General features: G+C 48.8%; 1 protein-coding gene across 1 annotated transcript; it reads left to right on the top strand.

The window, feature by feature from the left end:
• The first annotated feature begins 44,414 nt into the window (after positions 1 to 44,414).
• On the top strand, positions 44,415 to 68,684 carry LOC148512028 (uncharacterized). Its single transcript, XM_088482343.1, has 7 exons — positions 44,415 to 44,502; positions 58,883 to 59,008; positions 60,118 to 60,307; positions 60,758 to 60,836; positions 60,952 to 61,049; positions 61,178 to 61,733; positions 66,592 to 68,684. The coding sequence occupies exons 4-7, from the start codon at positions 60,803 to 60,805 to the stop codon at positions 67,923 to 67,925; spliced, it is 2,022 nt and encodes a 673-aa protein (XP_088338469.1). The 5' UTR covers positions 44,415 to 44,502; positions 58,883 to 59,008; positions 60,118 to 60,307; positions 60,758 to 60,802; the 3' UTR covers positions 67,926 to 68,684.
• Positions 68,685 to 70,999: the final 2,315 nt, after the last annotated feature.

Here is a 70,999-nt window from a genome sequence, read left to right as displayed (position 1 = left end):
GCCCTGTGTATGTGTGATAGCTGCTGTGAGTGTGACCCTATGTATGTGTGAGAGCTGCAGTGAGTGTGACCCTGTGTATTAGTGAGACCTGCTGTGAGTGTGACCCTGTGTATATGTGAGAGCTGCTGTGAGTGTGACCTTGTGTTTGTGTGAGAACTGCTTTGAGTGTGACCCTGTGTATTTGTGAGAGCTGCTGTGAGTGTGACCCTGTGTATGTGTGAGAGCTGCTGTGAGTGTGACCCTGTGTATATGTGAGAGCTGCTGTGAGTGTGACCCTGTGTTTGTGTGAGAGCTGCTGTGAGTGTGACTCTGTGTTTGTGTGAGAGCTGCTGTGAGTGTGACCCTGTGTTTGTGTGAGAGCTGCTGTGAGTCTGACCCTGTGTTTGTGTGAGAGCTGCTGTGAGTCTGACCCTATGTATTAGTGAGAGCTGCTGTGAGTGTGACCCTGTGTATATGTGAGAGCTGCTGTGAGTGTGACCCTGTGTTTGTGTGAGAGCTGTTGTGAGTGTGACCCTGTGTATGTGTGAGAGGCTGCTGTGAGTGTGACCCTGTGTATGTGTGATAGCTGCTCTGAACGTGACCCTATGTATGTGTGAGAGCTGCTGTGAGTGTGACCCTGTGTTTGTGTGAGAGCTGCTGTGAGTGTGACCCTGTGTATATGTGAGAGCTGCTGTGAGTGTGACCCTGTGTATGTGTGAGAGCTGCTGTGTGTGTGACACTATGTGTGTTAGAGGCTGCTGTGTGTGTGACCCTCTGTATGTGTGAGAGCTGCTGTGAGTGTGACCCTGTGTATGTGTGAGAGGCTGCTGTGAGTGTGACCCTGTGTATGTGTGAGAGGCTGCTGCTGTGAGTGTGACCCTGTGTAAGTGTGAGAGCTGCTGTGAGTGTGACCCTGTGTATATGTGAGAGCTTCCGTGAGTGTGAACCTGTGTATGTGTGAGAGCTGCTGTGTGTGTGACACTGTGTATGTTTGAGAGCTGCTGTAAGTGTGACCCTGTGTATGTGTGAGAGCTGCTGTGAGTGTGACCCTGTGTATGTGTGAGAGCTGCTGTGAGTGTGACCCTATGTATGTGTGATAGCTCCTGTCAGTGCGACCCTGTGTATGTGTGTTAGCTGCTGTGAGTGTGACCCTATGTATGTGTGAGAGGCTGCCGTGAGTGTGACCCTGTGTATGTTTGAGAGCTGCCTTGAGTGTGACCCTGTGTATATGTGAGATCTGCTGTGAGTGTGACCCTGTGTATGTGTGAGAGCTGCTGTGAGTGTGACCCTGTGTATGTGTGAGAGCTGCTGTGAGTGTGACCCTATGTATGTGAGAGCTGCTGTGAGTGTGACCCTGTGTATGTGTGAGAGCTGCTGTGAGTGTGACCCTGTGTATGTGTGATAGCTGAAGTGAGTGTGAACCTGTGTATGTGTGAGAGCTGATGTGAGTGTGACCCTGTGTATGTGTGAGAGCTGCTGTGAGTGTGACCTTGTCTATGTGTGAGAGCTGCTGGGAGTTTGACCCTATGTATGTGTGAGAGCTGCTGTGAGTGTGACCCTGTGTATGTGTGAGAGCTGCTGTGAGTGTGACCCTGTGCTGTTTATGTGTAAGAGGCTGCCATGTGTGTGACCCTATGTATGTGTGAGAGGCTGCTGCTGTGAGTGTGACCCTGTGTATGTGTGAGAGCTGCTGCGAGTGTGACCCTGTGTATGTGTGAGAGCTGCTGTGAGTGACCCTGTGTATATGTGAGAGCTGCTGTGAGTGTGACACTGTGTATGTATGATAGCTGCTGTGAGTGTGACCCTGTGTATGTCTGAGAGCTGCTGTGAGTGTGACCCTGTGTATGTGTGTTAGCTGCTGTGAGTGTGACCCTGTGTATGTTTGAGAGCTGCCTTGAGTGTGACCCTGTGTATATGTGAGAGCTGCCTTGAGTGTGACCCTGTGTATGTGTGAGAGCTGCTGTGAGTGTGGCCCTGTGTATGTGAGAGTTGCTGTGAGTGTGACTCTGTGTATGTGAGAGCTGCCGTGAGTGTGACCCTATGTATGTGTGAGAGCTGCCGAGTGTGTGACCCTATGTACGTGTGAGAGGCTGCCGTGAGTGTGACCCTGTGTATGTTTGAGAGCTGCCTTGAGTGTGACCCTGTGTATATGTGAGATCTGCTGTGAGTGTGACCCTGTGTATGTGTGAGAGCTGCTGTGAGTGTGACCCTGTGCATGTGAGAGCTGCTGTGAGTGTGACCCTGTGTATGTGTGAGAGCTGCTGTGAGTGTGACCCTGTGTATGTGTGATAGCTGAAGTGAGTGTGATCCTGTGTATGTGTGAGAGCTGATGTGAGTGTGACCCTGTGTATGTGTGATAGCTGAAGTGAGTGTGATCCTGTGTATGTGTAAGAGGCTGCCATGTGTGTGACCCTATGTATGTGTGAGAGCTGCTGTGAGTGTGACCGTGTATGTGTGAGAGCTGCTGTGAGTGTGACCCTGTGTATGTGTGAGAGGTTGCTGTGAGTGTGACCCTGTGCTGTGTATGTGTAAGAGGCTGCCATGTGTGTGACCCTATGTATGTGTGAGAGCTGCTGTGAGTGACGCTATGTATGTGTGAGAGCTGCTGTGTGCGTGACACTATGTATGTGTGAGAGCTGCTGTGAGTGTGGTCCTGTGTATGTGTGAGAGCTGCTGTGAGTGTGACTCTGTGTATGTGAGAGCTGCTGTGAGTGTGACCCTATGTATGTGAGAGCTGCTGTGAGTGTGACCCTGTGTATGTGTGAGCTGCTGTGAGTGTGACCCTGTGTATGTGTGAGAGCTGCTGTGAGTGTGACCCTGTGTATTAGTGAGAGCTGCTGTGAGTGTGACCCTGTGTGTGTGACCTTATGTATGTGTGAGAGCTTCCGTGAGTGTGAACCTTTGTATGTGTGAGAGCTGCCGTGAGTGTGACCCTCTGTATGTGTGAGAGCTGCTGTGAGTGTGACCCTATGTATGTGTGAGAGCTGCTGTGAGTGTGACCCTGTGTATGTGTGAGCTGTTGAGAGTGTGGTCCTGTGTATGTGTGAGAGCTGCTGTGAGTGTGACCCTGTGTATGTGTGAGAGGCTGCTGTGAGTGTGACCCTGTGTATGTGTGATAGCTGCTGTGAGTGTGACCCTGTGTATGTGTGAGAGCTGCTGTGAGTGTGACCCTGTGTATTAGTGAGAGCTGCTGTGAGTGTGACCCTGTGTATATGTGAGAGCTGCTGTGAGTGTGACCTTGTGTTTGTGTGAGAACTGCTGTGAGTGTGACCCTGTGTATTTGTGAGAGCTGCTGTGATTGTGACCCTGTGTATGTGTGAGAGCTGCTGTGAGTGTGACCCTGTGTATGTGTGATAGCTGCTGTGAGTGTGACCCTGTGTTTGTGTGAGAGCTGCTGTGAGTGTGACCCTGTGTTTGTGTGAGAGCTGCTGTGAGTCTGACCCTATGTATTAGTGAGAGCTGCTGTGAGTGTGACCCTGTGTATATGTGAGAGCTGCTGTGAGTGTGACCCTGTGTTTGTGTGAGAGCTGCTGTGAGTGTGACCCTGTGTATGTGTGAGAGGCTGCTGTGAGTGTGACCCTGTGTATGTGTGATAGCTGCTCTGAACGTGACCCTATGTATGTGTGAGAGCTGCCGTGAGTGTGACCCTGTGTATATGTGAGAGCTGCTGTGAGTGTGACCCTGTGTATGTGTGAGAGCTGCTGTGTGTGTGACCCTATGTATGTGTGAGAGCTGCTGTGAGTGTGACCCTGTGTATGTGCGAGAGGCTGCTGTGAGTGTGACCCTGTGTATGTGTGAGAGGCTGCTGCTGTGAGTGTGACCCTGTGTATGTGTGAGAGCTGCTGTGAGTGTGACCCTACGTAGGTGTGAGAGCTGCTGTGAGTGTTTGATAGGCTGCCGTGTGAACCTATGTATGTGTGAGAGCTGCTGTGAGTGACGCTATGTATGTTTGAGAGCTGTTGTAAGTGTGAGCTGCTGTGAGTGTGGTCCTGTGTATGTGTGAGAGCTGCTGTGTGTGTGACCCTATGTATGTGTGAGAGCTGCTGTGAGTGTGACCCTATGTATGTGTGAGAGCTGCTGTGAGTGTTTGAGAGGCTGCCGTGAGTGTGAACCTATGTATGTGTGAGAGCTGCTGTGAGTGTGACCCTGTGTATGTGTGAGAGCTGCTGTGAGTGACGCTATGTATGTGTGAGAGCTGCTGTGTGTGTGACACTATGTATGTTTGAGAGCTGTTGTAAGTGTGACCCTGTGTATGTGTGTGAGCTGCTGTGAGTGTGTCCCTGTGTATGTGTGTGAGCTGCTGTGAGTGTGGTCCTGTGTATGTGTGAGAGCTGCTGTGTGTGTGACCCTATGTATGTGTGAGAGCTGCTGTGAGTGTGACCCTATGTATGTGTGAGAGCTGCTGTGAGTGTTTGAGAGGCTGCCGTGAGTGTGAACCTATGTATGTGTGAGAGCTGCTGTGAGTGTGACCCTGTGTATGTGTGAGAGCTGCTGTGAGTGACGCTATGTATGTGTGAGAGCTGCTGTGTGTGTGACACTATGTATGTTTGAGAGCTGTTGTAAGTGTGACCCTGTGTATGTGTGTGAGCTGCTGTGAGTGTGACCCTGTGTATGTGTGAGAGCTGCTGTGAGTGTGGCCCTGTGTATGTGTGAGAGCTGCTGTGAGTGTGACCCTATGTATGTGTGAGAGCCGCTGTGAGTGTGACCCTCTGTATTAGTGAGACCTGCTGTGAGTGTGACCCTGTGTATATGTGAGAGCTGCTGTGAGTGTGACCTTGTGTTTGTGTGAGAACTGCTTTGAGTGTGACCCTGTGTATTTGTGAGAGCTGCTGTAAGTGTGACCCTGTGTATGTGTGAGAGCTGCTGTGAGTGTGACCCTGTGTATGTGTGAGAGCTGCTGTGAGTGTGACCCTGTGTATGTGTGATAGCTGCTGTGAGTGTGACCCTGTGTATGTGTGAGAGCTGCTGTGAGTGTGACCCTGTGTATATGTGAGAGCTGCTGTGAGTGTGACCCTGTGTTTGTGTGAGAGCTGCTGTGAGTGTGACCCTGTGTTTGTGTGAGAGCTGCTGTGAGTCTGACCCTATGTATTAGTGAGAGCTGCTGTGAGTGTGACCCTGTGTATATGTGAGAGCTGCTGTGAGTGTGACCCTGTGTTTGTGTGAGAGCTGCTGTGAGTGTGACCCTGTGTATGTGTGAGAGGCTGCTGTGAGTGTGACCCTGTGTATGTGTGATAGCTGCTCTGAACGTGACCCTATGTATGTGTGAGAGCTGCCGTGAGTGTGACCCTGTGTATATGTGAGAGCTGCTGTGAGTGTGACCCTGTGTATGTGTGAGAGCTGCTGTGTGTGTGACACTGTATGTGTGAGAGCTGCTGTGAGTGTGACCCTATGTGTGTTAGAGGCTGCTGTGTGTGTGACCCTATGTATGTGTGAGAGCTGCTGTGAGTGTGACCCTGTGTATGTGTGAGAGGCTGCTGCTGTGAGTGTGACCCTGTGTAAGTGTGAGAGCTGCTGTGAGTGTGACCCTGTGTATATGTGAGAGCTTCCGTGAGTGTGAACCTGTGTATGTGTGAGAGCTGCTGTGTGTGTGACACTATGTATGTTTGAGAGCTGCTGTAAGTGTGACCCTGTGTATGTGTGAGAGCTGCTGTGAGTGTGACCCTGTGTATGTGTGAGAGCTGCTGTCATTGTGACCCTGTGTATGTGTGAGAGCTGCTGTGAGTGTGACCCTGTGTATGTGTGAGAGCTGCTGTGAGTGTGACCCTGTGTATGTGTGAGAGCTGCTGTGAGTGTGACCCTACATATGTGTGAGAGCTGCTGTGAGTGTTTGAGAGGCTGCTGTGAGTGTGAACCTATGTATGTGTGAGAGCTGCTGTGAGTGTGACCCTATGTATGTGTGAGAGCTGCTGTGAGTGACGCTATGTATGTGAGAGCTGCTGTTAGTGTGACCCTGTGTATGTGTGACAGCTGCCGTGAGTGTGAGAGCTGCTGTGAGTGTGACCCTGTGTATGTGTGAGAGCTGCTGTGAGTGTGACCCTATGTATGTGTGATAGCTCCTGTCAGTGCGACCCTGTGTATGTGTGAGAGCTGGTGTGAGTGTGACCCTATGTATGTTTGAGATCTGCAGTGAGTGTGACCCTATGTATGTGTCTGAGTGTGACCCTATGTGTGTGTGTGTGAGAGCTGCTGTGAGTGTTACCCTGTGTATGTGTGAGAGCTGCTGTGAGTGTGACCCTGTGTACATGTGAGAGGCTGCTGTGAGTGTGACCATCTGTATGTGTGAGAGCTACCGTGAGTGTAACCCTATGTCTGTGTGAGAGCTGCCGTGAGTGTAACTCTGTGTATGTGTGAGATCTGTCGTGAGTGTGATCCTATATATGTGTGAAAGCTGCCGTGAGTGTGACCCTGTGTATGTGTGAGAGCTGCCGTGAGTGTGACTCTGTGTATGTGTGAGAGCTGCCGTGAGTGTGACCATAAGTATGTGTGAGAGGCTGCCGTGAGTGTGACCCTGTGTATGTGAGAGCTGCTGTGAGTGTGACCCTGTGTATGTGTGAGAGCTGCCGTGAGTGTGACCCTGTGTATGTGTGAGAGCTGCCGTGAGTGTGACTCTGTGTATGTGTGAGAGCTGCCGTGAGTGTGACCATAAGTATGTGTGAGAGGCTGCCGTGAGTGTGACCCTGTGTATGTGAGAGCTGCTGTGAGTGTGACCCTGTGTATGTATGAGAGCTGCTGTGAGTGTGACCCTGTGTATGTGTGAGAGCTGCTGTGAGTGTGACCCTGTGTATGTGTGAGAGCTGCCGTGAGTGTGACTGTGTATGTGTGAGAGGCTGCCGTGAGTGTGACCCTGTGTATGTGAGAGCTGCTGTGAGTGTGACCCTATGTATGTGTGAGAGCTGCTGTGAGTGTGACCCTGTGTATGTGTGAGAGCTGCTGTGAGTGTGGTCCTGTGTATGTGTGAGAGCTGCTGTGAGTGTGACCCTGTGTATGTGCGAGAGGCTGCTGTGAGTGTGACCCTGTGTATGTGTGAGAGGCTGCTGCTGTGAGTGTGACCCTGTGTATGTGTGAGAGCTGCTGTGAGTGTGACCCTACGTAGGTGTGAGAGCTGCTGTGAGTGTTTGATAGGCTGCCGTGTGAACCTATGTATGTGTGAGAGCTGCTGTGAGTGACGCTATGTATGTTTGAGAGCTGTTGTAAGTGTGAGCTGCTGTGAGTGTGGTCCTGTGTATGTGTGAGAGCTGCTGTGTGTGTGACCCTATGTATGTGTGAGAGCTGCTGTGAGTGTGACCCTATGTATGTGTGAGAGCTGCTGTGAGTGTTTGAGAGGCTGCCGTGAGTGTGAACCTATGTATGTGTGAGAGCTGCTGTGAGTGTGACCCTGTGTATGTGTGAGAGCTGCTGTGAGTGACGCTATGTATGTGTGAGAGCTGCTGTGTGTGTGACACTATGTATGTTTGAGAGCTGTTGTAAGTGTGACCCTGTGTATGTGTGTGAGCTGCTGTGAGTGTGTCCCTGTGTATGTGTGTGAGCTGCTGTGAGTGTGGTCCTGTGTATGTGTGAGAGCTGCTGTGTGTGTGACCCTATGTATGTGTGAGAGCTGCTGTGAGTGTGACCCTATGTATGTGTGAGAGCTGCTGTGAGTGTTTGAGAGGCTGCCGTGAGTGTGAACCTATGTATGTGTGAGAGCTGCTGTGAGTGTGACCCTGTGTATGTGTGAGAGCTGCTGTGAGTGACGCTATGTATGTGTGAGAGCTGCTGTGTGTGTGACACTATGTATGTTTGAGAGCTGTTGTAAGTGTGACCCTGTGTATGTGTGTGAGCTGCTGTGAGTGTGACCCTGTGTATGTGTGAGAGCTGCTGTGAGTGTGGCCCTGTGTATGTGTGAGAGCTGCTGTGAGTGTGACCCTATGTATGTGTGAGAGCCGCTGTGAGTGTGACCCTCTGTATTAGTGAGACCTGCTGTGAGTGTGACCCTGTGTATATGTGAGAGCTGCTGTGAGTGTGACCTTGTGTTTGTGTGAGAACTGCTTTGAGTGTGACCCTGTGTATTTGTGAGAGCTGCTGTAAGTGTGACCCTGTGTATGTGTGAGAGCTGCTGTGAGTGTGACCCTGTGTATGTGTGAGAGCTGCTGTGAGTGTGACCCTGTGTATGTGTGATAGCTGCTGTGAGTGTGACCCTGTGTATGTGTGAGAGCTGCTGTGAGTGTGACCCTGTGTATATGTGAGAGCTGCTGTGAGTGTGACCCTGTGTTTGTGTGAGAGCTGCTGTGAGTGTGACCCTGTGTTTGTGTGAGAGCTGCTGTGAGTCTGACCCTATGTATTAGTGAGAGCTGCTGTGAGTGTGACCCTGTGTATATGTGAGAGCTGCTGTGAGTGTGACACTGTGTTTGTGTGAGAGCTGCTGTGAGTGTGACCCTGTGTATGTGTGAGAGGCTGCTGTGAGTGTGACCCTGTGTATGTGTGATAGCTGCTCTGAACGTGACCCTATGTATGTGTGAGAGCTGCCGTGAGTGTGACCCTGTGTATATGTGAGAGCTGCTGTGAGTGTGACCCTGTGTATGTGTGAGAGCTGCTGTGTGTGTGACACTGTATGTGTGAGAGCTGCTGTGAGTGTGATCCTATGTGTGTTAGAGGCTGCTGTGTGTGTGACCCTATGTATGTGTGAGAGCTGCTGTGAGTGTGACCCTGTGTATGTGTGAGAGGCTGCTGCTGTGAGTGTGACCCTGTGTAAGTGTGAGAGCTGCTGTGAGTGTGACCCTGTGTATATGTGAGAGCTTCCGTGAGTGTGAACCTGTGTATGTGTGAGAGCTGCTGTGTGTGTGACACTATGTATGTTTGAGAGCTGCTGTAAGTGTGACCCTGTGTATGTGTGAGAGCTGCTGTGAGTGTGACCCTGTGTATGTGTGAGAGCTGCTGTCATTGTGACCCTGTGTATGTGTGAGAGCTGCTGTGAGTGTGACCCTGTGTATGTGTGAGAGCTGCTGTGAGTGTGACCCTGTGTATGTGTGAGAGCTGCTGTGAGTGTGACCCTACATATGTGTGAGAGCTGCTGTGAGTGTTTGAGAGGCTGCTGTGAGTGTGAACCTATGTATGTGTGAGAGCTGCTGTGAGTGTGACCCTATGTATGTGTGAGAGCTGCTGTGAGTGACGCTATGTATGTGAGAGCTGCTGTTAGTGTGACCCTGTGTATGTGTGACAGCTGCCGTGAGTGTGAGAGCTGCTGTGAGTGTGACCCTGTGTATGTGTGAGAGCTGCTGTGAGTGTGACCCTATGTATGTGTGATAGCTCCTGTCAGTGCGACCCTGTGTATGTGTGAGAGCTGGTGTGAGTGTGACCCTATGTATGTTTGAGATCTGCAGTGAGTGTGACCCTATGTATGTGTCTGAGTGTGACCCTATGTGTGTGTGTGTGAGAGCTGCTGTGAGTGTTACCCTGTGTATGTGTGAGAGCTGCTGTGAGTGTGACCCTGTGTACATGTGAGAGGCTGCTGTGAGTGTGACCATCTGTATGTGTGAGAGCTACCGTGAGTGTAACCCTATGTCTGTGTGAGAGCTGCCGTGAGTGTAACTCTGTGTATGTGTGAGATCTGTCGTGAGTGTGATCCTATATATGTGTGAAAGCTGCCGTGAGTGTGACCCTGTGTATGTGTGAGAGCTGCCGTGAGTGTGACTCTGTGTATGTGTGAGAGCTGCCGTGAGTGTGACCATAAGTATGTGTGAGAGGCTGCCGTGAGTGTGACCCTGTGTATGTGAGAGCTGCTGTGAGTGTGACCCTGTGTATGTGTGAGAGCTGCCGTGAGTGTGACCCTGTGTATGTGTGAGAGCTGCCGTGAGTGTGACTCTGTGTATGTGTGAGAGCTGCCGTGAGTGTGACCATAAGTATGTGTGAGAGGCTGCCGTGAGTGTGACCCTGTGTATGTGAGAGCTGCTGTGAGTGTGACCCTGTGTATGTATGAGAGCTGCTGTGAGTGTGACCCTGTGTATGTGTGAGAGCTGCTGTGAGTGTGACCCTGTGTATGTGTGAGAGCTGCCGTGAGTGTGACTGTGTATGTGTGAGAGGCTGCCGTGAGTGTGACCCTGTGTATGTGAGAGCTGCTGTGAGTGTGACCCTATGTATGTGTGAGAGCTGCTGTGAGTGTGACCCTGTGTATGTGTGAGAGCTGCTGTGAGTGTGGTCCTGTGTATGTGTGAGAGCTGCTGTGAGTGTGACCCTGTGTATGTGTGAGAGGCTGCTGTGAGTGTGACCTTGTGTATGTGTGAGAGCTGCCGTGAGTGTGACCCTATGTATGTGTGAGAGCTTCCGTGAGTGTGACCCTGTGTATGTGTGAGAGCTGCCTTGAGTGTGACCCTGTGTATGTGTGAGAGCTGCCGTGAGTGTGATCCTGTGTATGTCTGAGAGGTTGCCGTGAGTGTGACCCTATGTATGTGTGAGAGCTGCTGTTAGTGTGACCCTGTGTATGTGTGACAGCTGCCGTGAGTGTGAGAGCTGCTGTGAGTGTGACCCTGTGTATGTGTGAGAGCTGCTGTGAGTGTGACCCTATGTATGTGTGATAGCTCCTGTCAGTGCGACCCTGTGTATGTGTGAGAGCTGGTGTGAGTGTGACCATATGTATGTTTGAGATCTGCAGTGAGTGTGACCCTATGTATGTGTCTGAGTGTGACCCTATGTGTGTGTGTGAGAGCTGCTGTGAGTGTTACCCTGTGTACGTGTGAGAGCTGCTGTGAGTGTGACCCTGTGTACATGTGAGAGGCTGCTGTGAGTGTGACCCTGTGTATGTGTGAGAGCTGCTCTGAGTGTGACCCTGTGTATGTGTGAGAGCTGCTGTGAGTGTGACCCTATGTATGTGAGAGCTGCTGTGAGTGTGACCCTGTGTATGTGTGAGCTGCTGTGAGTGTGACCCTGTGTATGTGTGAGAGCTGCTGTGAGTGTGACACTGTGTGTGTGACCCTATGTATGTGTGAGAGCTTCCGTGAGTGTGAACCTTTGTATGTGTGAGAGCTGCCGTGAGTGTGACCCTCTGTATGTGTGAGAGCTGCTGTGAGTGTGACCCTGTGTATATGTGAGAGCTGCTGTGAGTGTGACCTTGTGTTTGTGTGAGAACTGCTGTGAGTGTGACCCTGTGTATTTGTGAGAGCTGCTGTGATTGTGACCCTGTGTATGTGTGAGAGCTGCTGTGAGTGTGACCCTGTGTATGTGTGATAGCTGCTGTGAGTGTGACCCTGTGTATGTGTGATAGCTGCTGTGAGTGTGACCCTGCGTATGTGTGAGAGCTGCTGTGAGTGTGACCCTGTGTATGTGTGAAAGCTGCTGTGAGTGTGACCCTGTGTATGTGTGAGAGGCTGCTGTGAGTGTGACCCTGTGTATGTGTGAAAGCTGCTGTGAGTGTGACCCTGTGTATGTGTGAGAGCTGCTGTGAGTGTGACCCTGTGTATTAGTGAGAGCTGCTGTGAGTGTGACCCTGTGTATATGTGAGAGCTGCTGTGAGTGTGACCTTGTGTTTGTGTGAGAGCTGCTGTGAGTGTGACCCTGTGTATGTGTGATAGCTGCTGTGAGTGTGACCCTGTGTATGTGTGATAGCTGCTGTGAGTGTGACCCTGCGTATGTGTGAGAGCTGCTGTGAGTGTGACCCTGTGTATATGTGAGAGCTGCTATGAGTGTAACCCTGTGTATGTGTGAGAGGCTGCTGTGAGTGTGACCCTGTGTTTGTGTGAGAGCTGCTGTGAGTGTGACCCTGTGTTTGTGTGAGAGCTGCTGTGAGTCTGACCCTATGTATTAGTGAGAGCTGCTGTGAGTGTGACCCTGTGTATATGTGAGAGCTGCTGTGAGTGTGACCCTGTGTTTGTGTGAGAGCTGCTGTGAGTGTGACCCTGTGTATGTGTGAGAGGCTGCTGTGAGTGTGACCCTGTGTATGTGTGATAGCTGCTCTGAACGTGACCCTATGTATGTGTGAGAGCTGCCGTGAGTGTGACCCTGTGTATATGTGAGAGCTGCTGTGAGTGTGACCCTGTGTATGTGTGAGAGCTGCTGTGTGTGTGACCCTATGTATGTGTGAGAGCTGCTGTGAGTGTGACCCTGTGTATGTGTGAGAGGCTGCTGTGAGTGTGACCCTGTGTATGTGTGAGAGGCTGCTGCTGTGATTGTGACCCTGTGTAAGTGTGAGAGCTGCTGTGAGTGTGACCCTGTGTATATGTGAGAGCTGCCGTGAGTGTGAACCTGTGTATGTGTGAGAGCTGCTGTCATTGTGACCCTGTGTATGTGTGAGAGCTGCTGTGAGTGTGACCTTGTGTATGTGTGAGAGCTGCTGTCATTGTGACCCTGTGTATGTGTGAGAGCTGCTGTGAGTGTGACCCTGTGTATGTGTGAGAGCTGCTGTGAGTGTGACCCTGTGTATGTGTGAGAGCTGCTGTGAGTGTGACCCTACGTATGTGTGAGAGCTGCTGTGAGTGTTTGAGAGGCTGCCGTGTGAACCTATGTATGTGTGAGAGCTGCTGTGAGTGTGACCCTATGTATGTGTGAGAGCTGCTGTGAGTGACGCTATGTATGTTTGAGAGCTGTTGTAAGTGTGAGCTGCTGTGAGTGTGGTCCTGTGTATGTGTGAGAGCTGCTGTGTGTGTGACCCTATGTATGTGTGAGAGCTGCTGTGAGTGTGACCCTATGTATGTGTGAGAGCTGCTGTGAGTGTTTGAGAGGCTGCCGTGAGTGTGAACCTATGTATGTGTGAGAGCTGCTGTGAGTGTAACCCTGTGTATGTGTGAGAGCTGCTGTGAGTGACGCTATGTATGTGTGAGAGCTGCTGTGTGTGTGACACTATGTATGTTTGAGAGCTGTTGTAAGTGTGACCCTATGTATGTGTGTGAGCTGCTGTGAGTGTGTCCCTGTGTATGTGTGTGATCTGCTGTGAGTGTGGTCCTGTGTATGTGTGAGAGCTGCTGTGTGTGTGACCCTATGTATGTGTGAGAGCTGCTGTGAGTGTGACCCTATGTTTGTGTGAGAGCTGCTGTGAGTGTGACCCTGTGTATGTGTGAGAGCTGCTGTGAGTGTGACCGTATGTATGTGAGAGCTGCTGAGAGTGTGACCCTGTGTATGTGTGAGCTGCTGTGAGTGTGACCCTGTGTATGTGTGAGAGCTGCTGTATGTGTGACCCTATATATGTGTGAGAACTGCTGTGAGTGTGACCGTGTATGTGTGAGAGCTGCTGTGAGTGTGACCCTGTGTGTGTGACCCTATGTATGTGTGAGAGCTTCCGTGAGTGTGAACCTTTGTATGTGTGAGAGCTGCCGTGAGTGTGACCCTCTGTATGTGTGAGAGCTGCTGTGAGTGTGACCCTATGTATGTGTGAGAGCTGCTGTGAGTGTGACCCTGTGTATGTGTGAGAGCTGCTGTGAGTGTGGTTCTGTGTATGTGTGAGAACTGCTGTGAGTGTGACCCTGTGTATGTGTGAGAGCTGCTGTGAGTGTGGCCCTGTGTATGTGTGATAGCTGCTGTGAGTGTGACCCTATGTATGTGTGAGAGCTGCTGTGAGTGTGACCCTGTGTATTAGTGAGAGCTGCTGTGAGTGTGACCCTGTGTATATGTGAGAGCTGCTGTGAGTGTGACCTTGTGTTTGTGTGAGAACTGCTGTGAGTGTGACCCTGTGTATTTGTGAGAGCTGCTGTGAGTGTGACACTGTGTATATGTGAGAGCTGCTGTGAGTGTGACCCTGTGTATGTGTGAGAGCTGCTGTGAGTGTGACCCTGTGTATGTGTGATAGCTGCTGTGAGTGTGACCCTGTGTATGTGTGAGAGCTGCTGTGAGTGTGACCCTGTGTATATGTGAGAGCTGCTGTGAGTGTGACCCTGTGTTTGTGTGAGAGCTGCTGTGAGTGTGAACCTGTGTTTGTGTGAGAGCTGCTGTGAGTCTGACCCTATGTATTAGTGAGAGCTGCTGTGAGTGTGACCCTGTGTATATGTGAGAGCTGCTGTGAGTGTGACCCTGTGTTTGTGTGATAGCTGCTCTGAACGTGACCCTATGTATGTGTGAGAGCTGCCGTGAGTGTGACCCTGTGTATATGTGAGAGCTGCTGTGAGTGTGACCCTGTGTGTGTGACCCTATGTATGTGTGAGAGCTTCCGTGAGTGTGAACCTTTGTATGTGTGAGAGCTGCCGTGAGTGTGACCCTCTGTATGTGTGAGAGCTGCTGTGAGTGTGACCCTATGTGTGTGACCCTATGTATGTGTGAGAGCTTCCGTGAGTGTGAACCTTTGTATTTGTGAGAGCTGCCGTGAGTGTGACCCTCTGTATGTGTGAGAGCTGCTGTGAGTGTGACCCTATGTATGTGTGAGAGCTGCTGTGAGTGTGACCCTGTGTATGTGTGAGCTTCTGTGAGTGTGGTCCTGTGTATGTGTGAGAGCTGCTGTGAGTGTGACCCTGTGTATGTGTGAGAGCTGCTGTGAGTGTGGCCCTGTGTATGTGTGATAGCTGCTGTGAGTGTGACCCTATGTATGTGTGAGAGCTGCTGTGAGTGTGACCCTGTGTATTAGTGAGACCTGCTGTGAGTGTGACCCTGTGTATTTGTGAGAGCTGCTGTGAGTGTGACACTGTGTATATGTGAGAGCTGCTGTGAGTGTGACCCTGTGTATGTGTGAGAGCTGCTGTGAGTGTGAACCTTTGTATTTGTGAGAGCTGCCGTGAGTGTGACCCTCTGTATGTGTGAGAGCTGCTGTGAGTGTGACCCTATGTATGTGTGAGAGCTGCTGTGAGTGTGACCCTGTGTTTGTGTGAGAGCTGCTGTGAGTGTGACCCTATGTATTAGTGAGAGCTGCTGTGAGTGTGACCCTGTGTATATGTGAGAGCTGCTGTGAGTGTGACCCTGTGTTTGTGTGAGAGCTGCTGTGAGTGTGTCCCTGTGTATGTGTGAGAGGCTGCTGTGAGTGTGACCCTGTGTATGTGTGATAGCTGCTCTGAACGTGACCCTATGTATGTGTGAGAGCTGCCGTGAGTGTGACCCTGTGTATATGTGAGAGCTGCTGTGAGTGTGACCCTGTGTGTGTGACCCTATGTATGTGTGAGAGCTTCCGTGAGTGTGAACCTTTGTATGTGTGAGAGCTGCCGTGAGTGTGACCCTCTGTATGTGTGAGAGCTGCTGTGAGTGTGACCCTATGTGTGTGACCCTATGTATGTGTGAGAGCTTCCGTGAGTGTGAACCTTTGTATTTGTGAGAGCTGCCGTGAGTGTGACCCTCTGTATGTGTGAGAGCTGCTGTGAGTGTGACCCTATGTATGTGTGAGAGCTGCTGTGAGTGTGACCCTGTGTATGTGTGAGCTGCTGTGAGTGTGACCCTGTGTATGTGTGAGAGCTGCTGTGAGTGTGACCCTGTGTATGTGTGAGAGCTGCTGTGAGTGTGGTTCTGTGTATGTGTGAGAGCTGCTGTGAGTGTGACCCTGTGTATGTGTGAGAGCTGCTGTGAGTGTGGCCCTGTGTATGTGTGATAGCTGCTGTGAGTGTGACCCTATGTATGTGTGAGAGCTGCTGTGAGTGTGACCCTGTGTATTAGTGAGAGCTGCTGTGAGTGTGACCCTGTGTATATGTGAGAGCTGCTGTGAGTGTGACCTTGTGTTTGTGTGAGAACTGCTGTGAGTGTGACCCTGTGTATTTGTGAGAGCTGCTGTGAGTGTGACACTGTGTATATGTGAGAGCTGCTGTGAGTGTGACCCTGTGTATGTGTGAGAGCTGCTGTGAGTGTGACCCTGTGTATGTGTGATAGCTGCTGTGAGTGTGACCCTGTGTATGTGTGAGAGCTGCTGTGAGTGTGACCCTGTGTATATGTGAGAGCTGCTGTGAGTGTGACCCTGTGTTTGTGTGAGAGCTGCTGTGAGTGTGAACCTGTGTTTGTGTGAGAGCTGCTGTGAGTCTGACCCTATGTATTAGTGAGAGCTGCTGTGAGTGTGACCCTGTGTATATGTGAGAGCTGCTGTGAGTGTGACCCTGTGTTTGTGTGAGAGCTGCTGTGAGTGTGTCCCTGTGTATGTGTGAGAGGCTGCTGTGAGTGTGACCCTGTGTATGTGTGATAGCTGCTCTGAACGTGACCCTATGTATGTGTGAGAGCTGCCGTGAGTGTGACCCTGTGTATATGTGAGAGCTGCTGTGAGTGTGACCCTGTGTGTGTGACCCTATGTATGTGTGAGAGCTTCCGTGAGTGTGAACCTTTGTATGTGTGAGAGCTGCCGTGAGTGTGACCCTCTGTATGTGTGAGAGCTGCTGTGAGTGTGACCCTATGTGTGTGACCCTATGTATGTGTGAGAGCTTCCGTGAGTGTGAACCTTTGTATTTGTGAGAGCTGCCGTGAGTGTGACCCTCTGTATGTGTGAGAGCTGCTGTGAGTGTGACCCTATGTATGTGTGAGAGCTGCTGTGAGTGTGACCCTGTGTATGTGTGAGCTTCTGTGAGTGTGGTCCTGTGTATGTGTGAGAGCTGCTGTGAGTGTGACCCTGTGTATGTGTGAGAGCTGCTGTGAGTGTGGCCCTGTGTATGTGTGATAGCTGCTGTGAGTGTGACCCTATGTATGTGTGAGAGCTGCTGTGAGTGTGACCCTGTGTATTAGTGAGACCTGCTGTGAGTGTGACCCTGTGTATTTGTGAGAGCTGCTGTGAGTGTGACACTGTGTATATGTGAGAGCTGCTGTGAGTGTGACCCTGTGTATGTGTGAGAGCTGCTGTGAGTGTGAACCTTTGTATTTGTGAGAGCTGCCGTGAGTGTGACCCTCTGTATGTGTGAGAGCTGCTGTGAGTGTGACCCTATGTATGTGTGAGAGCTGCTGTGAGTGTGACCCTGTGTTTGTGTGAGAGCTGCTGTGAGTGTGACCCTATGTATTAGTGAGAGCTGCTGTGAGTGTGACCCTGTGTATATGTGAGAGCTGCTGTGAGTGTGACCCTGTGTTTGTGTGAGAGCTGCTGTGAGTGTGTCCCTGTGTATGTGTGAGAGGCTGCTGTGAGTGTGACCCTGTGTATGTGTGATAGCTGCTCTGAACGTGACCCTATGTATGTGTGAGAGCTGCCGTGAGTGTGACCCTGTGTATATGTGAGAGCTGCTGTGAGTGTGACCCTGTGTGTGTGACCCTATGTATGTGTGAGAGCTTCCGTGAGTGTGAACCTTTGTATGTGTGAGAGCTGCCGTGAGTGTGACCCTCTGTATGTGTGAGAGCTGCTGTGAGTGTGACCCTATGTGTGTGACCCTATGTATGTGTGAGAGCTTCCGTGAGTGTGAACCTTTGTATTTGTGAGAGCTGCCGTGAGTGTGACCCTCTGTATGTGTGAGAGCTGCTGTGAGTGTGACCCTATGTATGTGTGAGAGCTGCTGTGAGTGTGACCCTGTGTATGTGTGAGCTGCTGTGAGTGTGGTCCTGTGTATGTGTGAGAGCTGCTGTGAGTGTGACCCTGTGTATGTGTGAGAGCTGCTGTGAGTGTGGCCCTGTGTATGTGTGATAGCTGCTGTGAGTGTGACCCTATGTATGTGTGAGAGCTGCTGTGAGTGTGACCCTGTGTATTAGTGAGACCTGCTGTGAGTGTGACCTTGTGTTTGTGTGAGAACTGCTTTGAGTGTGACCCTGTGTATTTGTGAGAGCTGCTGTGAGTGTGACCCTGTGTATGTGTGAGAGCTGCTGTGAGTGTGACCCTGTGTATGTGTGAGAGCTGCTGTGAGTGTGACCCTGTGTATATGTGAGAGGTGCTGTGAGTGTGACCTTGTGTTTGTGTGAGAACTGCTTTGAGTGTGACCCTGTGTATTTGTGAGAGCTGCTGTGAGTGTGACCCTGTGTATGTGTGAGAGCTGCTGTGAGTGTGACCCTGTGTATGTGTGAGAGCTGCTGTGAGTGTGACCCTGTGTATATGTGAGAGCTGCTGTGAGTGTGACCCTGTGTTTCTGTGAGAGCTGCTGTGAGTGTGACCCTGTGTTTGTGTGAGAGCTGCTGTGAGTGTGACCCTGTGTTTGTGTGAGAGCTGCTGTGAGTGTGACCCTGTGTTTGTGTGAGAGCTGCTGTGAGTCTGACCCTATGTATTAGTGAGAGCTGCTGTGAGTGTGACCCTGTGTATGTGTGAAAGCTGCTGTGAGTGTGACCCTGTGTATGTGTGAGAGGCTGCTGTGAGTGTGACCCTGTGTATGTGTGATAGCTGCTGTGAGTGTGACCCTGTGTATGTGTGAAAGCTGCTGTGAGTGTGACCCTGTGTATTAGTGAGAGCTGCTGTGAGTGTGACCCTGTGTATATGTGAGAGCTGCTGTGAGTGTGTCCTTGTGTTTGTGTGAGAACTGCTGTGAGTGTGACCCTGTGTATTTGTGAGAGCTGCTGTGATTGTGACCCTGTGTATGTGTGAGAGCTGCTGTGAGTGTGACCCTGTGTATGTGTGATAGCTGCTGTGAGTGTGACCCTGTGTATGTGTGATAGCTGCTGTGAGTGTGACCCTGCGTATGTGTGAGAGCTGCTGTGAGTGTGACCCTGTGTATGTGTGAAAGCTGCTGTGAGTGTGACCCTGTGTATGTGTGAGAGGCTGCTGTGAGTGTGACCCTGTGTATGTGTGATAGCTGCTGTGAGTGTGACCCTGTGTATGTGTGAGAGCTGCTGTGAGTGTGACCCTGTGTATTAGTGAGAGCTGCTGTGAGTGTGACCCTGTGTATATGTGAGAGCTGCTGTGAGTGTGACCTTGTGTTTGTGTGAGAACTGCTGTGAGTGTGACCCTGTGTATTTGTGAGAGCTGCTGTGAGTGTGACCCTCTGTATGTGTGAGAGCTGCTGTGAGTGTGACCCTGTGTATGTGTGAGAGCTGCTGTGAGTGTGGCCCTGTGTATTTGTGAGAGCTGCTGTGAGTGTGACCCTCTGTATGTGTGAGAGCTGCTGTGAGTGTGAACCTTTGTATGTGTGAGAGCTGCCGTGAGTGTGACCCTCTGTATGTGTGAGAGCTGCTGTGAGTGTGACCATGTGTATGTGTGAGAGCTGCTGTGAGTGTGACCCTGTGTATGTGTGATAGCTGCTGTGAGTGTGACCCTGCATATGTGTGATAGCTGCTGTGAGTGTGACCCTGCGTATGTGTGAGAGCTGCTGTGAGTGTGACCCTGTGTATATGTGAGAGCTGCTATGAGTGTAACCCTGTGTATGTGTGAGAGGCTGCTGTGAGTGTGACCCTGTGTTTGTGTGAGAGCTGCTGTGAGTGTGACCCTGTGTTTGTGTGAGAGCTGCTGTGAGTCTGACCCTATGTATTAGTGAGAGCTGCTGTGAGTGTGACCCTGTGTATATGTGAGAGCTGCTGTGAGTGTGACCCTGTGTTTGTGTGAGAGCTGCTGTGAGTGTGACCCTGTGTATGTGTGAGAGGCTGCTGTGCGTGTGACCCTGTGTATGTGTGATAGCTGCTCTGAACGTGACCCTATGTATGTGTGAGAGCTGCTGTGAGTGTGACCCTGTGTATGTGTGAGAGGCTGCTGTGAGTTTGACCCTGTGTATGTGTGAGAGGCTGCTGCTGTGATTGTGACCCTGTGTAAGTGTGAGAGCTGCCGTGAGTGTGAACCTGTGTATGTGTGAGAGCTGCCGTGAGTGTGAACCTGTGTATATGTGAGAGCTGCCGTGAGTGTGACACTATGTATGTTTGAGAGCTGCTGTAAGTGTGACCCTGTGTATGTGTGAGAGCTGCTGTGAGTGTGACCTTGTGTATGTGTGAGAGCTGCTGTCATTGTGACCCTGTGTATTTGTGAGAGCTGCTGTGAGTGTGACCCTGTGTATGTGTGAGAGCTGCTGTGAGTGTGACCCTATGTATGTGTGAGAGCTGCTGTGAGTGTGACCCTATGTATGTGTGAGAGCTGCTGTGAGTGTTTGAGAGGCTGCCGTGAGTGTGAACCTATGTATGTGTGAGAGCTGCTGTGAGTGTGACCCTATGTATGTGTGAGAGCTGCTGTGAGTGTGACCCTATGTATGTGTGAGAGCTGCTGTGAGTGTTTGAGAGGCTGCCGTGAGTGTGACACTATGTATGTTTGAGAGCTGCTGTAAGTGTGACCCTGTGTATGTGTGAGAGCTGCTGTGAGTGTGACCTTGTGTATGTGTGAGAGCTGCTGTCATTGTGACCCTGTGTATTTGTGAGAGCTGCTGTGAGTGTGACCCTGTGTATGTGTGAGAGCTGCTGTGAGTGTGACCCTATGTATGTGTGAGAGCTGCTGTGAGTGTGACCCTATGTATGTGTGAGAGCTGCTGTGAGTGTTTGAGAGGCTGCCGTGAGTGTGAACCTATGTATGTGTGAGAGCTGCTGTGAGTGACGCTATGTATGTGTGAGAGCTGCTGTGTGTGTGACACTATGTATGTTTGAGAGCTGTTGTAAGTGTGACCCTGTGTATGTGTGTGAGCTGCTGTGAGTGTGTCCCTGTGTATGTGTGTGATCTGCTGTGAGTGTGGTCCTGTGTATGTGTGAGAGCTGCTGTGAGTCTGACCCTATGTATGTGTGAGAGCTGCTGTGAGTGTGACCCTATGTTTGTGTGAGAGCTGCTGTGAGTGTGACCCTGTGTATGTGTGAGAGCTGCTGTGAGTGTGACCGTATGTATGTGAGAGCTGCTGTGAGTGTGACCCTGTGTATGTGTGAGCTGCTGTGAGTGTGACCCTGTGTATGTGTGAGAGCTGCTGTATGTGTGACCCTATGTATGTGTGAGAACTGCTGTGAGTGTGACCGTGTATGTGTGAGAGCTGCTGTGAGTGTGACCCTGTGTGTGTGACCCTATGTATGTGTGAGAGCTTCCGTGAGTGTGAACCTTTGTATGTGTGAGAGCTGCCGTGAGTGTGACCCTCTGTATGTGTGAGAGCTGCTGTGAGTGTGACCCTATGTATGTGTGAGAGCTGCTGTGAGTGTGACCCTGTGTATGTGTGAGAGCTGCTGTGAGTGTGGTCCTGTGTATGTGTGAGAGCTGCCGTGAGTGTGACCCTCTGTATGTGTGAGAGCTGCTGTGAGTGTGACCCTATGTATGTGTGAGAGCTGCTGTGAGTGTGACCCTGTGTATGTGTGAGAGCTGCTGTGAGTGTGGTCCTGTGTATGTGTGAGAGCTGCTGTGAGTGTGACCCTGTGTATGTGTGAGAGCTGCTGTGAGTGTGGCCCTGTGTATGTGTGATAGCTGCTGTGAGTGTGACCCTATGTATGTGTGAGAGCTGCTGTGAGTGTGACCCTGTGTATTAGTGAGAGCTGCTGTGAGTGTGACCCTGTGTATATGTGAGAGCTGCTGTGAGTGTGACCTTGTGTTTGTGTGAGAACTGCTGTGAGTGTGACCCTGTGTATTTGTGAGAGCTGCTGTGAGTGTGACACTGTGTATATGTGAGAGCTGCCGTGAGTGTGACCCTGTGTATGTGTGAGAGCTGCTGTGAGTGTGACCCTGTGTATGTGTGATAGCTGCTGTGAGTGTGACCCTGTGTATGTGTGAGAGCTGCTGTGAGTGTGACCCTGTGTATATGTGAGAGCTGCTGTGAGTGTGACCCTGTGTTTGTGTGAGAGCTGCTGTGAGTGTGACCCTGTGTTTGTGTGAGAGCTGCTGTGAGTCTGACCCTATGTATTAGTGAGAGCTGCTGTGAGTGTGACCCTGTGTATATGTGAGAGCTGCTGTGAGTGTGACCCTGTGTTTGTGTGAGAGCTGCTGTGAGTGTGTCCCTGTGTATGTGTGAGAGGCTGCTGTGAGTGTGACCCTGTGTATGTGTGATAGCTGCTCTGAACGTGACCCTATGTATGTGTGAGAGCTGCCGTGAGTATGACCCTGTGTATATGTGAGAGCTGCTGTGAGTGTGACCCTGTGTGTGTGACCCTATGTATGTGTGAGAGCTTCCGTGAGTGTGAACCTTTGTATGTGTGAGAGCTGCCGTGAGTGTGACCCTCTGTATGTGTGAGAGCTGCTGTGAGTGTGACCCTATGTGTGTGACCCTATGTATGTGTGAGAGCTTCCGTGAGTGTGAAACTTTGTATTTGTGAGAGCTGCCGTGAGAGTGACCCTCTGTATGTGTGAGAGCTGCTGTGAGTGTGACCCTATGTATGTGTGAGAGCTGCTGTGAGTGTGACCCTGTGTATGTGTGAGCTGCTGTGAGTGTGGTCCTGTGTATGTGTGAGAGCTGCTGTGAGTGTGACCCTGTGTATGTGTGAGAGCTGCTGTGAGTGTGGCCCTGTGTATGTGTGAGAGCTGCTGTGAGTGTGACCCTGTGTATTAGTGAGACCTGCTGTGAGTGTGACCCTGTGTATATGTGAGAGCTGCTGTGAGTGTGACCTTGTGTTTGTGTGAGAACTGCTTTGAGTGTGACCCTGTGTATTTGTGAGAGCTGCTGTGAGTGTGACCCTGTGTATGTGTGAGAGCTGCTGTGAGTGTGACCCTGTGTATGTGTGAGAGCTGCTGTGAGTGTGACCCTGTGTATCTGTGAGAGCTGCTGTGAGTGTGACCCTGTGTTTGTGTGAGAGCTGCTGTGAGTGTGACTCTGTGTTTGTGTGAGAGCTGCTGTGAGTGTGACCCTGTGTTTGTGTGAGAGCTGCTGTGAGTGTGACCCTGTGTTTGTGTGAGAGCTGCTGTGAGTCTGACCCTATGTATTAGTGAGAGCTGCTGTGAGTGTGACCCTGTGTATATGTGAGAGCTGCTGTGAGTGTGACCCTGTGTTTGTGTGAGAGCTGTTGTGAGTGTGACCCTGTGTATGTGTGAGAGGCTGCTGTGAGTGTGACCCTGTGTATGTGTGATAGCTGCTCTGAACGTGACCCTATGTATGTGTGAGAGCTGCTGTGAGTGTGACCCTGTGTTTGTGTGAGAGCTGCTGTGAGTGTGACCCTGTGTATATGTGAGAGCTGCTGTGAGTGTGACCCTGTGTATGTGTGAGAGCTGCTGTGTGTGTGACACTGTATGTGTGAGAGCTGCTGTGAGTGTGACCCTATGTGTGTTAGAGGCTGCTGTGTGTGTGACCCTCTGTATGTGTGAGAGCTGCTGTGAGTGTGACCCTGTGTATGTGTGAGAGGCTGCTGCTGTGAGTGTGACCCTGTGTAAGTGTGAGAGCTGCTGTGAGTGTGACCCTGTGTATATGTGAGAGCTTCCGTGAGTGTGAACCTGTGTATGTGTGAGAGCTGCTGTGTGTGTGACACTGTGTATGTTTGAGAGCTGCTGTAAGTGTGACCCTGTGTATGTGTGAGAGCTGCTGTGAGTGTGACCCTGTGTATGTGTGAGAGCTGCTGTGAGTGTGACCCTATGTATGTGTGATAGCTCCTGTCAGTGCGACCCTGTGTATGTGTGAGAGCTGCTGTGAGTGTGAGCTGCCATGTGTGTGACCCTATGTATGTGTGAGAGGCTGCCGTGAGTGTGACCCTGTGTATATGTGAGATCTGCTGTGAGTGTGACCCTGTGTATGTGTGAGAGCTGCTGTGAGTGTGACCCTGTGTATGTGTGAGAGCTGCTGTGAGTGTGACCCTATGTATGTGTGATTGCTCCTGTCAGTGCGACCCTGTGTATGTGTGTTAGTTGCTGTGAGTGTGACCGTATGTATGTGTGAGAGCTGCCATGTGTGTGACCCTATGTATGTGTGAGAGGCTGCCGTGAGTGTGACCCTGTGTATGTTTGAGAGCTGCCTTGAGTGTGACCTTGTGTATATGTGAGATCTGCTGTGAGTGTGACCCTGTGTATGTGTGAGAGCTGCTGTGAGTGTGACCCTGTGTATGTGTGAGAGCTGCTGTGAGTGTGACCCTGTGTATGTGAGAGCTGCTGTGAGTGTGACCCTGTGTATGTGTGAGAGCTGCTGTGAGTGTGACCCTGTGTATGTGTGATAGCTGAAGTGAGTGTGAACCTGTGTATGTGTGAGAGCTGATGTGAGTGTGACCCTGTGTATGTGTGAGAGCTGCTGTGAGTGTGACCTTGTGTATGTGTGAGAGCTGCTGGGAGTTTGACCCTATGTATGTGTGAGAGCTGCTGTGAGTGTGACCCTGTGTATGTGTGAGAGCTGCTGTGAGTGTGACCCTGTGCTGTTTATGTGTAAGAGGCTACCATGTGTGTGACCCTATGTATGTGTGAGAGGCTGCTGCTGTGAGTGTGACCCTGTGTATGTGTGAGAGCTGCTGTGAGTGTGACCCTGTGTATGTGTGAGAGCTGCTGTGAGTGACCCTGTGTATATTTGAGAGCTGCTGTGAGTGTTAAACTGTGTATGTGTGATAGCTGCTGTGAGTGTGACCCTGTGTATGTGTGAGAGCTGCTGTGAGTGTGACCCTGTGTATGTTTGTTAGCTGCTGTGAGTGTGACCCTGTGTATGTTTGAGAGCTGCCTTGAGTGTGACCCTGTGTATATGTGAGAGCTGCCTTGAGTGTGACCCTGTGTATGTGTGAGAGCTGCTGTGAGTGTGACCCTGTGTATGTGAGAGTTGCTGTGAGTGTGACTCTGTGTATGTGAGAGCTGCCGTGAGTGTGACCCTATGTATGTGTGAGAGCTGCCGAGTGTGTGACCCTATGTATGTGTGAGAGGCTGCCGTGAGTGTGACCCTGTGTATGTTTGAGAGCTGCCTTGAGTGTGACCCTGTGTATATGTGAGATCTGCTGTGAGTGTGACCCTGTGTATGTGTGAGAGCTGCTGTGAGTGTGACCCTGTGTATGTGAGAGCTGCTGTGAGTGTGACCCTGTGTATGTGTGAGAGCTGCTGTGAGTGTGACCCTGTGTATGTGTGATAGCTGAAGTGAGTGTGATCCTGTGTATGTGTGAGAGCTGATGTGAGTGTGACCCTGTGTATGTGTGAGAGCTGCTGTGAGTGTGACCTTGTGTATGTGTGAGAGCTGCTGTGAGTGTGTCCCTATGTATGTGTGAGAGCTGCTGGGAGTGTGACCGTTTATGTGTGAGAGCTGCTATGAGTGTGACCCTGTGCTGTGTATGTGTAAGAGGCTGCCATGTGTGTGACCCTATGTATGTGTGAGAGCTGCTGTGAGTGTGACCGTGTATGTATGAGAGCTGCTGTGAGTGTGACCCTGTGTATGTGTGAGAGGTTGCTGTGAGTGTGACCCTGTGCTGTGTATGTGTAAGAGGCTGCCATGTGTGTGACCCTGTGTATGTGTGAGAGCTGCTGTGAGTGTGACCCTGTGTATGTGTGAGAGCTGCTGTGAGTGTGACCCTGTGTATGTGAGAGCTGCTGTGAGTGTGACCCTATGTATGTGTGAGAGCTGCTGTGAGTGTGACCTTGTGTATGTGTGAGAGCTGCTGTGAGTGTGACCCTATGTATGTGAGAGCTGCTGTGAGTGTGACCCTGTGTATGTGTGAGCTGCTGTGAGTGTGACCCTGTGTATGTGTGAGAGCTGCTGTGAGTGTGACCGTGTATGTGTGAGAGCTGCTGTTAGTGTAAGAGCTGCTGTGAGTGTGACCCTGTGTGTGTGAGAGCTGCTGTGTGTGACCCTATGTATGTGTGAGAGCTGCTGTGAGTGTGACCCTGTGTATGTGTGAGAGCTGCTGTGAGTGTGGTCCTGTGTATGTGTGAGAGCTGCTGTGAGTGTGACCCTGTGTATGTGTGAGAGGCTGCTGTGAGTGTGACCTTGTGTATGTGTGAGAGCTGCCGTGAGTGTGACCCTATGTATGTGTGAGAGCTTCCGTGAGTGTGACCCTGTGTATGTGTGAGAGCTGCCTTGAGTGTGACCCTGTGTATGTGTGAGAGCTGCCGTGAGTGTGATCCTGTGTATGTCTGAGAGGTTGCCGTGAGTGTGACCCTATGTATGTGTGAGAGCTGCTGTTAGTGTGACCCTGTGTATGTGTGACAGCTGCCGTGAGTGTGAGAGCTGCTGTGAGTGTGACCCTGTGTATGTGTGAGAGCTGCTGTGAGTGTGACCCTATGTATGTGTGATAGCTCCTGTCAGTGCGACCCTGTGTATGTGTGAGAGCTGGTGTGAGTGTGACCATATGTATGTTTGAGATCTGCAGTGAGTGTGACCCTATGTATGTGTCTGAGTGTGACCCTATGTGTGTGTGTGAGAGCTGCTGTGAGTGTTACCCTGTGTACGTGTGAGAGCTGCTGTGAGTGTGACCCTGTGTACATGTGAGAGGCTGCTGTGAGTGTGACCCTGTGTATGTGTGAGAGCTGCTCTGAGTGTGACCCTGTGTATGTGTGAGAGCTGCTGTGAGTGTGACCCTATGTATGTGAGAGCTGCTGTGAGTGTGACCTTGTGTACGTGTGAGCTGCTGTGAGTGTGACCCTGTGTATGTGTGAGAGCTGCTGTTAGTGTGAGAGCTGCTGTGAGTGTGACACTGTGTGTGTGACCCTATGTATGTGTGAGAGCTTCCGTGAGGGTGAACCTTTGTATGTGTGAGAGCTGCCATGAGTGTGACCCTCTGTATGTGTGAGAGCTGCTGTGAGTGTGACCCTGTGTATGTGTGAAAGCTGCTGTGAGTGTGACCCTGTGTATGTGTGAGAGGCTGCTGTGAGTGTGACCCTGTGTATGTGTGATAGCTGCTGTGAGTGTGACCCTGTGTATGTGTGAGAGCTGCTGTGAGTGTGACCCTGTGTATTAGTGAGAGCTGCTGTGAGTGTGACCCTGTGTATATGTGAGAGCTGCTGTGAGTGTGACCTTGTGTTTGTGTGAGAACTGCTGTGAGTGTGACCCTGTGTATTTGTGAGAGCTGCTGTGAGTGTGACCCTGTGTATGTGTGATAGCTGCTGTGAGTGTGACCCTGTGTATGTGTGATAGCTGCTGTGAGTGTGACCCTGCGTATGTGTGAGAGCTGCTGTGAGTGTGACCCTGTGTATATGTGAGAGCTGCTATGAGTGTAACCCTGTGTATGTGTGAGAGGCTGCTGTGAGTGTGACCCTGTGTTTGTGTGAGAGCTGCTGTGAGTGTGACCCTGTGTTTGTGTGAGAGCTGCTGTGAGTCTGACCCTATGTATTAGTGAGAGCTGCTGTGAGTGTGACCCTGTGTATATGTGAGAGCTGCTGTGAGTGTGACCCTGTGTTTGTGTGAGAGCTGCTGTGAGTGTGACCCTGTGTATGTGTGAGAGGCTGCTGTGAGTGTGACCCTGTGTATGTGTGATAGCTGCTCTGAACGTGACCCTATGTATGTGTGAGAGCTGCCGTGAGTGTGACCCTGTGTATGTGTGAGAGCTGCTGTGAGTGTGACCCTGTGTATGTGTGAGAGCTGCTGTGTGTGTGACCCTATGTATGTGTGAGAGCTGCTGTGAGTGTGACCCTGTGTATGTGTGAGAGGCTGCTGTGAGTGTGACCCTGTGTATGTGTGAGAGGCTGCTGCTGTGATTGTGACCCTGTGTAAGTGTGAGAGCTGCCGTGAGTGTGACCCTGTGTATATGTGAGAGCTGCCGTGAGTGTGAACCTGTGTATGTGTGAGAGCTGCCGTGAGTGTGAACCTGTGTATATGTGAGAGCTGCCGTGAGTGTGACACTATGTATGTTTGAGAGCTGCTGTAAGTGTGACCCTGTGTATGTGTGAGAGCTGCTGTGAGTGTGACCTTGTGTATGTGTGAGAGCTGCTGTCATTGTGACCCTGTGTATGTGTGAGAGCTGCTGTGAGTGTGACCCTGTGTATGTGTGAGAGCTGCTGTGAGTGTGACCCTGTGTATGTGTGAGAGCTGCTGTGAGTGTGACCCTACGTATGTGTGAGAGCTGCTGTGAGTGTTTGAGAGGCTGCCGTGTGAACCTATGTATGTGTGAGAGCTGCTGTGAGTGTGACCCTATGTATGTGTGAGAGCTGCTGTGAGTGACGCTATGTATGTTTGAGAGCTGTTGTAAGTGTGAGCTGCTGTGAGTGTGGTCCTGTGTATGTGTGAGAGCTGCTGTGTGTGTGACCCTATGTATGTGTGAGAGCTGCTGTGAGTGTGACCCTATGTATGTGTGAGAGCTGCTGTGAGTGTTTGAGAGGCTGCCGTGACTGTGAACCTATGTATGTGTGAGAGCTGCTGTGAGTGTGACCCTGTGTGTGTGACCCTATGTATGTGTGAGAGCTTCCGTGAGTGTGAACCTTTGTATGTGTGAGCTGCCGTGAGTGTGACCCTCTGTATGTGTGAGAGCTGCTGTGAGTGTGACCCTATGTATGTGTGAGAGCTGCTGTGAGTGTGACCCTGTGTATGTGTGAGAGCTGCTGTGAGTGTGGTTCTGTGTATGTGTGAGAGCTGCTGTGAGTGTGACCCTGTGTATGTGTGAGAGCTGCTGTGAGTGTGGCCCTGTGTATGTGTGATAGCTGCTGTGAGTGTGACCCTATGTATGTGTGAGAGCTGCTGTGAGTGTGACCCTGTGTATTAGTGAGAGCTGCTGTGAGTGTGACCCTGTGTATATGTGAGAGCTGCTGTGAGTGTGACCTTGTGTTTGTGTGAGAACTGCTGTGAGTGTGACCCTGTGTATTTGTGAGAGCTGCTGTGAGTGTGACACTGTGTATATGTGAGAGCTGCTGTGAGTGTGACCCTGTGTATGTGTGAGAGCTGCTGTGAGTGTGACCCTGTGTATGTGTGATAGCTGCTGTGAGTGTGACCCTGTGTATGTGTGAGAGCTGCTGTGAGTGTGACACTGTGTATATGTGAGAGCTGCTGTGAGTGTGACCCTGTGTTTGTGTGAGAGCTGCTGTGAGTGTGACCCTGTGTTTGTGTGAGAGCTGCTGTGAGTCTGACCCTATGTATTAGTGAGAGCTGCTGTGAGTGTGACCCTGTGTATATGTGAGAGCTGCTGTGAGTGTGACCCTGTGTTTGTGTGAGAGCTGCTGTGAGTGTGTCCCTGTGTATGTGTGAGAGGCTGCTGTGAGTGTGACCCTGTGTATGTGTGATAGCTGCTCTGAACGTGACCCTATGTATGTGTGAGAGCTGCCGTGAGTGTGACACTGTGTATATGTGAGAGCTGCTGTGAGTGTGACCCTGTGTGTGTGACCCTATGTATGTGTGAGAGCTTCCGTGAGTGTGAACCTTTGTATGTGTGAGAGCTGCCGTGAGTGTGACCCTCTGTATGTGTGAGAGCTGCTGTGAGTGTGACCCTATGTGTGTGACCCTATGTATGTGTGAGAGCTTCCGTGAGTGTGAACCTTTGTATTTGTGAGAGCTGCCGTGAGTGTGACCATCTGTATGTGTGAGAGCTGCTGTGAGTGTGACCCTATGTATGTGTGAGAGCTGCTGTGAGTGTGACCCTGTGTATGTGTGAGCTTCTGTGAGTGTGGTCCTGTGTATGTGTGAGAGCTGCTGTGAGTGTGACCCTGTGTATGTGTGAGAGCTGCTGTGAGTGTGGCCCTGTGTATGTGTGATAGCTGCTGTGAGTGTGACCCTATGTATGTGTGAGAGCTGCTGTGAGTGTGACACGGTGTATTAGTGAGACCTGCTGTGAGTGTGACCTTGTGTTTGTGTGAGAACTGCTTTGAGTGTGACCCTGTGTATTTGTGAGAGCTGCTCTGAGTTTGACCCTATGTATGTGTGAGAGCTGCTGTGAGTGTGACCCTGTGTATTAGTGAGACCTGCTGTGAGTGTGACCCTGTGTATTTGTGAGAGCTGCTGTGAGTGTGACACTGTGTATATGTGAGAGCTGCTGTGAGTGTGACCCTGTGTATGTGTGAGAGCTGCTGTGAGTGTGAACCTTTGTATTTGTGAGAGCTGCCGTGAGTGTGACCCTCTGTATGTGTGAGAGCTGCTGTGAGTGTGACCCTATGTATGTGTGAGAGCTGCTGTGAGTGTGACCCTGTGTTTGTGTGAGAGCTGCTGTGAGTCTGACCCTATGTATTAGTGAGAGCTGCTGTGAGTGTGACCCTGTGTATATGTGAGAGCTGCTGTGAGTGTGACCCTGTGTTTGTGTGAGAGCTGCTGTGAGTGTGTCCCTGTGTATGTGTGAGAGGCTGCTGTGAGTGTGACCCTGTGTATGTGTGATAGCTGCTCTGAACGTGACCCTATGTATGTGTGAGAGCTGCCGTGAGTGTGACCCTGTGTATATGTGAGAGCTGCTGTGAGTGTGACCCTATGTATGTGTGAGAGCTTCCGTGAGTGTGAACCTTTGTATGTGTGAGAGCTGCCGTGAGTGTGACCCTCTGTATGTGTGAGAGCTGCTGTGAGTGTGACCCTATGTGTGTGACCCTATGTATGTGTGAGAGCTTCCGTGAGTGTGAACCTTTGTATTTGTGAGAGCTGCCGTGAGTGTGACCCTCTGTATTAGTGAGACCTGCTGTGAGTGTGACCTTGTGTTTGTGTGAGAACTGCTTTGAGTGTGACCCTGTGTATTTGTGAGAGCTGCTGTGAGTGTGACCCTGTGTATGTGTGAGAGCTGCTGTGAGTGTGACCCTGTGTATGTGTGAGAGCTGCTGTGAGTGTGACCCTGTGTATATGTGAGAGCTGCTGTGAGTGTGACCTTGTGTTTGTGTGAGAACTGCTTTGAGTGTGACCCTGTGTATTTGTGAGAGCTGCTGTGAGTGTGACCCTGTGTATGTGTGAGAGCTGCTGTGAGTGTGACCCTGTGTATGTGTGAGAGCTGCTGTGAGTGTGACCCTGTGTATATGTGAGAGCTGCTGTGAGTGTGACCCTGTGTTTGTGTGAGAGCTGCTGTGAGTGTGACCCTGTGTTTGTGTGAGAGCTGCTGTGAGTGTGACCCTGTGTTTGTGTGAGAGCTGCTGTGAGTGTGACCCTGTGTTTGTGTGAGAGCTGCTGTGAGTCTGACCCTATGTATTAGTGAGAGCTGCTGTGAGTGTGACCCTGTGTATGTGTGAAAGCTGCTGTGAGTGTGACCCTGTGTATGTGTGAGAGGCTGCTGTGAGTGTGACCCTGTGTATGTGTGATAGCTGCTGTGAGTGTGACCCTGTGTATGTGTGAGAGCTGCTGTGAGTGTGACCCTGTGTATTAGTGAGAGCTGCTGTGAGTGTGACCCTGTGTATATGTGAGAGCTGCTGTGAGTGTGACCTTGTGTTTGTGTGAGAACTGCTGTGAGTGTGACCCTGTGTATTTGTGAGAGCTGCTGTGATTGTGACCCTGTGTATGTGTGAGAGCTGCTGTGAGTGTGACCCTGTGTATGTGTGATAGCTGCTGTGAGTGTGACCCTGTGTATGTGTGATAGCTGCTGTGAGTGTGACCCTGCGTATGTGTGAGAGCTGCTGTGAGTGTGACCCTGTGTATGTGTGAAAGCTGCTGTGAGTGTGACCCTGTGTATGTGTGAGAGGCTGCTGTGAGTGTGACCCTGTGTATGTGTGATAGCTGCTGTGAGTGTGACCCTGTGTATGTGTGAGAGCTGCTGTGAGTGTGACCCTGTGTATTAGTGAGAGCTGCTGTGAGTGTGACCCTGTGTATATGTGAGAGCTGCTGTGAGTGTGACCTTGTGTAGGTGTGAGAACTGCTGTGAGTGTGACCCTGTGTATGTGTGAGAGCTGCTGTGATTGTGACCCTGTGTATGTGTGAGAGCTGCTGTGAGTGTGACCCTGTGTATGTGTGATAGCTGCTGTGAGTGTGACCCTGTGTATGTGTGATAGCTGCTGTGAGTGTGACCCTGCGTATGTGTGAGAGCTGCTGTGAGTGTGACCCTGTGTATATGTGAGAGCTGCTATGAGTGTAACCCTGTGTATGTGTGAGAGGCTGCTGTGAGTGTGACCCTGTGTTTGTGTGAGAGCTGCTGTGAGTGTGACCCTGTGTTTGTGTGAGAGCTGCTGTGAGTCTGACCCTATGTATTAGTGAGAGCTGCTGTGAGTGTGACCCTGTGTATATGTGAGAGCTGCTGTGAGTGTGACCCTGTGTTTGTGTGAGAGCTGCTGTGAGTGTGACCCTGTGTATGTGTGAGAGGCTGCTGTGCGTGTGACCCTGTGTATGTGTGATAGCTGCTCTGAACGTGACCCTATGTATGTGTGAGAGCTGCCGTGAGTGTGACCCTGTGTATATGTGAGAGCTGCTGTGAGTGTGACCCTGTGTATGTGTGAGAGCTGCTGTGTGTGTGACCCTATGTATGTGTGAGAGCTGCTGTGAGTGTGACCCTGTGTATGTGTGAGAGGCTGCTGTGAGTGTGACCCTGTGTATGTGTGAGAGGCTGCTGCTGTGATTGTGACCCTGTGTAAGTGTGAGAGCTGCTGTGAGTGTGACCCTGTGTATATGTGAGAGCTGCCGTGAGTGTGAACCTGTGTATGTGTGAGAGCTGCCGTGAGTGTGAACCTGTGTATATGTGAGAGCTGCCGTGAGTGTGACACTATGTATGTTTGAGAGCTGCTGTAAGTGTGACCCTGTGTATGTGTGAGAGCTGCTGTGAGTGTGACCTTGTGTATGTGTGAGAGCTGCTGTCATTGTGACCCTGTGTATGTGTGAGAGCTGCTGTGAGTGTGACCCTGTGTATGTGTGAGAGCTGCTGTGAGTGTGACCCTATGTATGTGTGAGAGCTGCTGTGAGTGTGACCCTATGTATGTGTGAGAGCTGCTGTGAGTGTTTGAGAGGCTGCCGTGAGTGTGAACCTATGTATGTGTGAGAGCTGCTGTTAGTGTGACCCTGTGTATGTGTGAGAGCTGCTGTGAGTGACGCTATGTATGTGTGAGAGCTGCTGTGTGTGTGACACTATGTATGTTTGAGAGCTGTTGTAAGTGTGACCCTGTGTATGTGTGTGAGCTGCTGTGAGTGTGTCCCTGTGTATGTGTGTGATCTGCTGTGAGTGTGGTCCTGTGTATGTGTGAGAGCTGCTGTGTGTGTGACCCTGTGTTTGTGTGAGAGCTGCTGTGAGTCTGACCCTATGTATGTGTGAGAGCTGCTGTGAGTGTGACCCTATGTTTGTGTGAGAGCTGCTGTGAGTGTGACCCTGTGTATGTGTGAGAGCTGCTGTGAGTGTGACCGTATGTATGTGAGAGCTGCTGTGAGTGTGACCCTGTGTATGTGTGAGCTGCTGTGAGTGTGACCCTGTGTATGTGTGAGAGCTGCTGTATGTGTGACCCTATGTATGTGTGAGAACTGCTGTGAGTGTGACCGTGTATGTGTGAGAGCTGCTGTGAGTGTGACCCTGTGTGTGTGACCCTATGTATGTGTGAGAGCTTCCGTGAGTGTGAACCTTTGTATGTGTGAGAGCTGCCGTGAGTGTGACCCTCTGTATGTGTGAGAGCTGCTGTGAGTGTGACCCTATGTATGTGTGAGACCTGCTGTGAGTGTGACCCTGTGTATGTGTGAGAGCTGCTGTGAGTGTGGTCCTGTGTATGTGTGAGAGCTGCTGTGAGTGTGACCCTGTGTATGTGTGAGAGCTGCTGTGAGTGTGGCCCTGTGTATGTGTGAGAGCTGCTGTGAGTGTGACCCTATGTATGTGTGAGAGCTGCTGTGAGTGTGACCCTGTGTATTAGTGAGAGCTGCTGTGAGTGTGACCCTGTGTATATGTGAGAGCTGCTGTGAGTGTGACCTTGTGTTTGTGTGAGAACTGCTGTGAGTGTGACCCTGTGTATTTGTGAGAGCTGCTGTGAGTGTGACACTGTGTATATGTGAGAGCTGCTGTGAGTGTGACCCTGTGTATGTGTGAGAGCTGCTGTGAGTGTGACCCTGTGTATGTGTGATAGCTGCTGTGAGTGTGACCCTGTGTATGTGTGAGAGCTGCTGTGAGTGTGACCCTGTGTATATGTGAGAGCTGCTGTGAGTGTGACCCTGTGTTTGTGTGAGAGCTGCTGTGAGTGTGACCCTGTGTTTGTGTGAGAGCTGCTGTGAGTCTGACCCTATGTATTAGTGAGAGCTGCTGTGAGTGTGACCCTGTGTATATGTGAGAGCTGCTGTGAGTGTGACCCTGTGTTTGTGTGAGAGCTGCTGTGAGTGTGTCCCTGTGTATGTGTGAGAGGCTGCTGTGAGTGTGACCCTGTGTATGTGTGATAGCTGCTCTGAACGTGACCCTATGTATGTGTGAGAGCTGCCGTGAGTGTGACCCTGTGTATGTGTGAGAGCTTCCGTGAGTGTGAACCTTTGTATGTGTGAGAGCTGCCGTGAGTGTGACCCTCTGTATGTGTGAGAGCTGCTGTGAGTGTGACCCTATGTGTGTGACCCTATGTATGTGTGAGAACTTCCGTGAGTGTGAACCTTTGTATTTGTGAGAGCTGCCGTGAGAGTGACCCTCTGTATGTGTGAGAGCTGCTGTGAGTGTGACCCTATGTATGTGTGAGAGCTGCTGTGAGTGTGACCCTGTGTATGTGTGAGCTGCTGTGAGTGTGGTCCTGTGTATGTGTGAGAGCTGCTGTGAGTGTGACCCTGTGTATGTGTGAGAGCTGCTGTGAGTGTGGCCCTGTGTATGTGTGATAGCTGCTGTGAGTGTGACCCTATGTATGTGTGAGAGCTGCTGTGAGTGTGACCCTGTGTATTAGTGAGACCTGCTGTGAGTGTGACCCTGTGTATATGTGAGAGCTGCTGTGAGTGTGACCTTGTGTTTGTGTGAGAACTGCTTTGAGTGTGACCCTGTGTATTTGTGAGAGCTGCTGTGAGTGTGACCCTGTGTATGTGTGAGAGCTGCTGTGAGTGTGACCCTGTGTATGTGTGAGAGCTGCTGTGAGTGTGACCCTGTGTATATGTGAGAGCTGCTGTGAGTGTGACCCTGTGTTTGTGTGAGAGCTGCTGTGAGTGTGACCCTGTGTTTGTGTGAGAGCTGCTGTGAGTGTGACCCTGTGTTTGTGTGAGAGCTGCTGTGAGTGTGACCCTGTGTTTGTGTGAGAGCTGCTGTGAGTCTGACCCTATGTATTAGTGAGAGCTGCTGTGAGTGTGACCCTGTGTATATGTGAGAGCTGCTGTGAGTGTGACCCTGTGTTTGTGTGAGAGCTGTTGTGAGTGTGACCCTGTGTATGTGTGAGAGGCTGCTGTGAGTGTGACCCTGTGTATGTGTGATAGCTGCTCTGAACGTGACCCTATGTATGTGTGAGAGCTGCTGTGAGTGTGACCCTGTGTTTGTGTGAGAGCTGCTGTGAGTGTGACCCTGTGTATATGTGAGAGCTGCTGTGAGTGTGACCCTGTGTATGTGTGAGAGCTGCTGTGTGTGTGACACTGTATGTGTGAGAGCTGCTGTGAGTGTGACCCTATGTGTGTTAGAGGCTGCTGTGTGTGTGACCCTCTGTATGTGTGAGAGCTGCTGTGAGTGTGACCCTGTGTATGTGTGAGAGGCTGCTGCTGTGAGTGTGACCCTGTGTAAGTGTAAGAGCTGCTGTGAGTGTGACCCTGTGTATATGTGAGAGCTTCCGTGAGTGTGAACCTGTGTATGTGTGAGAGCTGCTGTGTGTGTGACACTGTGTATGTTTGAGAGCTGCTGTAAGTGTGACCCTGTGTATGTGTGAGAGCTGCTGTGAGTGTGACCCTGTGTATGTGTGAGAGCTGCTGTGAGTGTGACCCTATGTATGTGTGATAGCTCCTGTCAGTGCGACCCTGTGTATGTGTGAGAGCTGCTGTGTGAGCTGCCATGTGTGTGACCCTATGTATGTGTGAGGCTGCCGTGAGTGTGACCCTGTGTATATGTGAGATCTGCTGTGAGTGTGACCCTGTGTATGTGTGAGAGCTGCTGTGAGTGTGACCCTGTGTATGTGTGAGAGCTGCTGTGAGTGTGACCCTATGTATGTGTGATTGCTCCTGTCAGTGCGACCCTGTGTATGTGTGTTAGCTGCTGTGAGTGTGACCCTATGTATGTGTGAGAGCTGCCATGTGTGTGACCCTATGTATGTGTGAGAGGCTGCCGTGAGTGTGACCCTGTGTATGTTTGAGAGCTGCCTTGAGTGTGACCCTGTGTATATGTGAGATCTGCTGTGAGTGTGACCCTGTGTATGTGTGAGAGCTGCTGTGAGTGTGACCCTGTGTATGTGTGAGAGCTGCTGTGAGTGTGACCCTGTGTATGTGAGAGCTGCTGTGAGTGTGACCCTGTGTATGTGTGAGACATGCTGTGAGTGTGACCCTGTGTATGTGTGATAGCTGATGTGAGTGTGACCCTGTGTATGTGTGATAGCTGATGTGAGTGTGAACCTGTGTATGTGTGAGAGCTGATGTGAGTGTGACCCTGTGTATGTGTGAGAGCTGCTGTGAGTGTGACCTTGTGTATGTGTGAGAGCTGCTGGGAGTTTGACCCTATGTATGTGTGAGAGCTGCTGTGAGTGTGACCCTGTGTATGTGTGAGAGCTGCTGTGAGTGTGACCCTGTGCTGTTTATGTGTAAGAGGCTGCCATGTGTGTGACCCTATGTATGTGTGAGAGGCTGCTGCTGTGAGTGTGACCCTGTGTATGTGTGAGAGCTGCTGTGAGTGTGACCCTTTGTATGTGTGAGAGCTGCTGTGAGTGACCCTGTGTATATGTGAGAGCTGCTGTGAGTGTTAAACTGTGTATGTGTGATAGCTGCTGTGAGTGTGACCCTGTGTATGTGTGAGAGCTGCTGTGAGTGTGACCCTGTGTATGTGTGTTAGCTGCTGTGAGTGTGACCCTGTGTATGTTTGAGAGCTGCCTTGAGTGTGACCCTGTGTATATGTGAGAGCTGCCTTGAATGTGACCCTGTGTATGTGTGAGAGCTGCTGTGAGTGTGACCCTGTGTATGTGAGAGTTGCTGTGAGTGTGACTCTGTGTATGTGAGAGCTGCCGTGAGTGTGACCCTATGTATGTGTGAGAGCTGCCGAGTGTGTGACCCTATGTATGTGTGAGAGGCTGCCGTGAGTGTGACCCTGTGTATGTTTGAGAGCTGCCTTGAGTGTGACCCTGTGTATATGTGAGATCTGCTGTGAGTGTGACCCTGTGTATGTGTGAGAGCTGCTGTGAGTGTGACCCTGTGTATGTGAGAGCTGCTGTGAGTGTGACCCTGTGTATGTGTGAGAGCTGCTGTGAGTGTGACCCTGTGTATGTGTGATAGCTGAAGTGAGTGTGATCCTGTGTATGTGTGAGAGCTGATGTGAGTGTGACCCTGTGTATGTGAGAGCTGCTGTGAGTGTGACCCTGTGTATGTGTGAGAGCTGCTGTGAGTGTGACCCTGTGTATGTGTGATAGCTGAAGTGAGTGTGATCCTGTGTATGTGTGAGAGCTGCTGTGAGTGTGACCTTGTGTATGTGTGAGAGCTGCTGTGAGTGTGTCCCTATGTATGTGTGAGAGCTGCTGGGAGTGTGACCGTTTATGTGTGAGAGCTGCTGTGAGTGTGACCCTGTGTATGTGAGAGTTGCTGTGAGTGTGACTCTGTGTATGTGAGAGCTGCCGTGAGTGTGACCCTATGTATGTGTGAGAGCTGCCGAGTGTGTGACCCTATGTATGTGTGAGAGGCTGCCGTGAGTGTGACCCTGTGTATGTTTGAGAGCTGCCTTGAGTGTGACCCTGTGTATATGTGAGATCTGCTGTGAGTGTGACCCTGTGTATGTGTGAGAGCTGCTGTGAGTGTGACCCTGTGTATGTGAGAGCTGCTGTGAGTGTGACCCTGTGTATGTGTGAGAGCTGCTGTGAGTGTGACCCTGTGTATGTGTGATAGCTGAAGTGAGTGTGATCCTGTGTATGTGTGAGAGCTGATGTGAGTGTGACCCTGTGTATGTGTGAGAGCTGCTGTGAGTGTGACCTTGTGTATGTGTGAGAGCTGCTGTGAGTGTGACCCTATGTATGTGTGAGAGCTGCTGTGAGTGTGACCGTGTATGTGTGAGAGCTGCTGTGAGTGTGACCCTGTGTATGTGTGAGAGGTTGCTGTGAGTGTGACCCTGTGCTGTGTATGTGTAAGAGGCTGCCATGTGTGTGACCCTGTGTATGTGTGAGAGCTGCTGTGAGTGTGACCCTGTGTATGTGTGAGAGCTGCTGTGAGTGTGACCCTGTGTATGTGAGAGCTGCTGTGAGTGTGACCCTATGTATGTGTGAGAGCTGCTGTGAGTGTGACTCTGTGTATGTGTGAGAGCTGCTGTGAGTGTGACCCTATGTATGTGAGAGCTGCTGTGAGTGTGACCCTGTGTATGTGTGAGCTGCTGTGAGTGTGACCCTGTGTATGTGTGAGAGCTGCTGTGAGTGTGACCGTGTATGTGTGAGAGCTGCTGTTAGTGTGAGAGCTGCTGTGAGTGTGACCCTGTGTGTGTGACCCTATGTATGTGTGAGAGCTTCCGTGAGTGTGAACCTTTGTATGTGTGAGAGCTGCCGTGAGTGTGACCCTCTGTATGTGTGAGAGCTGCTGTGAGTGTGACCCTATGTATGTGTGAGAGCTGCTGTGAGTGTGACCCTGTGTATGTGTGAGCTGTTGTGAGTGTGGTCCTGTGTATGTGTGAGAGCTGCTGTGAGTGTGACCCTGTGTATGTGTGAGAGGCTGCTGTGAGTGTGACCCTGTGTATGTGTGATAGCTGCTGTGAGTGTGACCCTGTGTATGTGTGAGAGCTGCTGTGAGTGTGACCCTGTGTATTAGTGAGAGCTGCTGTGAGTGTGACCCTGTGTATATGTGAGAGCTGCTGTGAGTGTGACCTTGTGTTTGTGTGAGAACTGCTGTGAGTGTGACCCTGTGTATTTGTGAGAGCTGCTGTGATTGTGACCCTGTGTATGTGTGAGAGCTGCTGTGAGTGTGACCCTGTGTATGTGTGATAGCTGCTGTGAGTGTGACCCTGTGTATGTGTGATACCTGCTGTGAGTGTGACCCTGTGTATGTGTGAAAGCTGCTGTCAGTGTGACCCTGTGTATATGTGAGAGCTGCTGTGAGTGTGACCCTGTGTTTGTGTGAGAGCTGCTGTGAGTGTGACCCTGTGTTTGTGTGAGAGCTGCTGTGAGTCTGACCCTATGTATTAGTGAGAGCTGCTGTGAGTGTGACCCTGTGTATATGTGAGAGCTGCTGTGAGTGTGACCCTGTGTTTGTGTGAGAGCTGCTGTGAGTGTGACCCTGTGTATGTGTGAGAGGCTGCTGTGAGTGTGACCCTGTGTATGTGTGATAGCTGCTCTGAACGTGACCCTGTGTATGTGTGAGAGCTGCCGTGAGTGTGACCCTGTGTATGTGTGAGAGCTGTTGTGAGTGTGACCCTGTGTATGTGTGAGAGCTGCTGTCATTGTGACCCTGTGTATGTGTGAGAGCTGCTGTGAGTGTGACCCTGTGTATGTGTGAGAGCTGCTGTGAGTGTGACCCTGTGTATGTGTGAGAGCTGCTGTGAGTGTGACCCTACGTATGTGTGAGAGCTGCTGTGAGTGTTTGATAGGCTGCCGTGTGAACCTATGTATGTGTGAGAGCTGTTGTGAGTGTGACCCTATGTATGTGTGAGAGCTGCTGTGAGTGACGCTATGTATGTTTGAGAGCTGTTGTAAGTGTGAGCTGCTGTGAGTGTGGTCCTGTGTATGTGTGAGAGCTGCTGTGTGTGTGACCCTATGTATGTGTGAGAGCTGCTGTGAGTGTGACCCTATGTATGTGTGAGAGCTGCTGTGAGTGTGACCCTGTGTATGTGTGAGAGCTGTTGTAAGTGTGACCCTGTGTATGTGTGTGAGCTGCTGTGAGTGTGTCCCTGTGTATGTGTGTGAGCTGCTGTGAGTGTGGTCCTGTGTATGTGTGAGAGCTGCTGTGTGTGTGACCCTATGTATGTGTGAGAGCTGCTGTGAGTGTGACCCTATGTTTGTGTGAGAGCTGCTGTGAGTGAGACCCTGTGTATGTGTGAGAGCTGCTGTGAGTGTGACCTTATGTATGTGAGAGCTGCTGTGAGTGTGACCCTGTGTATGTGTGAGCTGCTGTGAGTGTGACCCTGTGTTTGTGTGAGAGCTGCTGTGAGTGTGTCCCTGTGTATGTGTGAGAGGCTGCTGTGAGTGTGACCCTGTGTATGTGTGAGAGCTGCTGTGAGTGTGTCCCTGTGTATGTGTGAGAGCTGCTGTATGTGTGACCCTATGTATGTGTGAGAACTGCTGTGAGTGTGACCATGTATGTGTGAGAGCTGCTGTGAGTGTGACCCTGTGTGTGTGAGAGCTGCTGTGAGTGTTTGATAGGCTGCCGTGTGAACCTATGTATGTGTGAGAGCTGCTGTGAGTGTGACCCTATGTATGTGTGAGAGCTGCTGTGAGTGACGCTATGTATGTTTGAGAGCTGTTGTAAGTGTGAGCTGCTGTGAGTGTGGTCCTGTGTATGTGTGAGAGCTGCTGTGTGTGTGACCCTATGTATGTGTGAGAGCTGCTGTGAGTGTGACCCTATGTATGTGTGAGAGCTGCTGTGAGTGTTTGAGAGGCTGCCGTGAGTGTGAACCTATGTATGTGTGAGAGCTGCTGTGAGTGTGACCCTGTGTATGTGTGAGAGCTGTTGTAAGTGTGACCCTGTGTATGTGTGTGAGCTGCTGTGAGTGTGTCCCTGTGTATGTGTGTGAGCTGCTGTGAGTGTGGTCCTGTGTATGTGTGAGAGCTGCTGTGTGTGTGACCCTATGTATGTGTGAGAGCTGCTGTGAGTGAGACCCTGTGTATGTGTGAGAGCTGCTGTGAGTGTGACCTTATGTATGTGAGAGCTGCTGTGAGTGTGACCCTGTGTATGTGTGAGCTGCTGTGAGTGTGACCCTGTGTTTGTGTGAGAGCTGCTGTGAGTGTGACCCTGTGTATGTGTGAGAGCTGCTGTATGTGTGACCCTATGTATGTGTGAGAGGTTCCGTGAGTGTGAACCTTTGTATATGTGAGAGCTGCTGTGAGTGTGACCTTGTGTATGTGTGAGAGCTGCTGTGAGTGTGACCCTATGTATGTGTGAGAGCTGCTGTGAGTGTGACCGTGTATGTGTGAGAGCTGCTGTGAGTGTGACCCTGTGTATGTGTGAGAGGTTGCTGTGAGTGTGACCCTGTGCTGTGTATGTGTAAGAGGCTGCCATGTGTGTGACCCTGTGTATGTGTGAGAGCTGCTGTGAGTGTGACCCTGTGTATGTGTGAGAGCTGCTGTGAGTGTGACCCTGTGTATGTGAGAGCTGCTGTGAGTGTGACCCTATGTATGTGTGAGAGCTGCTGTGAGTGTGACTCTGTGTATGTGTGAGAGCTGCTGTGAGTGTGACCCTATGTATGTGAGAGCTGCTGTGAGTGTGACCCTGTGTATGTGTGAGCTGCTGTGAGTGTGACCCTGTGTATGTGTGAGAGCTGCTGTGAGTGTGACCGTGTATGTGTGAGAGCTGCTGTGAGTGTGACCCTGTGTGTGTGACCCTATGTATGTGTGAGAGCTTCCGTGAGTGTGAACCTTTGTATGTGTGAGAGCTGCCGTGAGTGTGACCCTCTGTATGTGTGAGAGCTGCTGTGAGTGTGACCCTATGTATGTGTGAGAGCTGCTGTGAGTGTGACCCTGTGTATGTGTGAGCTGTTGTGAGTGTGGTCCTGTGTATGTGTGAGAGCTGCTGTGAGTGTGACCCTGTGTATGTGTGAGAGGCTGCTGTGAGTGTGACCCTGTGTATGTGTGATAGCTGCTGTGAGTGTGACCCTGTGTATGTGTGAGAGCTGCTGTGAGTGTGACCCTGTGTATTAGTGAGAGCTGCTGTGAGTGTGACCCTGTGTATATGTGAGAGCTGCTGTGAGTGTGACCTTGTGTTTGTGTGAGAACTGCTGTGAGTGTGACCCTGCGTATTTGTGAGAGCTGCTGTGATTGTGACCCTGTGTATGTGTGAGAGCTGCTGTGAGTGTGACCCTGTGTATGTGTGATAGCTGCTGTGAGTGTGACCCTGTGTATGTGTGATACCTGCTGTGAGTGTGACCCTGTGTATGTGTGAAAGCTGCTGTCAGTGTGACCCTGTGTATATGTGAGAGCTGCTGTGAGTGTGACCCTGTGTTTGTGTGAGAGCTGCTGTGAGTGTGACCCTGTGTTTGTGTGAGAGCTGCTGTGAGTCTGACCCTATGTATTAGTGAGAGCTGCTGTGAGTGTGACCCTGTGTATATGTGAGAGCTGCTGTGAGTGTGACCCTGTGTTTGTGTGAGAGCTGCTGTGAGTGTGACCCTGTGTATGTGTGAGAGGCTGCTGTGAGTGTGACCCTGTGTATGTGTGATAGCTGCTCTGAACGTGACCCTGTGTATGTGTGAGAGCTGCCGTGAGTGTGACCCTGTGTATGTGTGAGAGCTGTTGTGAGTGTGACCCTGTGTATGTGTGAGAGCTGCTGTCATTGTGACCCTGTGTATGTGTGAGAGCTACTGTGAGTGTGACCCTGTGTATGTGTGAGAGCTGCTGTGAGTGTGACCCTGTGTATGTGTGAGAGCTGCTGTGAGTGTGACCCTACGTATGTGTGAGAGCTGCTGTGAGTGTTTGATAGGCTGCCGTGTGAACCTATGTATGTGTGAGAGCTGTTGTGAGTGTGACCCTATGTATGTGTGAGAGCTGCTGTGAGTGACGCTATGTATGTTTGAGAGCTGTTGTAAGTGTGAGCTGCTGTGAGTGTGGTCCTGTGTATGTGTGAGAGCTGCTGTGTGTGTGACCCTATGTATGTGTGAGAGCTGCTGTGAGTGTGACCCTATGTATGTGTGAGAGCTGCTGTGAGTGTTTGAGAGGCTGCCGTGAGTGTGAACCTATGTATGTGTGAGAGCTGCTGTGAGTGTGACCCTGTGTATGTGTGAGAGCTGTTGTAAGTGTGACCCTGTGTATGTGTGTGAGCTGCTGTGAGTGTGTCCCTGTGTATGTGTGTGAGCTGCTGTGAGTGTGGTCCTGTGTATGTGTGAGAGCTGCTGTGTGTGTGACCCTATGTATGTGTGAGAGCTGCTGTGAGTGTGACCCTATGTTTGTGTGAGAGCTGCTGTGAGTGAGACCCTGTGTATGTGTGAGAGCTGCTGTGAGTGTGACCTTATGTATGTGAGAGCTGCTGTGAGTGTGACCCTGTGTATGTGTGAGCTGCTGTGAGTGTGACCCTGTGTTTGTGTGAGAGCTGCTGTGAGTGTGTCCCTGTGTATGTGTGAGAGGCTGCTGTGAGTGTGACCCTGTGTATGTGTGAGAGCTGCTGTGAGTGTGTCCCTGTGTATGTGTGAGAGCTGCTGTATGTGTGACCCTATGTATGTGTGAGAACTGCTGTGAGTGTGACCATGTATGTGTGAGAGCTGCTGTGAGTGTGACCCTGTGTGTGTGAGAGCTGCTGTGAGTGTTTGATAGGCTGCCGTGTGAACCTATGTATGTGTGAGAGCTGCTGTGAGTGTGACCCTATGTATGTGTGAGAGCTGCTGTGAGTGACGCTATGTATGTTTGAGAGCTGTTGTAAGTGTGAGCTGCTGTGAGTGTGGTCCTGTGTATGTGTGAGAGCTGCTGTGTGTGTGACCCTATGTATGTGTGAGAGCTGCTGTGAGTGTGACCCTATGTATGTGTGAGAGCTGCTGTGAGTGTTTGAGAGGCTGCCGTGAGTGTGAACCTATGTATGTGTGAGAGCTGCTGTGAGTGTGACCCTGTGTATGTGTGAGAGCTGTTGTAAGTGTGACCCTGTGTATGTGTGTGAGCTGCTGTGAGTGTGTCCCTGTGTATGTGTGTGAGCTGCTGTGAGTGTGGTCCTGTGTATGTGTGAGAGCTGCTGTGAGTGTGACCCTATGTATGTGTGAGAGCTGCTGTGAGTGAGACCCTGTGTATGTGTGAGAGCTGCTGTGAGTGTGACCTTATGTATGTGAGAGCTGCTGTGAGTGTGGTCCTGTGTATGTGTGAGAGCTGCTGTGAGTGTGACCCTATGTATGTGTGAGAGCTGCTGTGAGTGAGACCCTGTGTATGTGTGAGAGCTGCTGTGAGTGTGACCTTATGTATGTGAGAGCTGCTGTGAGTGTGACCCTGTGTATGTGTGAGCTGCTGTGAGTGTGACCCTGTGTATGTGTGAGAGCTGCTGTGAGTGTGACCCTGTGTATGTGTGAGAGCTGCTGTATGTGTGACCCTATGTATGTGTGAGAGGTTCCGTGAGTGTGAACCTTTGTATATGTGAGAGCTGCTGTTAGTGTGACCCTGTGTATGTGTGACAGCTGCCAAGAGTATGGTTATATAGGGGAGGTTAGGGGTAGACACTTATAGGGGAGGTTAGGGGTAGACACTTATAGGGAAGGTTAGGGGTAGACACTTATAGGGGAGGTTAGGGGTAGGCACTTATAGGGGAGGTTAGGGGTAGACACTTATAGGGAAGGTTAGGGGTAGACACTTATAGGGGAGGTTAGGGGTAGACACTTATAGGGGAGGTTAGGGGTAGACACTTATAGGGAAGGTTAGGGGTAGACACTTATAGGGGAGGTTAGGGGTAGGCACTTATAGGGGTGGTTAGGGGTAGGCACTTATAGGGAAGGTTAGGGGTAGACACTTATAGGGGAGGTTAGGGGTAGACACTTATAGGGGAGGTTAGGGGTAGGCACTTATAGGGGAGGTTAGGGGTAGACACTTATAGGGATGAGGCCCCTCTGTGAAGGGAGAACATTATATATACGAGCAGTAAATAGATGGGAGCGGCGGTCATTTTCCTGTAGTTCATACACTGTCACATCTTTATCATAAAGCCGAAAGATGCTTAATTTCTATAGTAACAGAGAGAGAATATCCGTGTCATGTGACCAGAAGCCAGCATCTGATTGGTTAAGACTTCATCACTAGAGGATCAAAATGTTATTTAAGCTATAGGGCGGCGGCCATTTTTGTGTAGTTTCTAGACTTCAATGTTACACCTTATACGCCAGCTGTGGGCACGTGATGTGATCGTGGGCGGAGCCGCTGTCGCTTACTGACGCCATTTTGTTTTCTGGACGTCACAGACCTGTAGGCTGATATCATACAGCAAGGCTGAGGTAATATATATCATTCATATTATATATAATTATTATATAGGTGAGAGGGGACCGTACAGTGATATATGAGGGGGAATAACACAGCTCCCAGCACACACTGATATGTGGTATTATTATATAGGGGAGAGGGGACTGTACAGTGATATAAGAGGGAATAACACAGCTCCCAGCACACACTGATATGTGGTATTATTATTATATAGGGGAAAGGGGACCGTACAGTGATATATGAGGGGAAATAACACAGCTCCCAGCACACACTGATATGTGGTATTATTATTATATAGGGGAGAGGGGACTGTACAGTGATATATGAGGGGGAAGAACACAGCTCCCAGCACACACTGATATGTGGTATTATTATATAGGGGAGAGGGGACTGTACAGTGATATATGAGGGGGAAGAACACAGCTCCCAGCACACACTGATATGTGGTATTATTATTATATAGGGGGAGAGGGGACCGTACAGTGATATATGAAGGGGAATAACACAGCTCCCAGCACACACTGATATGTGGTATTATTATATAGGGGAGAGGGGACTGTACAGTGATATATGAGGGGGAATAACACAGCTCCCAGCACACACTGATATGTGGTATTATTATTATATAGGGGAAAGGGGACCGTACAGTGATATATGAGGGGAAATAACACAGCTCCCAGCACACACTGATATGTGGTATTATTATTATATAGGGGAGAGGGGACTGTACAGTGATATATGAGGGGGAAGAACACAGCTCCCAGCACACACTGATATGTGGTATTATTATATAGGGGAGAGGGGACTGTACAGTGATATATGAGGGGGAAGAACACAGCTCCCAGCACACACTGATATGTGGTATTATTATTATATTGGGGGAGAGGGGACCGTACAGTGATATATGAAGGGGAATAACACAGCTCCCAGCACACACTGATATGTGGTATTATTATTATATAGGGGGAGGGGACTATACAGTGGTATATGAGGGGGAATAACACAGCTCCCAGCACACACTGATATGTGGTATTATTATTATATAGGGGAAAGGGGACCGTACAGTGATATATGAGGAGGAATAACACAGCTCCCAGCATACACTGATATGTGATATTATTATTATATAGGGGAGAGGGGACTGTAGAGTGATATATGAGGGGGAATAACACAGCTCCCAGCACACACTATGTGGTATTATTATATAGGGGAGAGGGGACTATACAGTGATATATGAGGGGGAATAACACAGCTCCCAGCACACACTGATATGTGGTATTATTATTATATAGGGGAGAGGGAACTGTACTGTGATATATGATTGGGAATAACACAGCTCCCAGCACACACTGATATGTGGTATTATTATTATATAGGGGAGAGGGACTGTACAGTGATATATGAGGGGGAATAACACAGCTCCCTGTACACACTGATATGTGGTTTTATTATTATTATTATTATTATATAAGGGGGAGAGGGGACTGTACAGTGATATATGAGGGGTAATAACACAGCTCCCAGCACACACAGATATGTGGTATTATTATATAGGGGAGAGGGGACTTTACCGTGATTTATGAGGGGGAATAACACAGCTCCCAGTATACACTATGTGGTATTAATATTATATAGGGGAGAGGGGAATGTACAGTGATATTTGAGGGGGAATAACACAGCTCCCAGCACACACTGATATGTGGTATTATTATTATATAGGGGAGAGGGGACCGTACAGTGATATATGAGGGGGAATAACACAGCTCCCAGCACACACTGATATGTGGTATTATTATTATATAGGGGAGAGGGGACTGTACAGTGATATAAGAGGGGGAATAACACAGCTCCCAGCACACACTGATATGTGGTATTATTATTATATAGGGGAGAGGGGACTGTACAGTGATATATGAGGGGGAATAACACAGCTCCCAGCACACACTGATATGTGGTATTATTATTATATAGGGGAAAGGGGACCGTACAGTGATATATGAGGAGGAATAACACAGCTCCCAGCAAACACTGATATGTGCTATTATTATTATATAGGGGAGAGGGGACAGTAGAGTGATATATGAGGGGGAATAACACAGCTCCCAGCACACACTATGTGGTATTATTATATAGGGGAGAGGGGACTATACAGTGATATATGAGGGGGAATAACACAGCTCCCAGCACACACTGATATGTGGTATTATTATTATATAGGGGAGAGGGGACTGTACAGTGATATATGAGGGGGAATAACACAGCTCCCAGCACACAATGATATGTGGTATCATTATTATATTGGGAGAGGGGACCATACAGTCATATATGAGGGGGGATAACACAGCTTCCAGCACACACTATGTGGTATTATTATTATATAGGGGAGAGGGAACTGTACAGTGATATATGAGGGGGGATAACACAGCTCCCAGCACACACTGATATGTGGTGTTATTATATAGGGGAGAGGGGACTTTACCGTGATTTATGATGGGGAATAACACAGCTCCCAGTATACACTATGTGGTATTATTATTATTATATAGGGGAATAACATAGCTCTCAGCACACACTGATATGTGGTATTATTGTTATATAGGGGAGAGGGTTCTGTACAGTGATATATGAGGGGGAATAACACAGCTCCCAGCACACACTGATATGTGGTATTATTATTATATAGGGGAGAGGGTACTGTACAGCACACTCTCATTTTTGGTATTGTTTTCTACATCAGGGTCAATAGTGTATCCACAGGGTATACCTTGGGGTATAGGCGATGACGTCAGACATCGGGCGCCACATAGTTTAGTTTTCAGCCTCCCAGGATTCACTGGGGTCCCCCTCCTATATCCCACCCCCCAGCCAAGACAAATTAGTTTCGTTGGTGCCCGGCTCGGAGTCAGATCACCTTTATCAGAGGGGGGCTATTATCTCCCTTGAAGGTTTCTTCAAGGCAGCTGTGTCTGCACATTTGAGTACTGACATCCATGCTGTCACTCCTACACCCCGCCGGACCAGAACACCGATACCGATCCGGGGATGCTGATTGGTGTCCGGGGTCACTGCTAGCGTTGACCCCGGATGCCTGGACTGTGGCCGGATCCAAGGGGACAGGTAAGCGGAGGGTTCCCGCCGAGCAACACAATCCCAGGGGGCTCCCTGGGATCTGGCAGCAGCGTGGAGCCAGGTATTAACCTGTGCTTCCACTATACCCCAGTGACAATGGGGCGCGGCTGAGCAGCAAAGTCCGGCATCCTGGAGGTTAATTGCATGCCAGGGGAGCACGCCTTCCATGTATACAGCCGGCACCTCCCCTGCTGCACATGGCATCTCCATTGCGGTCTGCTGCCTGTCTGTACGCTCCTCCCCCGGGCCCGCCGCCTCTTTGCACCTCGACGGCCATTTTCATGTGTCTTGGCAAATGCTGCTTGACACTGAAGACGGTGACATCGCGGTCCGGGTCCCCCCGCATAACTCTCCCTCGATTTAAGGTCGGTGTCTGCAGCGCTGTTTCCTACCAGGATCTGGTCTGTGTAGTTGATCTCAGCGCTGATAGTACAGGGAGTTATTTTTGCATTGTATGTGACCTAATGCTAGCGCTTCTGCCTGTACTTTCACTTCTGACTGTCAGACATTTTACTATCCCTATTCTTCCTCTGCTAATGCCCTTGCGTTGCGGTGTTGCAGGGTGTTTATTGCCTCATTATACAAGTATTTGTCTGTGAGGTGGGTCACATACATTCCGTTACACTCATCGTGTCTGAGTGTGAATTTCCCCTCCATCTGTACTAAATGTAACGTACCATTTGCGGAGGGAGATAGGAATACTGAGGGATTGTGTAGGGTATAGTATATGATACCACGCCCGATTACTGTCACTGCGCGTGTGCAGGAACCGCCCTGGGCTTGTTTTGCTAAGGCACTTACAACCCTTGTGGGCCAGTTAACACCTCCCCCTGCGATCCCCCAGAAGGGGTTTTCACAGCAGTCAGTGGTGTCGTCACCGATGCAGGGGTTCCCCAGACAGTTGATGGTACCCCAGTGTCTACTGCTTTCGCCCCCCCAGGTCTCACAAGAGCCTGAGTGGGTTAATTCCTTGTCCACTACGGTGCAATACCTGTCAGACGTTTTACAGGGGGAGTCATCATTGTGGCCACATAAGCGACCTTTAGCGTCTCATATGACTCAGTATGATGAGGATGAGAAGTTGTCTGATGACGGTGACATTTTTGACCTTTCTGATAAGGAGCCCCTCTGTACTAAAGAGACGGAGTCTAAGGTCTATATACATGGCCTTATATGTGCAGTCCGTACGGCCTTGGTTATTGAGGATGACGATCCCCCCGTGGCCAAATCCAAATGCGCCTTCTTTAAGGATGTTAAGGGTGATGCCACTACATTTCCTCTATCTGGTCAGCTAGTTAGAGGAGGTGTGAAAAAATCCGGGTAAGCAGTACCAGCCTCAAAAACGTTTGGCTTTTGCATACCCCTATGCGGATAATTATTTCTCTAAGTGGGAATCTCCTCCACAAGTGGATTCTCATGTGACATGCCTAGTGAGGAGTGCTACTTTGCCCATGCCCTCCATGTCCTCCTTAAAGGATGCTATGGATCTCAAGGTTGAAATATGCCTTAATCCATTTTTTCCCTTGCTGGAGGGGTGTCCAGACCGGCTATGGCCGTGTGTTGGGTAGCCAGAGCCATCTAGTGCTGGTCTGATAGTTTGGAGGCGTCTCTGGACTCTGACTCTTCTGTGGAGCAGGCGGAGTTAGTGGGCAATCTCAGAGACTCAGCCACTATATTAATGAGGCAGCTTTAGATATCGTTCTCCTCACCTCTAGAATCTCCTCAGCAGCTGTGGCCGCTCGTCGCACCCTATGGTTGCGCTCTTGGAAAGCGGACGCAGATTCCAAGAAGGGCTTTTAATGCTTGCCTTTTAATGGACATGTCCTGTTTGGGCTTGATCTGGACAAGATAATGGCCACTCTGGCAGCAGCTAAGTCTGCGTGTCTGCCATCGGCTACAGTCCCGTCATGGTCTGGTACTTCGTCCTTTCGGCCCTACAGGGCCCAGGGTAGGTCCAAAGTACAGTCTTTTCCCAGACAGGCCGGGCCCAAAAAGTCTACCAAGCCCAAGAAACAGGCTTGGAGTACCAGACGCCCCGCCCCCAAGTCGGACGATAAGCCTTCGTCCTGACGGACCGGGCCTTCCTTTGGGGATCCCAGAGTGGGAGGCCGCCTGCTTCGCTTTGCCCAGTATTGGTGTCTGACTACCAAGGACACTTGGGTACACAAGGTGGTCTCTCCGGGGTATGCCCTCTCCTTCCGGCGCTGGCCCCCCAGCAAGTTTTTCACCACAGGCCTTCCATCGGATCAGAACAAAGCCCTGGAACTACAGAAAGTGTTGCACTCTATGCTCCAGGCTGGAGTTATAGTGTCTGCTTCGTTCTCCCAGAGGGGCATGGGTTTCTATTCCAGTTTTTTCCCAATGGGTCTTACCAACCCATCCTCAACCTCAAATCCCTCAACAAGTCCTTGAGGGTGCCTCGGTTCAGGATGGAGACCCTGCGTTCCATTATACTAACGATGGAGCCTGGGGATTTCATGGTGTCGTTGGACATTCAGGACGCTTACCTGCATGTCCCCATTATTTTAACACATCAGCAATTCCTCACGTTTGCAGTGCTCGACAAACATTTTCAGTTCCAGGCACTGCCCTTTGGTCTGGCGACAGCGCCTCGTATCTTTACCAAAGTCATGGCAGCCCACCTGCGGATGCAGGGGAACCGCTTGTTGCCTTATCTGGACAACCTTCTGTTAGCAGGGTCTCCAACGGTCCACCAGCTTCATCTGCAACTGACAATCTCAGTATTGGAGAATCACGGCTGGTTAATAAACTGGAAAAAAATCTATCCTGGTTCCTGCGCAGAGGATGCTCCATCTCGGGGACTTGTTGGACTCTCAACAACAGAGGATCTTTGTGATGGAGGACAAGATCGCTGCGTTACAGGCAAAGGTGCGCAGTTGCCTTCAGAGCCGCCGAGTGTCTATTCACTCAGCGATGAGGTTACAGGGCTCCATGGTGTCGCTTTTTGACATGGTGGAATATACCCAGTTTCACTCCAGACCTCTGCAGCAGTTGATCCTCTCCAGATGGAATGGGTTGCCTCATCGAATAAAGACACAGACCATGGTGCTTTCTCCGGAGGTTTGTCTGTCTTTGGCCTGGTGGTTGCAAACGACACCTGAACAGGGGACGTCCCTTTTGGGTGGTAACCTGGGTCCTTTTGACGACGGACGCCAGTCTCCTTGGCTGGGGAGCAGTCACAGGTCCACACTTATTCCAGGGCAGGTGGACTCCGGCAGAAGCTGCGCTTCCAATAAACATCTTGGAACTTTGCGCAGTATTCAGTGCTCTCCAGCAAGCAAAACATGTTCTCCACGGACTATCTGTGCAGGTACAATCGTACAACGCCACCACGGTGGCCTACATAAACCGCCAAGGAGGAACCAGAAGTCGGGCAGCGCTGGCAGAGGTGTCCCGCATCCTGACTTGGACGGAGGCCAATCTCCCTGCCATCTCGGCGGTGTTCATCACGGGAATCCTCAACTGGGAAGCGGACTTTCTCAGCCATCAGGACGTGCATCCGGGAGAATGTTCTCTTCACCAGGAGGTGTTTCAACTCCTGGTGGACAAGTGGGGCCTTCCGGAGATAGACCTTATGGTCTCCCGACACAACAGCAAACTGCCTGTGTACGGGTCAAGAACAAGAGACGTGGAGGCTCTTCTGGTAGACGCTCGGTCGGTCCGGTGGACCTTCCAGTTTGCATACCTCTTCCCTCCGTTCTCCCTTTTTCCTCGAGTGATCCTCAAATTCAAGCAAGAAGGCGGCACGCTCCTGCTGATAGCTCCAGCGTGGCCCAGACGGCACTGGTACTCAGACCTTCGGAGTCTCTCCGTAGACACTCCGATGCTGTTGTCTCTCCATCCGGACCTGTTGTCACAGGGTCCTTGTCATTACCCGGACCTGAGTCGTCTGTCTTTGACGACGTGGCTGTTGAGACAGCCCTCTTAAGGTCCAGGGGTTTTTCCAGCTCTGTAGTTAACACCATGCTAAGAGCTCGGAAGCCTTCGTCTGCAAGAATTTACCATCGAGTATGGTATACTTTCTTTGAGTGGTGTCGCCCTAGAGGCTATGCTCCTCGGGTGTTCCGGATTTCCAGAGTGTTGGCTTTCCTACAGGCGGGCTTTGATCACGGTCTTCGCCTTGCTTCTCTGAAGGTGCAGGTTTCTACCCTGTCAGTGTGGTTTCACCGTAGGATTGCTACTCTTGCTGATGTCCGCACCTTTATGCAAGGTGTTCTTCGTATTCAGCCTCCCTTTGTTCCACCAGTGGCTCCTTGGGGTCTGGCTGTGGTGCTGAGGGCTCTCCGTGGACCGCCATTTGAACCACTGGGCTCAGTGGATTTGAAATGGCTTACAGCTAAGACTGTATTTCGTCTGCCCATTGCTTCGGCCAGAAGGGTCTCAGAGTTGGGGGCTCTCTCATGTTTGCCTCCCTTTCTCATCTTTCATAGGGATAGGATGGTGCTTCGCACTCGCCCTAGTTTTCTCCCAAAGGTGGTATCTAGTTTCCACATCAACGAGGAACTCATTGTACCGGTCTTTAATTCACCAGACCACACGGTTGGTGAGGCCACCTTGGATGTGGTGCGGGCTCTAAGGATTTATGTTGATGGCACCAATTCTTTTAGGAAGTCGGACTCCTTGTTTGTCCTCTATGGCTTCCGAAAGAAGGGTTGGCCTGCCACTAAGAAAACTTTGGCAGGATGGATTCGCATGGCAATTTCTGAAGCTTATGTTCATGAAGGCCTTCCTGTTCCATCCTCTGTTAGGGCTCATTCCACTAGGTCTGTGGGTCCTTCGTGCGCAGCTCGACGTGGTGCCTCAGTGGTTCATCTTTGCAAGGCAGCCACGTGGTCTTCTGTCCATACTTTTGTGAGGTATTATGCATTTGACACCTTTGCCTCTCAGGATGCTTCCTTCGGGCGGCGGATTCTCCTTCCAGCACAGGAGCGTCCCCACCCTTAAAGGATACTGCTTTGGGACATCCCCAAGGTATCCTATGGATACCCTATGGACCCTGATGTAGAAAATATGATATGGTAAGAACTTCCCTTGTTATCTCTTTTTCAACGAATACCATATTGTTCCACAGGACTTCCGCCCTGTCGCACCTGTACTGCAGATGGGCTTTCATCTGGTCACCGGTTTTTCCGTCTCCTTCTGGTGAGAGTGTGATTCTTGTGTATTCCAGATCTTTCTTCTCTCTCTTTCCTCTCCTCCCCCGGCCTGGGCCTTGTTACGTAACTGATTTGCCTTGGCTCAGAAAGCTTCCATCCAGGTCTCATCTGGAGTTCATAGGTATTTCTATTCATCAGACCTCCTGCTAGATAATTACAGCCTCTAATTTCCTGCATTCACAAAAGCTGGTGATGTCTTATACTGTACAGGCATATCCGAGAAGTGCACATCTAACATACAATTACATTCAAACATGTCATAGACTATTAAATATACTTTGCTTTATACACACATGCATTACAGATCAGATGCAGTGCTCTTCCGCATAATTTTGTATATTAATACAGTTTATTATAAACCATGTGCAGTGTGCGTTTTAACAGTGTTCATTGCGGGTACTTGCAGTGCTACAGTGGATATTTCACCCACGTGTGGCCAGTCTCCGGCGACAGGGAGACGTCCGGCTGCCAAGCCTGATGACAAGCCCTCAGCCTGATGGGGCGGGGATCCCAGGGTGGGAGGCCGACGACTTCAATTCACCCAACATTGGTGTCAGACTACCACAGACACGGGTGAGAGAAGTGGTCTCTCAGGGTTATGCCCTCTCCTTCCACAGAAGGCCTACCCATCAGTTCTTCTGCACAGGACTCCTGTCGAACAAGGGCAAGTCCTTGACTATTCATGAGGCAGTACAATCCATGCTTCAGACAGGGGTCATTGTACCGGTCCCGTTATCCCAGAGGGGAATAGGTTATTATTCCAGCCTTTTTCTGGTTTAAAAGCCGAACGGTTCCTATCACGGACCGCCGTGACGACTCTTCCCAGATACGACAATCTGAGAGTCGCCGCCGTGACTTTACACCAGTACCTCAGCGCGTGTAGTTATTATCTCCGGTATCTGCCACTAGCAGGAGACCCAATTTAACGCTAAGCGCAAGGTAAGCTTCTGCTCTCACCTGTACACACAAATTATCAATATTTAAACATAGGTAACATGCCAAACATGAGGCGTTTGGGTCACAAAAACACAGATTCGAAGAACTAAAATTAGTTTAGTTTAATTCAAAAAATATCTTCAAAGCTTATGTACAAAAATTAGAAAGGATATAAGGATGTTACAAGAAGTCACAAACACAGTTAATCACAATTTCAAGTAAACAAAAGAAAATAATAAAATGGGAGAAAACAGACCATTCAGATCGTGACGTGTTGAACAGTTTGGGGATGAGGCCTTCCCAATGACTAATTCGGGTGCCCTGTGTCTTGTCGACAACCTTGAGTAGAGAATCGCGCTTTCTGTCTAGTGAGCCTGTATTTTATCCCTGTGTGCCCAGCTATTCCCCCCCCCCCCCCCCTGGAGGTGGGATACTAACCATCCCCGTAGAGAGTGGCTGATTGGCTCATCCAATCTGTTTGAAGTTGTGGGGAAGCAAACTGATACCACTTATACAGGTCAAAGTAAGGTCCTTTTTATGCCCAGCTGCACATCCTGACTCCAGGGTGTATAGACCTGGCCCCCTGGGGCTATGAACAGAACCTGTACTTTGTGTTCAATACCCACAACCACAGATTTTAACAGTTAACCAAGTTTTATGATGCCTTGGGAAGGAAAGCCCATCTACCATTCATCCCAGCTTCAAAGAACTAAACACTAAGGGTTTTGACACCTCACATTAGACCTTAGCATGACATTATACAGATACACCTTCCTACAGAGAGACACCTATATATATTGACATTATATTCTATATCAGGCTTCTTTAATAAAAAAAAATAACTTTTTCATCACCGTTCCCACCGACCTATCCTCAATCTCAAATCCCTGAACAAATTCCTTCGGGTACCTCGGTTCAGGATGGAAACCCTACGCTCCATCATACTGGCTATGGAACCTGGGGATTTTATGGTGTCACTGGATATTCAGGATGCATACCTGCATATTGCGATTGCTTCAACTCAGCAGCGATTTCTCAGGTTTGCTGTGTCACAACAACATTTCCAGTTTCGGGCTCTGCCGTTTGGCCTCTCTACTGCACCTCGAGTGTTTACAAAAATGATGGCGTTAATGGCAGCCAATCTGCGGCTTCAGGGGGTCTGCCTGTTACCATACCTGGACGACCTCTTACTGTTGGTATGGTCTCCAGTGGTACTTCATCACCACCTCCTACAGCTGACAATATCTGTACTACAGAAGCACAGGTGGTTGTTCAATTGGAAGAAATCCTCCCTGATCCCATCTCAAAGGATGCTTCATCTGGGAGCTCTATTGGACTCACAGCAGAGGATCTTTCTGACAGCAGAAAAGATCTCCACTTTGCAGACGCGAGTGCGCAGATGCCTCCACAGTTGCCGAGTGTCAATGCACTCAGCCATGCAGTTACTGGGATTGATGGTGTAGACGTTCGACATGGTGGAATATACCCAGTTTCATTTCCGGCCTCTGCAAAAATGAATCCTCTCCAGGTGGGACGGATTACCCCATCGGACAAGGACGCAAATGATGGTGCTATCTCCGGAGGTGCGTCTATCTATGACTTGGTGGCTGAAAACGGTCCACCTCACCAGGGGGCGCCCCTTTTGGATCTTCTGACGACGGACACCAGTCTCTGTGGTTGGGGCGCAGTGACTAGGCCACACTCTTATATCAGCAGTGTTCATCCCAGGAGTTCTCAATTGGGAAGCGGACTTCCTCAGCCATCACGACGTGCATCCCTGGGAATGGTCTCTTTACCAAGAGGTGTTTCAGCTCCTAGTGAACAAGTAGGGTCTTCTGGACGTGGACCTCATGGCCTCTCGACACAATCACAAACTGCCACTGTACGGGTTCAGGACAAGAGACACTAAGGCTCTCTTGGTAGATGCTCTGTCAGTCCAGTGGACCTTCCAATACCTGTTCCCTCCAATCTCCCTTCTTCCTCGAGTACTTCAGAAGTTCAATCAATAATGAGGCACTGTGCTCCTGGTGGCTCCAGCGAGGCCCAGACGTCACTGGTACTCAGATCTTCGGAAACTATCAGAAACAAAGGAAGAAGTATCCAATTTGGACAGAGAAACCCTTTTCAAATCAAAGGAAAAGAAAAATCTGAAAGTAAAAGATTGGGCTTTTATTACACAGTATGGATCACACCACTCGTTTTTAGAGAATATTTTTTAAAAACATTGGCACATTTTACAGAAAGATTCAGTTTTATCCATGGTTTTACCCTCGAAAACCCGGTTTTTATATATAAAAAGGCTGACAATCTTGTCAGAAGTGCCCTTGAACAAAATAATAGTACTCCTATAAGAACCAAAGGGTTTCATCGCTGTGGACTATGCATCATCTTAAAGGAAAAAATTATCAAATTAATGATTTTATCACATGCCACACTACCAATGTTGTATATTTTATTGTCGTCGCTAGTGTGCAGGATATCATCAAATTTCAGCCTGTTAGTGTCTGGATCAGGGTGCTGTCCGGAACCCCTGTCTCCTTGCCCAAATAGACACTCATCTACCATTCACGGTATGCTATACACCACCAGGACATTTCGATCTATACTTTATGGAACTGGAATCCCTTATTTATTGATATACCATTTTTGTTGCTACAATAGATGCACCTAAGTCATCTACTGTTTATTGAATTATCTACTTGCCCTACTTTTATGCACTTTAAATCTGTTTCTTATTGGATTTGTGTATTTTTATTTTTGCCTTCCCAAAGTGTTTGGGAAATGTTTGTTAAATTTCCATGTTATCAATGAAATCATTTTTAAACCACTATTTAATACTTCAAGCGCTTTTGCCACTTTAATTTTTTATTACTGTGATTTCGGAGTGTCTCCATCGACACTCCATTGCTGTTGCCTCAACGTCTGAATGTTGTCTCAAGGTCCTTGCTTTTACCCGGACCTGGGTCATCTGTCTTTGACGGTGTGGCTCTTGAGACATCCCTCCTTGGGTCCAAGTGTTTTTCCGGCTCTGTGGTTAACACCATGTTTAGAGCACGAAAACCTGCCTCTGCTAGGATTTACCACAGGGTGTGACATACGTTCTTTGAATGGTGTCGTCCCAGAGGTTATGACCCAAAAGGGTTTAGGATATCTAGAGTTTTGGCTTTTCCGCAGGCGGGTTTGGACCTTGGTTTCCACCTTGCTTTGCTGAAGGTGCATGTCTCTGCCCTTTCAGTGTGATTCCAGCGATGGATTGCTCCTTCCTGATATCTGCACTTTCCTACAGGGGGTCCTTCGCATCCAGCCTCCCTTTGTCCCTCCTGTGGAGACTTGGGATTTGGCTGTTGACCTTTGGGCCCTTCATTTGAGCCCCTGGACTCAGTGGATCTCAAATGACTTACTGCTAAAACAGTTTTTCTTCTGGCTATTGCTTCTGCCAGAAGGGTGTCAGATTTGGGGGTGCTCTCATGTTTTTCACCAGGACAGGGCGGTGCTTCAGACTCACCCTGGGTTCCTTCCTAAGGTGGTCTGTAGTTTCCACATTAATGGGGAAATTATTGTGCCGACCTTTAATTCTCCAGACCTCTCCGCAGGTGAGGCCTCATTGGATGTGGTGCGTGCCCTCAGGATTTATGTGGACCATACTAACTCCCTTCGGAAGTCAGACTCCTTGTTTGTACTCTATGGTTTCCACAAGAAGGGATGGCCAGCCAATAAACAAACTGTGACTAGATGGCTTTGAATGGCTCTCTCTGAGGCTTACACTCATTAGGGCCTTCCAGTGCCACTCTCTGTTACTGCTCATTCTACTAGGTCTGTGGGTCCTTCGTGGGCAGCTCACCGTAGGATTTATGTTGATGGCACCAATTCTTTTAGGAAGTCGGACTCGTTGTTTGTCGTCTATGGCTTCCGAAAGAAGGGTTGGCCTGCCACTAAGCAAACTTTGGCAGGATGGATTCGCATTGCAATTTCTGAAGCTTATGTTCATGAAGGCCTTCCTGTTCCATCCTCTGTTAGGGCTCATTCCACTATGTCTGTGGGTCCTTCATGGGCAGCTCGACGTGGTGCCTCAGTGGTTCATCTTTGCAAGGCAGCCACGTGGTCTTTTGTCCATACTTTTGTGAGGTATTATGCTTTCGATACCTTTGCCTCTTAGGATGCTTCCTTCAGGCGGTGGATTCTCCTCTCTGCACAGAAGCGTCCCCACCCTTAAAGGTACTGCTTTTTAGTCATCCCCAAGGTCTCCCTGTGGACCCTGAAGTAGAAAATGAGAGATACGGTAAGAACTTACCTTTTGTTATCTCTCTTTCTATGAAGTCCATAGGGTCCACAGGGCACCCACCCTGACGAACCTGTGCTTCAAATGGGCTTCGCTCTGGTCACCGGTTTTCCGTCTCCTTCTGGGTGAGAAAGTGATTCTTGAATGTTCCAGACTTTCTTATCCTCCTCCGGCCTTTGGCTTGCTACGATACTGAGCTGCCTCTGGCCCGGGGGCGGGGTATAGGAGGGAGACCCAGTGCATCGAGGGGGAAAAATTTACTATGTAAGGTGCCCGGATGACTCTGCATCACCTATACCCCAAGGTGACCCTGTGGACCCTATGGACTTCGTAGAAAGAGAGATAACAAAGGTAAGCTCTTACCATATCTCTCATTTTCTGCTACTTGTGCTGTTTCTAAATGTTTTGCTTTATTTGTATCTATTATTATAAAATTGGACCATTATTATAAAACTTAGGCCATCATGTCTGTGTCAGCCAAGATGACTGGGAAGCGGGTTCCGTGTAACAGGGCGGTGCGGAGTAGGAGCGGCTAATATTATATGGCAGATGCCGACTTAATTTTAAAAAAATTCAGAAAATTGGACGTCAGTGACCATAAATAGAATCTAAAGTTTTTTTAAGAATCATAAGTTCCCTCATTCATCCGGCCACCCACGGACATTTCCACTCCATACCACTTGTTCACAAAAAGAGCTATAAACAAGTGTGTATGAGAAGATCTATTTTATTCTATTGTATTTATAGATTTTTAGTGTAACAATTTTATCGTGGTACACATAGCATCTGACACATTCCAGCGCTCTCTCAAGTTTATTTTCACATAAATAGAATATGTCAAATAATCTTTATAAATCCAATTTTTTCCAGGCTGCAAAACTGATTTTTTTAAATTAGAAGAAAATAAATATATCTTCTAATTACCATTCATCTGAGGATGGACAAGGATAACAGTGCGATGACACCCTGGAGATAATCTATTTGCTGACTGGCGAGGTGAGGGGATCTGGGAGTGTCACAGTGACCTCACTTATGTGTGTGTATGTATGTATGTGTGTGTGTGTGTGTATATATATATATATATATATATATTTTAATAATACAGGGATATGACTGGGGAGGTGAGGGGATCTGGAGGTGTCACAGTGACATCACTTATATCTATAGTAATAATACAGGGATATGACTGGGGAGGTGAGGTGGTCTGGGTGTGTCACAGTGACATCACTTATATCTATAGTAATAATACAGGGATATGACTGGGGAGGTGAGAGAATCTGGAGGTATCACAGTGACATCACCTATATCTATAGTAATAATACATGGACATGAATGGGGAGGTGAGGGAATCTGGGGGAGTCAGTGACATCACTATATATTAATAATACATGGACATGACTGGGGAGGTGAGAGGATCTGGGTGTGTCACAGTGACATCACTTATATCTATAGTAATAATACAGGGACATTCCGGGGAGGTGAGGAGATCTGGGAGTGTCACAGAGGCATCACTTATACCTCTAGTAGTAATACAGGAACATGACTGGGGAGGTGAGGGGATCTGGGAGTGTCACAGTGACCGCTTGTATCTATAGTAATAATACACGGACATGACTGGGGAGGTGAGAGGATCTGGGAGTGTCACAGTGACATCACTTATATCTATAGTAATAATACAGGGACATGACGGGGGAGGTGATGGGGATCTGGGAGTGTCACAGTGGCATCACTTATACCTATAGTAGTAATACAGGAACATGACTGGGATGGTGATGGGATCTGGGAGTGTCACAGTGACATCACTTATATCTATAGTAATAAAGGGATATGACCGGGGAGGTGAGGGAATCTGGAGGTGTCACAGAGACATCGATTATATATAGAGTAATAATACAGGGACATGACTGGGGAGGTGAGGGGATCTGGGAGTGTCACAGAGACATCACATATCTAATAATACAGGGACATGACTGGGGAGGTGAGGAGATCTGGGAGTGTCACAGTGACATCACTTATATCTATAGTAATAATACAGGGACATGATTGGGGAGGTGAGGGGATCTGGGAGTGTCACAGTGATATTTTGTGTCTGCCTCAATACACAGGAATAGACAGTTGTGAAGAAGACATTCGGTGAGTGTGTCACCCAGCTGCTGTCCCTGTGTGTCAGGAGGACTGTGCAGGACCCAGAGACCCATCACGGTGCCTCCACCTCACTCACTGATACATGAAAGATACAAAAACCAAAAGATCCTGGAACTTACCAACAAGATCATTCAGCTGCTGATTGGAGAGGTGACTGCTGGGAATTGGACATTTTACAGTAACACCAGGGGATGTGTCTGGGTGATAACAGGAGAGGTGACTGCTGGGAATGGGACATTATACAGTAACACGAGGGGATGTGCCTGGGTGATGAATGGGGAGGTGACTGCTGGGAATGGGACAATATACAGTAACACGAGGGGATGTGCCTGGGTGATGAATGGGGAGGTGACTGCTGGGAATGGGACAATATACAGTAACACCAGAGGATATATTTGGGTGATGACTGGAGGGGTGACTGCTGGGAAGTGGACATTATACAGTAATACCAGGGGATGTGTCTGGGTGATGACTGGTGAGGTGACTGCTGGGAATGGGACATTATACAGTTACACCAGGGGATGTGTCTGGGTGATTACAGTATCATTGTGTCAGGTTCCTATAAGGTGTCAGGATGTCACTGTCTATGTCTCCATGCAGGAGGGGGAGTATATAGAGGAACACAGGGGTCTGTAGAAGGACTTGATGATGGAGAATCACCGGCCCCTCACATCACTGGGTAAGAGGAGACTCATTTATTTGCTGGGGGATCAGGTATGGCGGCCCCCAACATACACATATCACCTGATAATCACATATATACAATGTACTCACTCACTGTGTGTATCCCACAGATGGACTCAGTAACAGAAATACCCCAGAGAGATGTCCCCGTCGTCTTTATTCACAGGATTGCACAGAGGAGAATCACAGGATCCCACAGGAGCATCAGGTAGAGAAGCTGTTTGTGTTTTATGTACTTAAATTATTTTGTGTAATCTCCATTATTGTTAAGAAATATCACTAAAGTTTTTTTTTGTTTAATGGATTAATATGGTTTATGTTCTGACTGATATTAAGGAAGAAGATATAGAGAGAGAAGAAGAGACGTATGTGACTGATATAAAGTCAGAGAGAGAAGACGAGACGTATGTGACTGATATGAAGTCAGAAGACATAGAGGGAGAAGAAGAGATGTATGTGACTGATATAAAGGCAGAAGATATAGAGGGAGAAGAAAAGACGTATGTGACTGATATAAAGGCAGAAGATATAGAGGGAGAAGAAGAAACGTATGTGACTGATATAAAGGCAGAAGATATAGAGGGAGAAGAAGAGACGTATGTGACTAATATGAAGGCAGAAGATATAGAGGGAGAAGAGACGTATGTGACTGATATAAAGGCAGAAGATATAGAGGGAGAAGAAGAGACGTATGTGACTGATATGAAGGCAGAAGATATAGAGGGAGAAGAAGAGACGTATGTGACTGATATAAAGGCAGAAGATATAGTGGGAGAAAAAGAGACGTATGTGACTGATATGAAGGCAGAAGATATAGAGGGAGAAGAAGAGACGAATGTGATGGGTGATCAGCAGTGTAAGGAGGAGGAAATCCCTACAGATATCAGCACTGGTAAGTAATAAACACTTATTACAGAATAGAGTCGCATATTCCTCTTGTTCAGTCACTACAGCAAATTCTTATCCTACACCCTCCTCTGTCAGTACAAGCTAATGAGGTAAATGTAATCAACCCTTACTAGACTCCAATTCCCCTAATCCTGTCATGTCACTGTGTGTTACCAGCCAGAAGATCTGACCAGTCACCTCACCACATTCTCTGGTGTATCTCATACATCAGCAGCCATCAGCCCCTATTATACTCCTGCTCTCCTCCTCACATCATGTCACCATTATTCACACCCATTGGTTTTACTTACCACATACCCTTATATCCATGTTATCCTCACCCATTGTATTACATCACACATACCCTTATATCCATGTTATCCTCACCCATTGTATTACATCACACACACCCTTATATCCATGTTATTCTCACTCATTGTATTACATCACACACACCCTTATATCCATGTTATTCTCACCCATTGTATTACATCACACACACCCTTATATCCATGTTATTCTCACCCATTGTATTACATCACACACACCCTTATATCCATGGTATTCTCATCCATTGTATTACATCACACACACCCTTATATCCATGTTATTCTCACCCATTGTATTACATCACACACACACTTATATCCATGTTATCCTCACCCATTGTATTACATCACACACACCCTTATATCCATGTTATCCTCACCTATTGTATTACATCACACACACCCTTATATCCATGTTATCCTCACCTATTGTATTACATCACACACACCCTTATATCCATGTTATTCTCTCCCATTGTATTACATCACACACACCCTTATATCCATGTTATTCTCACCCATTGTATTACATCACACACACCCTTATATCCATGTTATCCTCACCCATTGTATTACATCACACACACCCTTATATCCATGTTATTCTCACCCATTGTATTACATCACACACACCCTTATATCCATGGTATTCTCATCCATTGTATTACATCACACACACTCTTATATCCATGTTATTCTCACCCATTGTATTACATCACACACACACTTATATCCATGTTATCCTCACCCATTGTATTACATCACACACACCCTTATATCCATGTTATCCTCACCTATTGTATTACATCACACACACCCTTATATCCATGTTATCCTCACCTATTGTATTACATCACACACACCCTTATATCCATGTTATTCTCTCCCATTGTATTACATCACACACACCCTTATATCCATGTTATTCTCACCCATTGTATTACATCACACACACCCTTATATTCATGTTAATCTTACCCATTGTATTACATCACACACCCTTATATCCATGTTATTCTCACCCATTGTATTACATCACACACCCTTATATCCATGTTATTCTCACCCATTGTATTACATCACACACACCCTTATATCCATGTTATTCTCACCCATTGTATTACATCACACACACCCTTGTATCCATGTTATTCTCACCCATTGTATTACATCACACATACCCTTATATCCATGTTATTCTCACCCATTGTATTACATCACACACCCTTATATCCATGTTATCCTCACCCATTGTATTACATCACACACACCCTTATATCCATGTTATTCTCACCCATTGTATTACATCACACACACCCTTATATCCATGTTATTCTCACCCATTGGTTTTACGTCTCACACACCCTTATATCCATGTTATTATCACACATACCCTTATATCCATGTTATTCTCACCCATTGTATTACATCACACACACCCTTATATCCATGTTATTCTCACCCATTGTATTACATCACACACACCCTTATATCCATGTTATTCTCACCCATTGTATTACATCACACACACCCTTATATCCATGTTATTCTCACCCATTGTATTACATCACACACCCTTATATCCATGTTATCCTCACCCATTGTATTACATCACACACCCTTATATCCATGTTATCCTCACCCATTGTATTACATCACACACACCCTTATATCCATGTTATTCTCACCCATTGTATTACATCACACACCCTTATATCCATGTTATTCTCACCCATTATATTACATCACACACCCTTGTATCCATGTTATTCTCACCCAATGTATTACATCACACACACCCTTATATCCATGTTATCCTCACCCATTGTATTACATCACACACCCTTGTATCCATGTTATTCTCACCCAATGTATTACATCACACACACCCTTATATCCATGTTATTCTCACCCATTGTATTACATCACACACCCTTATATCCTTGTTATTCTCACCCATTGTATTACATCACACACACCCTTATATCCATGTTATTCTCACCCATTGTATTACATCACACACACCCTTATATCCATGTTATTCTCACCCATTGTATTAAATCACACACACCCTTATATCCATGTTATTCTCACGCATTGTATTACATCACACACACCCTTATATCCATGTTATTCTCACCCATTGTATTACATCACACACACCCTTATATCCATGTTATTCTCATCCATTGGCTTTAATTGATTGCAATAGTACATTAAGTAAAGTGATTGTGACTACAATCATTGTGTCAGTCTGTTGATTTACTATTAAGTTACAATACATATTGTGGTCTAGATTAGGGGGATTATAACTAGTGTTTTATATTTTCCTCCCTTATAACGTTATGTCTCACAACTGCTACAACTGCTATTTTCCTACACTGTGAGGTCTGCAAGGATTTCCTGGACTGTTCTCCTCCTCTTTTCCCTGGTTGCTCTGAGTCCCTGGCACTTGCAGGCTATAACAGCTGTACCTGACTGGGCTGTTCTCCTCTTTTCCCCGGTTGCGCTGAGTCTCTGGCACTTGCAGGCCATGACAGCTGTACATGACTGGGCTGTTCTCCTCTTTGCCCTGGTTGCGCTGAGTCTCTGGCACTTGCAGGCTATGACAGCTGTACCTGACTGGGCTGTTCTCCTCCTCCTTTACCTGGTTGCGCTGAGTCCCTGGCACTTGCAGGCTATAACAGCTGTACCTGACTGGGCTGTTCTCCTCTTTTCCCTGGTTGCCCTGAGTCCCTGGCACTCGCAGGCTATGACAGCTGTACATGACTGGGCTGGTCTCCTCCTCTGTTCCTTGGTTGTGCTGAGTCCCTGGCACTTGCAGGCTATGACAGCTGTACCTGACTGGGCTGGTCTCCGTTCTGGTTTCCATGACAGCCCTCCGGTGTCTACCTGCTGTCTTAGTTGCTAAGACTGTCTCATCTGTCTCCCTCCTGGGGGTTGATGGCTGCTGTACACCTGAGGGAGTGCTGTACATCTCTTCTCCGGTTGCTCCAGCAGATGAGGTTTCTTTCTGGAAGAGGGTTGTGAAGGCTGTAGGGGTCCATTCTGATGGCTGCAGCTCACTGAGGAGTTTATGACGCACATTGGACTGTCAGTGCCAGCAGACCTGAGGTACTGTCCTCTCCTGGATTGTCCTGCTGATATGATGAAGGCTGTCTGTCACTCACTGCACCATATTCTGGCTCTCCCTCCTCCCCTGAGTAGCCTTCATGGCAAGCATGGCCGAACAGTGTGGTTTTTGTTGGCACCTGCTGGACTCTGGAAACTCACCGTGCTGTCTCCCTGCATTCTGCAATTGTCTCACCACCTGTACCTCTCCTCCGCTTTCACCTGTTTCCAATGGACCCTGTACAGCTCCTGTCATTTTGGCTGGCCTCTCTTCCTCAGTTGTCTGCTGCCTGTCCTCCCCTAGTCCTGATTTGGGGTGCATCTCCATTTCCTTGTACAGCTCTTTACCAGTAAGGACCTTTATTTTGGGGTGCTAAATATATTGTTTTCCCTTGGAAGCCCTCCCATGAGGTTTAGCTACCTCCTCTCACCTAAATGTCTTTTTGTACGGTTGATTGTACGATATGTTTATATAGTGCACCTAAATCTAAGAAGGGATAGACGTTCAGCTCGGAAGTGCCTCCACCTCAATCCCCTCCTTCCTTCACTCCTCTGGTTACAGATGGTGATATGGATCACACTTGTGGGTGTCTCAGTTTCGGCACACACTCACTGCTGACCTTCAAACAATGATTGGAAAATTCATAAGGATATTTCCGATTTGTCCCAATGGGTGGTGGCTGCGGAATCTAAACTGAACGATGACTATAAACTCCATGATTCTGCTCTACATAATATTGACTTCCCTCACCAGGAGAATGTGTTCCTTAATGCGGGGGACCTTGAGAACTTTCAAAGACGTAACAACCTCACACTTTGTGGCATCCCTGAGTCGGTAGATGCTTCAGGTATGGAAAGCTATCTTCTGTTCTTTCATTTTCTGGTTCCATCTCTATCTGATTCCTCCATCCATATTAAATGGGCTCGCTTTGCTCTGCACCCTAAACCTGCAGACTCTGACCCCCCCCACCCTTTCCTCTAGGGATCTTCTTTTGAAATTTCTCTCTTTGAGGACAAAGAACAGTATTGTTTCATCTTCCTTATGTCTTATTTTTATGTTGTCCAAGATTTGGCCCTTAGAACTATTGCTAAATGTCATGATGTTTGGGATATCACTGGGGTCCTGGGAGAACATGGCTACCGTTATCGCTGGGGCTTTTCTTAGCATTTGCTTGTGGATGTCAGTGGCCACTAGGTTACAGTGCATTATCCTAGAGAAGGTAGAGAAACTTAGTCTGACCCCATGCTCAACAGATGGATGGCTCCTGAGTATCTTTATATTTGATTACTCCACATTTTAGATGTTCCAAAGTGTTCCGCATGATGTACTAAGCACAAATCTATGGGAATATGGGTGAGATAAACAATGATTAATGATGCTTTTGCTGTGGGATACTTGGATAACTATTTTATTTCTACCAGATGGACAGAATACAAGGAAGACCTCGGAGGGGCATCTCGTTTTGTCTCCAGATTTTAAATTAGAAGATAACCCCACACAAGGATCGCCAGTAGAAAACTGCATTACCCTAAATCAACATCCAGTTTTTCTTAGTGCAGATATATCATCTGATCCCTCTATTCTTGAGGAATGTACTTCTGGTAACTCACATATTGCTGCACATAGTACTGATCATAGCAGTGATACTGTTACATCTGAGTGTGGGAAATGTTTTACTCCCAAATCAGCTCTTGTTAGACACAAGAGAAGTCACGGAGGCGAAAGGCCATTTCCATGTTCTGAGTGTGGGAAATGTTTTACATATAAATCACAGCTTGTTCTACATGAGAGAAGTCATACAGGTGAGAAACCATTTCCATGTTCTGTGTGTGGGAAATGTTTTGCACAGATATCACATCTTATTACACATCAGAGATGTCACACAGGTGAGAAACCATTTCCATGTTCTGAGTGTGGGAAATGTTTTCCACATAAATCATCTCTTGCTACACATCAGAGATGTCACACAGGTGAGAAATTATTTTCATGTTCTGAATGTGGGAAATGTTTTACACATAAATCATGTCTTGTAATACATGAGAGAAGTCACACAGGTGAGAAACCATTTCCATGCTCTAAATGTTGGAAATGTTTTGCACAGAAATCATCTCTTGTTATACACGAGAGACGTCACACAGGTGAGAAGCCATTTTCATGCCCTGAGTGTGAGAAATGTTTTACAACAAAATCACTGCTTGTTATACATGAGAGAAGTCACACAGGTGAGAAACAATTTCCATGTTCTGAATGTGGGAAATGTTATCCACATATATCAGCTCTTGTTGCACATCAGAGAAGTCACACAGGTGAGAAACCATTTCCATGTTCTGAATGTGGGAAATGTTTTACACAGATATCACATCTTATTATACATAAGAGAAGTCACACAGGTGAGAAACCATTTCCATGTTCTGAGTGTGGGAAATGTTTTACAACTAAAACACTGCTTGTTACACATCAGAGAAGTCACACTGGTGGGAATCCATTTTCATGCTCTGAGTGTGGGAAATGTTTTACAAGGAAATCAGGTCTTGTTATACATGAGAGAAGTCACACAGGTGAGAAACCATTTCCATGTTCTGAGTGTGGGAAATGTTTTATACATAAATCATCTCTTGTTACACATCAAAGAAGTCACACAGGTGAGAAACCATTTCCATGTTCTGAGTGTGGGAAATGTTATATAGAGAAATCGGCTCTTGTTAAACATGTGAGAAGTCACACAAATGAGAGGCCATTTCCATGCTCTGAATAGGGATGGACATGAGGAGCTTGGTGTCGAATGATTGCCAGGCTTCTGACATCAAATCATGTGATACGATAGCTACTAGCTATCACATCATAACTATGCAATGGTATAACCATTGGTGGTTAAACCATGCGTAGAAAAAAACAGCACTGCAATAGGCACCGAAGACACCACTTTATGGTGTTTTCCGCTTAATTCATATTGTCGCATACCCCTCTCATCAATGGAAAGAGTACTTCAATCGGATTGGGAACATTGATGGGTGGTAACCATCGGTTTCTGATATCCATTCCTAGTTCTGAGTGTGGGAAGCATTTTATACAGAAACCACCTCTTGCTACACATCAGAGAAACTCATAGAGGTGATAAACCAGTTACATGCCCTAAGTATGGGAATTTTACCCTAGTAATTAGTGTGGTTATACTGTGGTGTTACAGCTCATCATTCTACCACTGCTGGGTGACATACAGACCTAGGACAGAGGACTAGTGTGTGGTTTTAGTGTTACAGCTCATCATCCTACCACTGCTGGGTGACATACAGACCTAGGGCACAGCACTAGTGTGTGGTCATAGTGTTACAGCTCATCATCCTACCACTGCTGGGTGACATACAGACCTAGGGCACAGCACTAGTGTGTGGTTATAGTGTTACAGCTCATCATTCTACCACTGCTGGGTGACATGCAGACCTAGGACACAGCACTAGTGTGTGGTTATAGTGTTACAGCTCATCATTCTACCACTGCTGGGTGACATACAGACCTAGGACACAGCACTAGTGTGTGGTTATAGTGTTACAGCTCATCATTCTACCACTGCTGGGTGACATACAGACCTAGGACACAGCACTAGTGTGTGGTTATAGTGTTACAGCTCATCATTCTACCACTGCTGGGTGACATACAGACCTAGGGCACAGCACTAGTGTGTGGTTATAGTGTTACAGCTCATCATTCTACCACTGCTGGGTGACATACAGACCTAGGACACAGCACTAGTGTGTGGTCATAGTGTTACAGCTCATCATCCTACCACTGCTGAGTGACATACAGACCTAGGACACAGCACTAGTGTGTGGTTATAGTGTTACAGCTCATCATTCTTCCACTGCTGGGTGACATACAGACCTAGGACACAGCACTAGTGTGTGGTTATAGTGTTACAGCTCATCATTCTACCACTGCTGGGTGACATACAGACCTAGGACACAGCACTAGTGTGTGGTTATAGTGTTACATCTCATCATTCTACCACTGCTGGGTGACATACAGACCTAGGACACAGCACTAGTGTGTGGTTATAGTGTTACAGCTCATCATTCTACCACTGCTGGGTGACATACAGACCTAGGACACAGCACTAGTGTGTGGTTATAGTGTTACAGCTCATCATTCTTCCACTGCTGGGTGACATACAGACCTAGGACACAGCACTAGTGTGTGGTTATAGTGTTACAGCTCATCATTCTACCACTGCTGGGTGACATACAGACCTAGGACACAGCACTAGTGTGTGGTTATAGTGTTACAGCTCATCATTCTACCACTGCTGGGTGACATACAGACCTAGGACACAGCACATCATTCTACCACTGCTGGGTGACATACAGACCTAGGACACAGCACTAGGAGGACTATACATTGTGTTACATGTACAGGTGTATGATTACATTAGTCAGTGAGTAGAAGCTTATCGCCATCTCTATACACGGTGACATTGTGTGTGATTGTACATTTAACAATATTATTACTGAATTGGACCCTATAACACTCTGGGTTAGTAACACGTATTGTACAAGGTGGTACAGTGTCAGGGTGACAGTGACATTGGTCTGTCTCGCAGTTGCTGTCTGTAGTGATATCTGAGATATTTAGTCCTTATCAATTTTTATTGCATATTATATTTTATTGTGCGCTCAGTAACACCTAAATGTTTTTGTAATTAATAAATCATATACTTATATATTATTGTCTTTGTTGTGTGTATAAGTAGTGACACCCCTATTGGCGATTGTTTATATCACTTTTTTAGGTAATCCAGAATTATTGCATTTACTAACACAGGTCTGTGATTCCGCAATGAACGCAGGTCTGCTCACGCACGCACCCGGCCACTGTGATATGTTACTGACCCCAAACGCAATGCATCCGCTCCATGATAACCAGATGTCCCGGATCACTAATGCCGCCCATTTCTGTTTACTGACATCCGCAATACCCCGCAGGAAAGGGAAAACATCGGTAACATGGAGAACCATCTGTCCAATACACACAATAGTACCTGACCTCACTCACATAACAATACCCCGCAGGACAGGGAAAACATCGGTAACATGGAGAACCATCGGTCCCATACACACAATAGTGTCTGACCTGACTCACATAACAATACCCCGCAGGACAGGGAAACATCGGTAACATGGAGAACCATCTGTCCCATACACAAAATAGTGTCTGACCTCACTCACATAACAATACCCCGCAGGACAGGTAAAACATCGGATGGATATACACAATAGTGTCTGACCTCACTCACATAACAATACCCCGCAGGACAGGGAAAACATCAGTAGATGGAGAACCATCGGCTCCATACTCACAATAGCGTCTGACCTCACATAACAATACCCCGCAGGACAGGGTAAACATCAGTAACATGGAGAACCATCGGCCCCATACACACAATAGTGTCTGACCTCACTCACATAACAATACCCCGCAGGACAGGGAAAACATCGGTAAAATGGAGAACCATCTGTCCCATACACACAATAGTGTCTGACCTCACTCACATAACAATACCCCGTAGGACAGGGGAAACATCGGTAACATGGAGAACCATCTGTCCCATACACACAATAGTGTCTGACCTCACTCACATAACAATACCCCGCAGGACAGGGAAACATCGGTAACATGGTGAACCATCGGCCCAATACACACAATATTGTCTGATCTCACTCACATAACAATACCCCGCAGGACAGGGAAACATCGGTAACGCGGAGAACCATCTGTCCCATACACACAATAGTGTCTGACCTCACTCACATAACAATACCGCGCAGGACAGGGAAA

The sequence above is a fragment of the Taudactylus pleione genome, unplaced genomic scaffold (assembly GCF_031769625.1).
Source record: "Taudactylus pleione unplaced genomic scaffold, aTauple2 ptg000285l, whole genome shotgun sequence".
NCBI lineage: Eukaryota > Metazoa > Chordata > Amphibia > Anura > Myobatrachidae > Taudactylus > Taudactylus pleione.
The sequence above is the reverse complement of the archived record's forward strand: the minus strand, read 5'-3'. Positions and strand labels throughout refer to the sequence as shown.

What these genes read in the sequence shown, in the direction of transcription:
- LOC148512028 (XM_088482343.1), top strand. Translation starts at nt 60,803, where the DNA reads ATGATGGAGAATCACCGGCCCCTCACATCACTGG. An exon ending in CCGGCCCCTCACATCACTGG is followed by an intron (nt 60,837 to 60,951) that starts GTAAGAGGAGAC and finishes TGTATCCCACAG; the next exon opens with ATGGACTCAGTAACAGAAAT. An exon ending in CCCTACAGATATCAGCACTG is followed by an intron (nt 61,734 to 66,591) that starts GTAAGTAATAAA and finishes TATTTCTACCAG; the next exon opens with ATGGACAGAATACAAGGAAG.